This window comes from Bos indicus, chromosome 29 (genome assembly GCF_029378745.1).
Source record: "Bos indicus isolate NIAB-ARS_2022 breed Sahiwal x Tharparkar chromosome 29, NIAB-ARS_B.indTharparkar_mat_pri_1.0, whole genome shotgun sequence".
Classification (NCBI taxonomy): Eukaryota; Metazoa; Chordata; class Mammalia; order Artiodactyla; family Bovidae; genus Bos; species Bos indicus.
This window is the reverse complement of record NC_091788.1, coordinates 37,933,985-38,004,814: the sequence shown is the minus strand read 5'-3', so window position 1 is coordinate 38,004,814 and position 70,830 is coordinate 37,933,985. Positions and strand designations below refer to the sequence as shown.

The window sequence follows — 70,830 nt, the reverse complement described above, 5'->3', positions numbered from 1 at the left end:
ATGTGAGAGTCATGTATGGATGTGAGAGTTTAACCATACAGAAGGCTGAGCACTGAACAATTGATACTCTTGAACTGTGGTGTTGGAGAAGGCTCTTGAGAATCCTCAGACAGCAAGGAGATCAAACCAGTCAATCCTAAAGGAAATCAACCCTGAATATTCATTGGAAGGACTGATGCTGAGGCTAAAGCTCCAATACAATGTCCCCCTGATGCAAAGAGCTGACTCATTGGAAAGACCCTGATTCTGGGAAAGATTGAAGGCAGGAGGAGAAGGGGATAACAGAGGATGAGATGGTTGGGTGGCATCAACTACGCGATAGACATGAGTTTAAGCAAACTCTGGGAGATGGTGAAGGACAGGGAAGCCTGGTGTGCTGCAGTCTATAGGGTCGCCAAGAGTTGGACATGACTGAGTGACTGAACTACAACAAGCAGTAAAAAAGTCTGCCTTCAACATAGAAGATATATGAGATGTGAGTTCGATTCCTGGGCCGGGAAGATTCCCTCAAGGAGAAAATGGCAACCCACTCCCATATTCTTGCCTGAAAAAATCCCATGCACAGAGGAGCCTAGAAGGCTACGATCCAAAGGGTGGCAAAGAGTTGGCCACAGCTGAGCACAAGCACACAGAGGAGAATTCACGCTGCCTTTGGGAAACAGTTATTGGCTTGTTACTGGGCTTTGACTGATACAAAACAATTGACTATAGATCACATTGTAATACTGAGACAGGTGACAATCGTGAGATGCGTACAAAGTTTCCCCCTAAAGCCACAGGACTGGACAAGCCTAGGAGTCCAGCATAATAAAATGGAAATCATATGATATATTCAGGATCTAGCCAAACCTGAGACACATGGGTTTTCTGCCTTACATGAAGAAAACTTGAAATTCCTACAAAAGGCCTTGAGAAAGAGGATAATTGCCCTGAGATAACTGAGTCACCTGTAATTGGGGAAAGCCCTTTGTCTCTTTAACAGCACAAGAAAAACAGCATGCATGGTGATACTGATGGATCACCTAAATATATAGAATTCATTTGCTGTTGAAAAGCAGTGGCATATAATATGGTCACTATTAAATTGATGAAAAATACTGGGGAAGTTTAAAGTAGCCAATTTGCTGAGTTATATGCTGTTTTATCAGGTCATAAAGCAAGAAAATTTAATGAAATGCCATATGCACAGTTGGTGGGTAGCCAATGGATCAGCCACTTGACTTTCCCTATGGGTAAAGAATAACTATGACTTTGTCCCAGTCGTCCTCAGACACGTGGACCAGAAATTCATCCCGCACAAGACACAATGACAGATGGCAGGCAGAGCAGGCCTATGGAAGGGGGAGGTTACACACCAAAAAACGTGTAGAGCTGAGGGCAGTGGAGGCAACATTAGGGCTTTAAAGGGGTAAGGTCATCTCACTTTCACCTGCACTTGCTCCAGTGGCCCCTGCCTGAGACACGTCAGCCTGAAAGGCAGCATGGGCTCTGTGATGCCCCCTCCTCCCTCCCTGGCCTTCCCAGCAGCTGAACCATCTCCTGGGCCCCTGTCCCATCCAGGTCGTCCAGGTAGGAAGCGGCTACCACGGCCCCCTCAGCAGAGAGGCACACACTGACTGCTCGGCTGATGCCACCACACGCACCTGAGGCTGGAGAGAACATGAGGGAAAGGGGAAGGAGGAGTGGGCAGGGGTCAGAAGTCAGCCAGAGCTGAGATGCCAAGATGGGCAGCGATGGTGTGATTACTCACCTAGAGCCAGACATCCTGGAGTATAAAGTCAAATGGGCCTTAGGAAGCATCAAAACAAACAAAGCTAGTGGAGATGATGGAATTCCAGCTGAGCTAGTTCAAATCCTAAAAGATGTTGCTGTGAAAGTGTTGCACTCAATACACCAGCAACTTTGGAAAACTCAGCAGTGGCCACAAGACTGGAAAAGGTCAATTTTCACTCCAATCCCAAAGAAAGGCAATGCCAAAGAATGTTCAGACTACCACACAACCGCACTCATCTCACACGCTAGCAAAGTAATGCTCAAAATTCTCCAAGCTAGGCTTCAATAATACATGAAACAAGAACTTCCAGATGTTCAAGCTGGATTTAGAAAAGGCAGAGGAACCAGAGATCAAACTGCCAACATCCACTAGATCATTGAAAAAGCAACAGAATTCCAGAAAATCTTATTCTTCATTAACTACACTAAAGCCTTTGACTGTGTGAACCACAACAAACTGGGAAATTCTTAAAGAGATAGGAATACCAGACCACCTTACCTGCCTCCTAAAAAACCTGTATGCAGGTCAAGAAGCAAGAGTTAGAACTGAACATGGAATAATGGACTGGTTCAAAATTGAGAAAGGAGTACATCAAGGCTGTATATTGTCACCCTGCTTATTTAACTTATATGCAGAGTACATCATGAGAAACGCTGGGCTGGAAGAAACACAAGCTGAAATCAAGATTACTGGAAGAAATATGAATAACCTCAGATATGCAGATGACACCACCTTATGGCAGAAAGTGAAGAAGAACAAAAGAGCCTCTTAATGAAAATGAAAGAGGAAAGTGAAAAATCTGGCTTAAAACTCAACATTCAGAAAGCAAAGATCATGGCATCTGGTCCCATCACTTCATGGCAAATAGATGGGGAAACAATGGAGGCAGTGACAGATTTTATTTTCCTGGACTCCAAAATCACTGCAGATGGTGACTGCAGCCATGAAATTAAAAGACACTTGCTCTTAGGAAGGATAGCTATGACAAACCTAGACAGTGTATTAAAAAGCAGAGACATCACTTTACTGAGAAAGGTCTGTATAGTCAAAGGTATGGTTTTTCCAGTAGTCATGTATGCATGTGAGAGCTGGCCCATAAAGAAGGCTGAGTGCCTAACAACTGACACTTTTAAACTGTGGTGCTGGAGAAGACTCTTGAGAGTCCCTTGGACTGTAAGGAGTTCCAACCAGTCCATCCTAAGGGAAATCAGTCCTGAATATTCATTGCAAGGACTGATGCTGAAGCTGACCACCTGATGTGCAGAGCTAACTCAATAGAAAAGACCCTGATGCTGGGAAAGACTAAAGGCAGGAGGAGAAAGGGATGACAGAGAATGAGATGGTTGGATGGCATCACTGACTTGATAGACATAAGTTTGAGCAAACTCCAGGAGTGGGTGGTGGACAGGGAAGCCTGGAGTGCTGCAGTTCATAGGATCACACAGAGTGAGACATGACTTCGTGACTGAACAACAGTAGTCACAGATCTTTGGATCTGCTCTGGTTCCTGCATCCTGGATCCCCAGTGTCCTTCCAATAAATCTCCCCTTTCTTGAAATCCAGCTGGAGTCGGGCTCCTCTCACTGGTGGTTCAGACTTGATTTTAGGCCCTGTCTGGGTATGATGCACTGCCACCCCCTGACCCAAAGAGAGGCCCCCATTCATATCAGCACCATTGAGATGAAATCTTTATTCTTTCTTTTTAAAATAATTTTCTTTATTTACTTAGTTTATTTTTGACTGTGCTGGGTGTTTGCTGTCAGGCTTCTGTTTTCTCTAACTGTGGCTAGCAAGAGCTACTCTCTAGCTGCAGTGTGTGGACTTCTTGCTGTGGTGGCTTCTCTTGTTGCAGGGCAGGCATTAGAGCACCTTCGGGCCTCAGTAGCTGTGGCATGTGGGCACAGTGATTGTGGCTCCCAGACTCAGGCTCCCAGAACAGACTCAATGGTTGTGGCGCAGGGGCACAGTTGCTCCACAGCATGTGGGAAATTCTCACATCAGGGACTGAACCCCTGTCTTCTACATTGGCAAGTGGATTCCTTACCACTGAGTCATCAAGGAAATCCCAAAATCCTTCATTCTTTCCGGAGACGAGGGCTTTGCAGAGCACCAAGCACAGTTCACCAGCATCCCTGGGCCAGAGTGCCCTACGTGTGAGTGAGTGTGTGTTTGGTGTGAGCCTGACTGATTCCTGTAGCAGCCTGGATTTACACTGCAGGAACCAGGCCAATCCTGTACTTTTCCCAATCATAAACTGAGAAGTACAGCCTCAGGAAGATGTTACCCAGGACCCAGGTCTCTGCCTCATTCTTTTGCTGTTTGCCATTCTGAAGGTGCTGTAGCAGAGGCCCTGAGAACTCTGGGGTAGAGGGAAATACACACCAGTCAGTCTGAGCCCCTACTTGCCTCCCCCAATCAAGATCAAGAGCTGGAAGCTTCTCGGATTCATATCCCTCCTTTGATAAGAATCAAGTGGGTTTCTTAGCAGCTGCAGGAGTCGGGGTTCACCCGAGAACAAGAAAGGCCAAGACCTATGGGATGAGGGAGGGGAGAATTGGGCGTCTGGGATTATCAAATGCAAACTAATATAGGGAGGGTGGATAATTGGGTCCTGCTGTATAGCACAGGGAACTATATTCAATATCCCATGATAAACTATAGTGGAAAAAATATGAAAAATACATATACGTATATGTGTAACCGACACTTTGCTGTACAGCAGAATTTAACACATTGTAAATGAACAATACTTCAATGAATTTTTTAAAAAGAACAATAATGGCCCAAAGTTCCTTCACATTCTGCTGTTCCTTTCCTTCTGACCTCTGCTCACTCTTTTCTCTGCAGAGAATGCCTTTTATTCTCCCTGATCCTCCCAACCCTTGTCTTTAAGACTTCACTCAGGCCCTCTAAGAAGTCTTCTTGGACACACCCTCACCCTCCCTGGCCACTCCAGGCTGGGTTGGGTGACTTACCATGATGCTCCCCGAGTCTGTAGCCCTCATCACCCCTAATCTGTCCCCGGTGCCCCTTTGCACAGGCCCCAGGGGTGCCATTTGCATGGAATCCGGTATAGATTTGCCTTAACCCAAGCAGGCTTCCTCGTTCCTCCATGAGGCTGAGGGTTTAGAATTACTGAAGCTTTCTTCCTCAAAGCCTTCTTTGAGCCCATCAGCCTGCTCTGAACTCCCACAGGGAGATGACATGAAGCCTCCACTCTGTGCTGGGGCTGAGCAGTCACTATGTAGCCTTTACTCACCTTAATAATCCACCTCCCCACAGAGGGGTCAGTACCCCAACTCACCAAGCGGGTGCTGGGGCTTAGCAAGGGGACCTGAGGACTAGGATTACCATGTAATATATCATTCCAACCTGGACACTTTCAAGATGGGAAGGGAAACTCTTAACCCCTATGGTCTCACAGCACACTGGGACTGTCCCCAGCCATCCTTCTTGTCACTTGGTATATTTCAGGGATTGCTAGAGCTGACTTTCCATGTTCATGCATCTGAGGTCTCTGGTTGAACTGAAACTGAGGACCTTAGTGTTCCCTTCTCCTTGTGACTCCCACCAGGCCAGCACGGAGTGACGTCTCCACATTTATTTCAGGAGGATGGATGTCCCAGACTGCCCTTCACTCTCAAGTGGTTGGTTTCGTGGGAAGCACTGGCCCAGCCACAGGGGCACAGCAGTATCTGCAATGGTTTGACTTGGCCTGCAGAGGGCGCCCTCTTCCCACCAGCAGCCCAAGGGTTCCTGCAAGTCCCAGATTTGAGAACTAGCCTTCAGGATTGGCCCCTCACCTTATGAATGTAGGCTTGAGCAGGCACTGGGTAGTCGATGCCCTTGATGGTGAAGATGAGAGGAGGCAGGGTGCTGGTGATGTTACATGGAACTGTGTACTGTTAGAGAAAGAGGGAGAGAGGTCAGCTCAGCTGATCCTTGTTTGGGGAGCCTGGGAGACACCCTGTAGCATGACCCTTCACCTGCAGACTTCCAAAGGGCCTGATGCGGATAAGCCTCTGGATTTTGGCTATGTGTCTACTTGGGCCAAGCAGGAATGTAGTCCCAGTATCCATAATAGCCTGGCAGCCACGTTTACAAGCAATTAGCTTCCCGTTCATGGAGATGCTGAGAGAAAGTGGGACAAAGCGGACACCACGGTCACTCTGAAGTCTCCCCCACGACTGCCCCTCCCTGACCATCTCCTGAACAGCCCTTCAGCTCTTGCCCTTCACTGTTTTCCTTTGCTCTGGTCATGTCCCCTACTTTGACTTCCTTTCAGTTCTTGAATGCACCAGTCTCTTTCAGGCCTCAGGGCCTTGGCACCTGTTGGTTGCCCTTCCTAGAAGACTCTCAACCCTTTTGTCTAGCGAATTTCTCCGCATCTTCCAGGTTCCTGATTAATTGTCACTTTGTCAGGAAAGTCTTCACCCTAGACTAGATCAGGCTCCTGTCTTGCTCAGTCTCTGTAGACTCTTCCTCATGTCTATCATGTACCAAAGTGGCAATTCAATATGTGTGTGACTCATTTCATGTGCGTCTGCCTCATAGATGTGAGGGCAAGTTGTATCCTCAGTGCCTCCCCCAAGTGCCCAGCACACAAGGGACGCAAGTGTACGTTTGTTGAGTGAATGAATGAAGAACACTCAGAGACTTATATCTGGTGTCTGACCAGTCAACAATGGGTCAAGCCACACGGTGAAGATGGAGGTTCCCTGGGGCCCCAGATTCTTAGAGTGGTGGTGGGGGAGACACAAGCTGCTTTGGGAGAGGTTGTCTCCCAGCACCAGCCCCTCATCTGGCTCAGACACTGAGGGTCCCAGCCAGGGGATGCTCAAGCTAACCCAGAGGGCTCCAAAGGACAGGAAAGCTTTTGTCTGAGGGTATTACACAGAATCCCATCAATTACTGCCCCTTGTTCTCAGGCCACTCCTGGATCCCAGCTCCCTGATTCTCTCTGAAACAAGCCCTGCCCCACTGTGTGCCCCAGAAAGTAGGTAGGTAGCTACAGATAGAGGGAGTGTCTCTTTGTAAGAGATGCTCTTAGGTCTCAAGACTGCAGCCAACCTCTCTCCACTGCTACGTAGCTTCTCTCTATGGAGACAAGTTTTCCTTGTTTGTCCAGGACTTTCCCTATTTTTAAACTAGCAGTTCTGTGCTCTAAGAACCTTCTCAATCCCGGGCAGCCCGGGACAGTTGGTCATCTGAACACAACCCTGTTCAGGCTGGTGAAATTCACCCTGATCCTATTTTCACCACACAGTCAGGTCCTCTAACCATGCTGCCCGCCTCACAGCACGGTGGGTACAGCCTTTCCCAAGCTGCACAGGCCTCTCTGGACCCTTTCAGGACCCTGGCCAGAGGGCCGGTCAGGAGGCCTAGGGTGATTATGGTCCCTTGGGTGGTGTAAGTCTTTTTGTGTATGTGCCTGTGTGTCTCTGTGCTCGTGTCTGGCCACGTGTGTGTATATCTGTGTGCGGGTGCATGTTTATATGTGTGCCTGTGAGGGTGTTTCTATGTGTGTCTTTGTGGCTGGACATGTCTGTGTGTGAAACTGTGTTAAATCTGTGTGTGTGTCTACGCGTGTCAGTGCACATGTGTGGGAGCGCTGCTGGACTGGCCCTCGGAGGGTGAGGCTTACCGGCCTATGGTTATCTGCCAGTAGTGGGTTCGGGATACTGGTACCCAGCTGAGCTTTCCTGTATGGTAGGAGTGGTCCACCCCACCAAACATCAGCACACTGCCATTTTCCCTCCGGCTGCTGAGAGAAGTGAGAGAGGGGCTCTTTGGAGGAGAGTAACGCCAGCACTGTCTGAGGGCTGTGCTTCTCCACCATCAGAGACACTACCGTGGTCCCCATTTTACAGATGTGGAGATTGAGGAACTGAGCGGTTGAGTACCTGACCCAGGTCTGTCACCACCTAATCAGTGCCACAGAAGTTTGAAGCCTGGCCTGGCTCTGACCACCCAACCTTCTGAAGAGGGCCTGGTCCCCTCCCACAACCTGAGTGCTCAGAGACCCCCTCAAAAGACCCCGTGCTAGAGGAGTCTGGCATCCCCCTTGCCTTGCCTTTCATTTTTCAAAACTTCCAGGCCCAAAGGCACTAAGGGCATGGGTTCAGGGTCACCCAGGGTTGGCATCACTGGCCTATGACCTGCACCGACCATGAGGCCCCACACTCAGCAAGCCCCAAGCTCTATTATCCTCTCTTGAAATTCCTAACACTTGTTGAGCAAGGGGTCATGTATTTCCATTTTCAATTGGCTCCAGCAAACTGTGTAGCTGGTCCCGGGCTCCTGGTGCAATGTTAGTGAGAAAGGAAATATTCCCACCATTCCTCTCCTTCTTTCCATATCAAATCCACAGCAAATCCAGATGCCCGTCCTCCAACCTGTACCCTGACACCTTCCATTGCTCTCCCCCTTCCCCCTACCCCCTAAACCAAGCCACTGCCCTCAAGTGGTCTATAATTTTTCATGCAAGTAAAAGCATGTTTCAGCTGATTTGGAGAGGGTGTTTGTCATCTCAGACTTACCTGCTCAAGTAGAAGGCAAAGAGAGGGTAAGGAATAAGTCCAAGTTCTTCAGGTTGTCAAAGTGTGGGGTGGTTCCTTGGATGGCGAGGCTGGGGAAGCCCAGACCCAGGATGCCATCAAAAGGTGCATTTTGAAAAAAAATTTTGGATTGCTTCTGGCTCATGGCAAAGGTCTGGTTGAAGTGGAGAAGGTTCCCAATCTGTGGAAGCAGAGAGTAACTTTGATGCTTAGTCGTGTCTGACTCTTTGTGACCCCAAGGACTATATGGTCCATGGAATTCTCCAGGCCAGAATCCTGGAGTGGGTAGCCTTTCCCTTCTCTAGGGGATCTCCCCAACCCAGGGATGAAACCCAGGTCTCCCACATTGCAGGCAGATTCTTTACCAGCTGAGTCACAAGGGAAGCCTGGGAGAGGAGAGTTCCCACATAAAGGACCTGAGGCCTGGCTGTGCCCTGTGTTGGCCTCAAACAGTTAGACCAAGCTGGGAGAGGGATTCGGGTTTCATTTGTGTGGGCTGTGGATGTTAACAACACCTGCTTCTCCCGCAAACACCATCTGAGTGAATCAGATTGGCCTTATGCCTTCTGTACAGGTGGGGCAACCGAGACTCAGGACAGGACTGAATGGTTCCCCCTTGTGGACAAAATGAGTAGAAAGCAGGGTAGTTTTCTCTTCAATATTACTATGATCTGAGGACAGAAACAGACTGAATTCATTGCAGTGCATTATGGATTCTGCATCTGCCCAGAAGACAGAAGCCCATTATACAATGTCACTGGCAGGGTTCTTCTGAAAATTCTGCCTGGAAAACTAACTTTTGGGGATATACGTGCACACGTGTGTGGCGGGATCGGGGAGTGTGGAATACTCAGACATTTTGGGGAAGGCACACCATAGTTTTTATTAGACTCTCAAAGAGCCTCGAGAGTGAGAACCCATTTATCAGGCCCCTCCCACATCTGTGACCTCCTGCTTTCCCTGTCTGGATACCTGAAGCCCTGGGCTGCCCCCAGGGTCCCAAGCAGTTTTATCCCCTCCCCAAATACCCCACACCTGCCTGAGTCCTGACTAGCCAGCCCAGTTCACCTGCTTAGCACATGTGTGACCTTGACAAGGCCTTTATTCTCTGCACTTGAGTTCCTTCATCTATATCATGAGTTAATCATAGTACCTGCTGTGTAGGGTTGTTTTAGGATTAAACAAGTTTCTTATTGTTCAGTGGCTAAGTCATGTCTGACTCTTTGTGACCCCAGGAACTGCAGCACACAAAGCTTCCATGTCCTTTACTACTGCCCAGAGTTTGCTCAAACTCATGTCCATTGACTCAGAGATGCCATCCAACCTCTTATTCTCTGTCACCTCCTTCTCTTTCCCTCAATCTTTCCCAGCATCAGGGTCTTTTCCAATAAGTTGGCTCTTTGCAGCAGGTGACCAGAGTATGGGACCTTCATTAACACTTTCACTTTAAACAAGATATTACCATGAAAATGCCTAGCACAGTCTGAGAATATAAAAGTGGGTGTTTTTCCCCCATCTCTCTCAGCTCACACCATAATGAACCTTGGGCTCTTCACAGGCAAAGAAGCTGCAAATCCACACCCCAAGCCCCTCTCTGCATTAGCCACGAAGAGTTTGTGTGTCAGCAGGGGCATTGTCTCCCCAAGGACAGAGTCCTTCCAGGCAGATCTACAGCCATTAGGGGCCTTTCGGAAGGATAGACACCTCCAGCTTGTCCTGCATCTGTTTTGTAAGCAGCAGTTGCTCCCAGGGCCAGCAGCTTCTGGTTTCCACATTACCTGAATGATGTCTTGGCAAGGACTCCTTTTATCCTCCCAGAGGCATAGATGAGGTCGATGATGTTGTTCAGGATCTTGAAGGTGGTGGACTTGTGAGGGTTGAAGAGATTGTGTGTCACTGCAGACACAAGAGATGATTGTGCTTCAGGTGCCAAAGACAGAGAGCAGGGTGGGAGGGCAAGCACAGGATGCGGGGGATGGGGAGGCAGTACTCACAGCAGCTCAGACTGGCAGTGGATGGAGGGCACCCACAGGTCAGAGGACCCAGTGTCAAATATGACCCTGAACTCCTGAGGGGGCATTTCAGTGGCGATGGTGCCGATGTAGACTAACTACAGGGGCCGGGAAGGGATGGTTAGTGCAGACCTGGATGCCTGTCCACCCCTTTCCACCCCCAATTCCTCGAGTACTGCCTCCTGCTGGATTTCCCAGGTCTCCTGAAATCACTTTCCAAGCACCCAACCTCACAGCCTCTACTCAGACTGGTGTCTTCATTTGAGAAGCTCTCCAGTCTCCCCTCTATGTCCAGCGTGAGCCCCTCCTTCTCCTAGGTCACCCCAGTCCACTGACTCTAATCTCAGACCATGTCTGATCAACAGCACTCAGGTGGCCCTTTATTTAGACATGTATTTACCCTCTCCCCATCTCTCAGAATGGCCTGTGCATTCTTGAATAAGAGACTAGACCTTTGGCAATAACCACACTATTAGATTTGGGAGGGGGGCGCCTCACATGCCATAGGGACTCAGTAACTTTTTACCAGTATCACTCTTGGATCTGCTGAGACTGAACTTGCTCTGCCTAGGGATTCATACTTGATTTGAAGCTGTCTTTATCTTTTGATTGGCATGGTTCACCCTTCATCTGTAACTGAGTGGCTCACTTAGTTCAGAAAGAACAATCTCCCTCAAACTAATGATACACCTTTGGCACAGAAATGGATGTTTATCTGCCCCCTGGTCATTGCTGGGCCCAGTCACCACAGACCAAGAGTTGAGGATGAGACTGCCTTCTCCTCTGGGAATGGGTCCCCGTCCCCCCGTGTTTCTGCCTCCTGCAGGAGTCCCAACCCCAACAACCCCACTGGCATCTCCACTTGAACCCCAGTGCAAAGCCAGAGCACCAGGGGGCGCTGTGGAGCACCATCCTCCCAACACACTCACATCCTTATAGCTCCTCAAGGGATGATGATAAATTATGTTTTGATCATTAGCAGCTTTCTGGGACAGGTTGTAAGGGTGTTCCTCAGAGAAATTTGTCAGCAAATTTCTTTCCCTTAGGGTTTCTCGCATGGTCTTCATTTGCGTAACAGGGATTCTTTCACCGGCCATGAGGAAAAGAAAACAAAAAAGGGGCAGCAATCAGCTGTCTGTGTTATAAAGACTGTCATACCTGACGTTGGAACGGCACTGTGTATCTTCCAAGCATTTTTATGAGTGTCACCTTATTATCAGGATGCCATGCAATGACCATGGCAAAGACCTAGGTCTGAACATAGGTTCTTTGCGTAATCTTGGGTAAGGCATATGACCACTGAAGTTTCAAATTCCCCGTTGGTAAAAAGGTGGAAGAAAAAAAATCCCCACCAACACCATCCCCTACATAGAATGGCTTGGATATTAAGAGAGATGATGGATATAATGCACCTGAGATACAGGAAGCCTCAGCAATGGCAGCCAGTATCATTGCTGTGGTCATCCCACTGTATCCTTCTCAAGGAAGCTCGGGGAGGGAGGTAGAAGGGCTTCATCATCCTCTTTAAACACGGGAGGAATTTGAAATGCAGGGAGTTGGAGACTTGGCTGAGGTCACACTGCTTGTTAGAGCTAAAAGAGCACAGAAATAGTACTACTGATCTTTCTTCTGGGCTCAAGCAGAAGAGAGGAGGCCAGGAGATGGGGAATACATTAAGGAGGTTAAGAGAAGCCAAGAAGAATGTTTTTAAAAAGGAGAAAATCTAAGAGAGTTCTGCATGCACAGAGACATCCAAAGAGACAGATAAAATAGGGAGATAGAGTTGAAGACAGACACATTCACACAGAAATGAAGAGACCAGAGAGGAGACCTAGAACCACATACAGGAGAAACGTTGTTTCTTCACACCACATCTACAGTTGCACAGGATGTGCACTGAACAACTTCAAGGAATGCAATTTTACATAGGACATGATGTGGCTGGACCCCAGGAGTTGTGCGATCCTACAGGTTTGCCTGGAGAGCCTAGGGCCTCACAGAGTCTGTGGCAAAGTACTTAGCAACAAGTGAGAGTTGACTTTAGACTGTCAGGGAGTGATTACATTCCCTTCTAACCCTGACAGGTGGAAGAATAAGAGGACGAGAATAAAGAAAAATAAAAAAGGGACGATGTCACTTATAGTCCCCTCACTTACATGACCATGCACTCTGAGAAGGCTACCAGCCCTAGGAGTCCAAGCCACTTCATGCTTCTGTCCTCGATTGAAGTGCTCAGGACAGATTGAGTTCTGAGCATGCACTGGCAGTGAAGATTACCTAGCTATATATGCTCTAACCTGCTCCAATGTTCTCCTTTAAGCCACCATGAGTCTGATGAGAAATATGAACCTCTAGATAAAATCTTTGCCTCCATTGGTGACTGTGAGGAGTGGACTTGGAAAACTCTCATAATACAGAAAATTCCACTGTAATCTCTTCCTTCGTTCTTGGGTGAAAAACCAAACTGAACTGCACAATCTAAGAGTGGGGAGACTTGTCCCAACTTGTAGGTAAAACACTGCTAATAAAGTGATAAAGGTAAATGTTAAGGATCACGTTAGACATTTGTGATCTCGTGGGGTCTTCCTAGCCACCTCATGAGATGTGCATTGCTGTCCTCAGTTGGAGAGGAGGCTGCTAGGAGGAAAAGAGGTTAAATGGCAGAGTCGGACAGGACTGAAACGACTTGCACAACACAACACAGTGCACTGACATGACTGGCTTTAGGTAGTGGGACAGATGGCACAGACCAGAGACACCACTGACATCAAACTGCATTGAAGTTCTAGGCAGTTTTAATATTGGAAGAAATGTGACGCTCTTCGTGTCTGACTCTTTGCAATCCCATGGACCATAGCCTGCCAGACTCCTCCGTCCATGGGATTCTCCAGGCAAGAACACTGGAGTGGGTTGCCATTATCTACTCCAGAGGACCTTCCCAACCCAGGAATCAAACCATGGCTCCTGCATTGGCAGGAGTTCTTTACCACTAGCGCCACTTGGGAAGCTGTGATGCTGTTAGGGAAATGAAAATTGAGACAGTCTTCTTCAGGCTTCAGAACTAGGAGAGCAGGCCTCTGATCAAGTCCTGACCTTCCCTGGACTCGGCCTGGACTACATGCCTGCTGCAAGCACACCAACTGTTATCAGTGATGTCAACTAGCACCTTAGATAAGAAGAGGGAGTGAGTCTTGGAATTTCCTGAGCCCCTTGAGGCCTGGCTATCCCCCAGGGTCTGGAAAATCTTGTAATTCACAAGGTGAAAGAAAAAGCATTGTAAAAAATTAAAGCCAAACTAGAGCTGCACTTTTATAGGGAAATTGATGGTGATATCAGTTTGCAGCCTGGGATTATAAGCGGAGGGCCCCAAAACTGCAACCTGTAGTCCCACCCGTGATGTCCAAGGACCACCTAGGACCATTGTCTTCTTCTGGAACTTTCCAGGGCTCTTCAATTCTGGACAGGTTGTCAGCCCAAGTTGGTGACGTACAAGCTGTTACTTCTATTGTTTCTATTTATTTTCTTTAAGGACTGTTTATTGAAATTAAGTCAAATAATTATCTTTAGAAATTGAAATTCTTTGTAAGGAGTTGTTTATTGTGTTATCAGATTCTGTGAACCTAAAATGAAATAAAACTTTCAGCAAAACATCATTTGCCCCTATGAGCCAATCCATGAAAAATGCCACTCTTTAATCAACCTTTTATTTCTGAACAGGAAGATTTGCCTTACTTCTTATTAGCTACTGAATGGGGCATATCCACTGGATTGTGTAAGAATTGGGACTCTAAATTAAAGCTGGCCAAAACTTTAGAAGTTACTGAGCTTTTGTAGGTCATTCCAATTGAGAAAGGGCAAGAATAAGCGGTGCTGATCCCATAAGGTTCATGAAGCCAAATTAAGAGTCACTGAAGAGAAATCAAAACTGGAGAAAGAATTAAGCAATTTGCAAGAACTATTGTCTGTGTTACAATGTCAAAATTATATTTTAGCTGGCCAAGTCTCCACTTTTGAATTTGTAGCTGAAATAGCTACAAATCTGCATCTGTTTTGTAAGCAGCAGTTGCTCCCAGGGCCAGCAGCTTCTGGTTTCCACATTACCTGAATGATGTCTTAGCCAAGGACTCCTTTTATCCTCCTGGAGGCATAGATGAGGTCAACGGGCTTGTCCAGGAGCTTGAAGGTGGTGGACTTGTGAGGGCTGAAGAGATGATTCACTGCAGACACAAGAGATGGTTGTGCTTCAGGTGCCAAAGACAGAGAGCAGGGTGGGAGGGCAAGCACAGGATGCGGGGGATGCAGCAGCTCAGACTGGCAGTGGATGGAGGGCACCCACAGGTCAGAGGACCCGGTGTCAAATATAACCCTGAACTCCTGAAGGGGCGTTCCAATGGCGATGGTGCCGATGTAGACTAACTACAGGGGCCAGGAAGGGATGGTTAGGGCAGACCTGGATGCCTGTCCACCTTCTTCCCTCCCCCAATTCCTTGAGTACTGCCTCCTGCTGGATTTCCCAGGTCTCCTGAAATCATTTTCCAAGCACCCAACCTCACAGCCTCTACTCAGACTGGTGTCTTCATCTGAGAAGCTCTCCAGTCTCCCCTCTATGTCCCGCGTGAGCCCCTCCTTCTCCTAGGTCACCCCAGTCCACTGACTCTAATCTCAGACCATGTCTGATCAACAGCACTCAGGTGGCCCTTTATTTAGACATGTATTTACCCTCTCCTCATCTCTCAGGATGGCCTGTGTATTCTTGAAGAAGAGACTAGACCTTTGGCAATAACCACACTATTAGATTTGGGAGGGGGGCGCCTCACATGCCATAGGGACTCAGTAACTTTTTACCAGTATCACTCTTGGATCTTGAGACTGAACTTGCTCTGCCTGGGGATTCATACTTATCTTTTGATGAGAGATGGCTCACCCTTCACCTGTAACTGAGTGGCTCACTTAGTTCAGAAAGAACAATCTCCCTCAAACTAATGACATCTTTGGCACAGAAAATGATGTTTATCTACCACCAAGTCATTGCTTGGCCCAGTCACCACAGACCAAGAGTTGAGGATGAGAGTCCCTTCTCCTCTGGGAATGGGGTCCCTGTTCCCCAGCCGCAACATCTCTGGCACCTCCAAATGAACCCCAGTGCTAAGGCCAGAGCACCCGGGGGCGCTGTGGAGCACCATCCTCCCAACACACACATCTTTGTAGTTTCTCAGGGGATGAAAAGTTGCACTTGGGTCATGAGCAGAATTCTTGGACAGGCTGTAAGCTTCTTCCTCTGGGAAATTTTTCACCAAAGTTTTTTTTTACCCCCGAGGGTTTCTTGCATGGTCTTCATCTTCATTAGAGGGATTCTTTCCACAAGCATGGGGAAAAGGAAGCAATGACAGGGCATTAATCAGCCATATGTGTTATAGTAGGACTGCCATAGCTGGTGTTGTTATGGCACTGGGCATTTTTTAAGCATTTTAATGAGGGTCATCTTATTATTAGAATGCCGTGCAAAGACCTAGGTCTGAATACTGGTTCTGTTGTGTAATCTTGGATAAGCCATAGGACCATTTGGAGTCTCCATCTTCCTGTCAGTAAAAAGGTGGAATGTAACAATCAGTGTCTCTCATATAGAATGTCTTGGGTATTGAGGGAGATGATGGATATAATGCACTTGGTATATAGGAAGTCTCAGCAATGACAGCCATTACCATTGCTGTGGTCATCCCACTGTATTTTTCTCAATGAAGCTCTGGGAGGGAGGTAGAAGGGGACTATCATCCTCTTTAAACAGGGAAGGAATTTGAAATGCAGGGAGTTGGAGACTTGGCTGAGGGCACACTGCTTGTTAGAGCTAAAAGAGCAGAGAAATAGTACTACTGATCTTTCTTCTGGGCTCAAGCAGAAGAGGGGGTGAGAGAGGATGCCAGGAGACAGGGAATAAACTGGGGAAATTAAGAGGCTAGAGAAGCAAGAGAGAGTCCAAATTGAAAAAGAAAAAAAGAAACTAGGACACTTTTGCATGCACCGAGATAGCCAAAGAGATGGAGAGGTAAAAGAGAGAGATACAGTGATGAAGACACAGACCCATACACACAGAAGCAGAAAGAGAGCTGAGAGAAGATCTAGAAGCAAACGCAGGAGAAATGCAACAGGACCACACCAACAGTTGCACAAGTTGTGCACTGAACAAGTCCAAGGAGTGCCATTTTCACTTAGGTCATGACGTGATTGGCACCCCTAGAGATGTGCAACCCTGCAAGCCTGTTCCAAAACTTTGGGCCCCAAGATGCCCATGGCAAGGTACTTATCAATAAATGAAAGTTGAAGTTTAAGGCTGCCAGGAATGATTACCTTCTCTTCTAACCCTCACAGATGGAAGAAGAGAGGACAACAAGAAAAATCCCAGAAAGACAGATATGCCCTTACAGTCCCTGTACTTACACGACTACGCACTCTGAGAGGGCCACCAGACGGAAGAGCCCAAGCTACGTCATGCTTTTTTCCTGGGTTCAAGTACTCACAGAACAGAGGGTTCTGAGCTTGCTGTGGTGACAAGAACTCCCAGATATATATGCTCTTATCTGCCCCAATTGTCCCCTTGAGGCCACTGATCTGGTAAGATCTGATAAGAAATGCATACCTCTTGATTAAATGTTTACCTCCATCAGTGTCTTTGGGGAGTGGATTTAGAAAATTGTCAGAATACAGAGAATTTTACAGAGATTGTAGTCTCTTCGTTGCTGCTGCTAAGTTGCTCCAGTCGTGTCCGACTCTGTGCGGCACCATAGACAGCAGCCCACCAGGCTCCTCTGTCCCTGGGATTCTTCAGGCAACAACACTGGAGTGGGTTGCCATTTCCTTCTCCAATGCATGAAAGTGAAAAGTGAAAGTGAAGTCGCTCAGTCATATCCGACTCTTCACAACTCCATGGACTGCAGCCTACCAGGCTCCTCCATCCATGGGATTCTCCAGGCAAGAGTACTGGAATGGGTTGCCATTGCCTTCTCCGATCTCTTCCTCGGGGCTTGGCCAAAAAAACAAACTGAAGTGCACAGACTCTCTAAGGGTGGGGAGACTCTTTCCAACTTGGAGAAAAAAACACTGCTATTAACATGATAAAAGTAAATTCTGGGGGCCATGCTAGACATTCATCACCTCATGAGGTCACGAGATGTGCCTGGCCTTCCAAGCAACTTCAGGAGATGTGCATGGCTCTCCTAGTTGGGGAGGAGATTGCTAGAAGAAACAGAGTTCAAATGGCAAAGTGAAGACTTTAGGGGCAGCCCAGTGACATATGTGTGACTTCAGGTATTGGGACAGATGGCATAGATCAGGGGCACCTTTCATGCCAGTCTGTGTCAAAGGTCTAGACAGTTACAGTTTCAGTATTGGAAGAAATGTGATGCAGGCATACACTAGACACTTTCTATCAGCCAGTTCAGTTCAGTTCAGTTCAGTCGCTCAGTCGTGTCCGACTCTTCACGACCCCATGAATCGCAGCACGCCAGGCCTTCCTGTCCATCACCAACTCCCGGAGTTCACTCAGACTCACGTCCATCAAGTCAGTGATGCCATCCAGGCATCTCATCCTCTGTTGTCCCCTTCTCCTCCTGCCGCCAATACCTCCCAGCATCACAGTCTTTTCCAATGAGTCAACTCTTCGCATGAGGTAGCCAAAATATTAGAGTTTCAGCTTTAGCATCATTCCTTCCAAAGAAATCCCAGGGCTGATCTCCTTCAGAATGGACTGATTGGATCTCCTTGCAGTCCAAGGGACTCTCAAGAGTCTTCTCCAACACCACAGTTCAAAAGCATCAATTCTTCGGCGCTGGGCCTTCTTCACAGTCCAACTCTCACATCCATACATGACCACAGGAAAAACCATAGCCTTGACTAGATGAACCTTTGTTGGCAAAGTAATGTCTCTGCTTTTGAACATGCTATCTAGGTTGGTCATAACTTTCCTTCCAAGGAGTAAGTGTCTTTTAATTTCATGTCTGCAGTCACCATATTCTGTGATTTTGGAGCCCAAAAAAATAAAGTCTGACACTGTTTCCACTATTTCCCCATCTATTTCCCATGAAGTGATGGGACCAGATGCCATGATCTTCGTTTTCTGAATGTTGAGCTTTAAGCCAACTTTTTCACTCTCCACTTTCACTTTCATCAAGAGGCTTTTGAGTTCCTCTTCACTTTCTGCCATAAGGGTGGTGTCATCTGCATATCTGAGGTTATTGATATTTCTCCCGACAATCTTGATTCCAGCTTGTGTTTCTTCCAGTCCAGCGTTTCTCATGATGTACTCTGCATATAAGTTAAATAAATGGGGTGACAATATACAGCCTTGACGATCTCCTTTTCCTATTTGGAACCAGTCTGTTGTTCCATGTCCAGTTCTAACTGTTGCTTCCTAACCTGCATATAGGTTTCTCAAGAGGCAGGTCAGGTGGTCTGGTATTCCCATCTCTTTCAGAATTTTCCACCGTTTATTGTGATCCACACAGTCAAAGGCTTTGGCATAGTCAATGAAGCAGAAATAGATGTTTTTCTGGAACTCTCTTGCTTTTTCCATGATCCAGCGAATGTTGGCAATTTGATCGCTGGTTCCTCTGCCTTTTCTAAAACCAGCTTGAACATCAGGAAGTTCACGGTTCACATATTGCTGAAGCCCGGCTTGGAGAATTTTAAGCATTATGTTACTAGCATGTAAGATGAGTGCAATTGTGCGGTAGTTTGAGCATTCTTTGGCATTGTCTTTCTTTGGGATTGGAATGAAAACTGACCTTTTCCAGTCCTGTGGCCACTGCTGAGTTTTCCAGATTTGCTGGCATATTGAGTGCAGCACTTTCACAGCATCATCTTTCAGGATTTGGAATAGCTCAACTGGAATTCCATCACCTCCACTAGCTTTGTTCGTAGTGATGCTTTCTAAGGCCCACTTGACTTCACATTCCAGGATGTCTGGCTCTAGATGAGTGATCATACCATCGTGATTATCTGGGTCGTGAAGATCTTTTTTGTACAGTTCTTCTGTGTATTCTTGCCACCTCTTCTTAATATCTTCTGCTTCTGTTAGGCCCATACCATTTCTGTCCTTTATTGAGCCCATCTTTGCATGAAATGTCCCCTTGGTATCTCTAATTTTCTTGAAGAGATCTCTAGTCTTGCCCATTCTATTGTTTTTCCCCTATTTCTTTGCATTGATCGCTGAGGAAGGTTTTCTTGTCTCTTCTTGCTATTCTTTGGAACTCTGCATTCAAATGGGAATATCTTTCTTTTTTTCCTTTGCTTTTCCCTTCCCTTTTTTTTCACAGCTATTTGTAAGGCCTCCTCAGACAGCCATTTTGCTTTTTTGCATTTCTTTTTCTTGGGGATGGTCTTGATTCTTGTCACCTGTACAATGTTATGAACCTCCATCCATAGTTCATCAGGCACTCTGTCTATCAGATCTAGTCCTTAAATCTATTTCTCACTTCCACTGTATAATCATAAGGGATTTGATTTAGGTCATACCTGAATGGTCCAGTGGTTTTCTCCACTTTCTTCAATATAAGTCTGACTTTGGCAATAAGGAGTTCATGATCTGAGCCACTTGTTTTTGCTGACTGTATAGAGCTTCTCCAACTTTGGCTGCAAAGAATACAATCAATCTGATTTTGGTGTTGACCATCTGGTGATGTCCATGTGTAGAGTCTTCTCTTGTGTTGTTGGAAGAGAGTGTTTGCTATGACCAGTGTGTTCTCTTTGCAGACCTCTATTAGCCTTTGCCCTGCTTCATTCTGTATACCAAAGCCAAATTTGCCTGTTATTCCAGGTGTTTCTTGACTTCCTACTTTTGCATTTCAGTCCCCTAAAAGGACATCTTTTTTGTGTGTTAGTTCTAGAAGGTCTTGTAGGTCTTCATAGAACTGTTCAACTTCAGCTTCTTCAGTGTTACTGGTCAGGGCATAGACTTGGATTATTGTGATATTGAATGGTTTGCCTTGGAACCGAACAGAGATCATTCTGTCATTTTTGAGATTGCATCCAAGTACTGCATTTTGGACTCTTTTGTTGACTATGATGGCTACTCCATTTCTTATAAGGGATTCCTGCTCACAATAGTAGATATAATGGTCATCTGAGTTAAAATTCACCCATTCCAGTCCATCTTAGTTCACTGATTCCTAGAATGTCAACGTTCACTCTTGCCATCTCCTGTTTGACCACTTCCAATTTGCCTTGATTCATGGACCTGACATTCCAGGTTGCTATGCAATATTGCTCTTTACAGCATCGGACCTTGCTTCTATCACCAGTCACATCCACAGCTGGATATTGTTTTTGCTTTGGCTCCATCTCTTCATTCTTTCTGGATCCCTTCATTCTTTTTGGAGTTATTTCTCCACTGATCTCCAGTAGCATATTGGGCACCTACTGACCTGCGGAGTTCCTCTTTCAGTATCCTATTATTTGGCCTTTTCATACTGTTCATGGGGTTCTCAAGGCAAGAATACTTAAGTGGTTTGCCATTCCCTTCTCCAGTGGACCACATTCTGTCAGACCTCTCCAATGACCCATCTGTCTTGAGTGGCCCCACATGGCATGGCTGTTTCATTGAGTTAGACAAGGCTGTGATCCATGTGATCAGATTGGCTAGTTGTCTGTGATTGTAGTTTCAGTCTGTCTGCCCTCTGATCCCCTCTCTCAGTGCCTACCATCTTACTTGGGTTTCACTTACCTTGGACGTGGGGTCTCTCTTCACAACTGCTCCAGCAGAGCACAGCCGCCACCCCTTACCTTGGACGTGGGGTAGCTCCACTCGGCCACCGCCCCTGAAGTCAAGTAAGATACAGGTGGTGCTTATCTTCAGGGAGTTAGCAGTGGAGGGCAGTTCTCACAAACTCCTGGCCCAGGAGGCAAGAGAAATGAATGGAAGGGCTGGGCAGATATCCTGGGCCCTGGGCAGCACATGCCCTACCACCGGGGGCAGCCTCTCAGCTCCAAGCAAAGGCTGCCATGCTGGAAAGTGGGCTGATTGCCCCAGTTTTCAGGAGAAATCAGAATCTCAATGTTTACGTAAAATCTGTGATTTTAAATGTTAGCAGCTAATTTTCTTTTTTCAAAAAACATAGTGAAAGCTAAACCTTCATCAACTGTGTGCTTGATCCAGCCTGCAGAATGTGTGGGTTTTTATGTCTAGCCTAGAGTGGGAGTCATTTCCCTGGTGGTTCAGTGGTGAAGAATCCAGCTGCCAATGCAGGAGATGCAGGAGACATGGGTTCAACCCCTGAGTCAGGAAGATCGCCTGGAGGAAGAAACAGCAACCCACTCCAGTAATCTTGCCTGGGAATTCCCATGGAGAGAGGAGCCTGGCAGCTACAGTCCATGGGGTCTCAAAGAGTCCGTCATGACTTAGAACTAAGCAACAATAACAACAAAGAGGTGGGTGTAGAGACGAGACAGAGAGGGGATTCAATTCATGCTGATTGACTGAATAAGAGGCTCAATGCCTATTAACCATGTTAATTTTTCTTCCATTTGTAAAAAAAAAAAAAGTACAAGGGTCATATAAACTAACAAGTTTATTAATGTCCATTTGCTGAGCAGCTGGTGTAATTCCCCAATAGTGGGTTCATGCCTTGAAACACTTTGTCTGCCAAACCAAATATACAATGAACTAATTTTGAAGCATCTTATCTATCAAAGAAGACAAAAAGACCAATCAGAACTCCAGCTCAGGCTGAGATGAACAGGGCTACCTGTTAAACTGTTATTCCAGCCAAAATAAAGACCTGGAGTTTTATGGCTCCTTCCAGGACTCCCTGGTCCTGGGTGTTCCTGCCCGGTATCTATCACGGCCTGTCCCTTTCATAAAACAACAGGAGGGTGTTAGTCACCAGGTCAGTGATAGTTGGGGTGATTTGTCTTAACCCTCATTTTTTACAAATTGTTAAAATTCAGTTTTCATGATTCAATCACTACGGAAGGAATTTGACAGCATCTAGCAAATGACACACCCAAATACCATTTACCTCAGCAATTCTGCTACTAGGAAATTATCCCAAAGATTCACTGGCAAGAATACAAAACTCCAGATGCACAAGCCACTCACTGCAACATTGTAAAAGCAAAAGATCAGAAACATACCTGAAGTGACCATCCACCAGGGAGTGTGGATTAAGGCACAGGGCATCCCAGCACCTGGTTATAATGTGGATGGAGAGAGGTGTGGAATGGGTGAGATCTTCAGGGTACACTGCTTAGTTTTTAAAACAGAGGGTCCAGAAAAGTACCTATAGTTTGTCGCTTTTACATACACATGCATATCTATTTTCAATAAGAAAGAGTAGAAAACTAAACCAAAACCAATACAAGTCATAATTTATGGAGGCAGGACAGAGACAGAAGTGAGATTTTTTTCTTGTTTTACAGTTTGACTTTACAACCATATAGTATCAAAAATAGATAAATATATCTGTCAAAATTGAGAATAAACTAAGACAAATGAACCTAATTGTATCAAACTGGTGACACAGTTTCACAGAACAAAACATTATTTAAGTGGATTTTAAATGCAGGATTTTGCCGCTGTGTTCAGAGTAGAGTATGTTCTAAGGGCAAAGAGAAAAACAAAGAAAAGCACCCTCCCTCCAAAACAAATCCAAAAATCCAAAGAAATGTGAGACTGTATCCAATACCTTATGGCTGGTGATAGTTCTACTGTTATTTTGAAAGTATCATGTTTAAAGCAAATAAGTAATTTGGTTAATTTACAGGTTAAAGCAAATAAGTAATTAATGTTAATGTTGTTATGAAGCAAGACTTTCAGTGGATAGAGAGAAGATGTTTAAGTATAAAACAAAAAAGTGTTAAGTGAAAAGCCCACAGTCTTTAAACTTGGAAAAATAAGTTTGTACCCATTAATTCTTTTCCTTTTTTTTTTCTTTACAGAATATCTGTACTTCTTCGGGCTGACCACTAAAAAGCCTCGAAGCAATGGCAATGTGCTAACAGTGACTATCCTGAGGCATAGCTTGTGGCCTCTAATTACCGTTTCTCACTAGAACATGCAGAAATTTTTGAAGAAATGGTTGACTTCAGGGCTGGACCAAGAAATGCACAAGATAAGCCTGGGAATCTTGAAGGACCAGAAAGTTGAGGACCTTCAAAGACCAGAAGAGGCCAGACAAAGTTTACGAATCCATATGAAAAGATCAAAGGTGGGACAATTTTAGCATCACATCAAATATATAAAAATCCAGTAGTTCCAAATGGTAATAGACAACATCTAATTTGTCACTGTGACAGATCACAGTGGTACCAACTCATTATTTTGACCATTGAGAAAGGGGAATAATCATCAATATTTATGCTACTTTTGTTGCTGTGAAGCATACTTCATGTAACTACACATAGTCGAAGGAATACCCTTTTTAATTGAAGAATTCTAGGAATTAAATTCAGGAGTGGTAGAAACAGCAAATCATTGTTTTGCAACATCCTCATGAAACAACAGATCTAGGCAAAGGTCATCAATGGACAACAAACCATAGGATGAAAAGTCAAAGGGGAAGTTTATAAATGGATGTATAAGTTTGACAACATCAGGACCCACAGCATCTCGGTTCAGTTCAGTTGCTCAGTCGTGTCCGACTCTCTGCAACCCCATGAATTGCAGCACGCCAGGCCTCCCTGTCCATCACCAGCTCCCAGAGTTCACCCAAACTCATGTCCATCGAGTCCGTGATGCCATCCAGCCATCTCATCCTCTGTCGTCCCCTTCTCCTCCTGCCCACAGTCCCTTCCAGCATCAGAGTCTTTTCCAATGGGTCAACTCTTCGCATGAGGTGGCCAAAGTATTGGAGTTTCAGCTTTAGGATCAGTCCTTCCAAAGAACACCCAGGGTTGATCTCCTTTAGCATGGACTGGTTGGATCTCCTTGCAGTCCAAGGGACTCTCAAGAGTCTTCTCCAACACCACAGTTCAAAAGCATCAACTCTTCGGCGCTCAGCTTTCTTCACAGTCCAACTATCACATCCATACATGACCACTGGAAAAACCATAGCCTTTACTAGACAGACTTTTGTTGGCAAAGTAATGACTCTGCTTTTGAATATGCTATCTAGGTTGGTCATAACTTTCCTTCCAAGGAGTAAGCGTCTTTTAATTTCATGGCTGCAATCACCATCTGCAGTGATTTTGGAGCCCCCAAAAATAAAGTCTGACACTGTTTCCACTATTTCCCCATCTATTTCCCATAAGCATCTATCGAAGTGGATCAACTAGAAATTATGAGCCTCTTGAAGTGGTGCCACAAGAAATATACAGAGCTATGTATGAAATATTCCAATGAAAAATTTTCAACTCATGACTAGATCTAAATACCAGTTTGGGGGGAAATAAACAGATACAGGAACAGAGAGGCAATCCTCTAAACCAGCAGTCCCTAACCTTTTTGGCAACAGGGTCTGGTTTCCTGGAAGACAATTTTTCCAAGGACTGGTTGGGGCTGGGGCAGGGGGACACAGGGTGGCAGCAGGAGGAGGAGGAGATGTGGGGATGGTTTCAGGATGATTCAAGGGCATTACATTTATTGTGCACTTTATTTCTATTATTATTACATTGTGATATATAATGAAATAATTATACAACTCACCATAATGCAAAATCAGTGGGAGCCCTGAGCATGTTTGCCTGGAACAAGACTGTCCTATCTAGGGGTGATGAGAGAGCAATGGGGAGCAGCTGTAAATACAGATGAAGCCTCACTCACTGGCCTGTTGCTCACCTCCTGCTGTGTGGCCTGGTTCCTAACAGACCAAGGGCTGAAGGACTGGTACTGGTCTACAGCCAGGGGGTTGGGGGCCCCTGCTCTAAACCCAATACTTGGGACATTCTATAAGGCAAATAACCTCACCTCCTCAAATATTTTAAACAAATAAATGGCATAAAAGGAGGGGAGACTCTTACTTAAAGTCTTTAAAGACAACAACCAAATGCAATACATGTACATTCTCTAGATTCTGATTTGAATCAACAAACTGTGAAAAGGCATTTTTTTTTTTTTAGAGTATTGGACATGCACAGGATACTAGATGTTACTGTTGTTTGGAACAAAATAGCATTGTGGTTGTTTATACTTTGTGAAATGGTAATCTCTTCCTCAAAATACTTCAGCAAAAATATGTGCATGTGTACTGAGTAGCTCAGGTATGTCTGACTCTTTGCCAACCCATGGACTGTAGCCTGCCAGGCTCCTCTGTCCACGGGATTTTTCAGGCAAGAATACAGAAGTGGGTTGACATTTCCTCCTCCTGGGGATCTTCAGACTCAGGGATCAAACACACATCTCCTGTGTCTCCTGCATTTCAGGCAGATTCTCTATGCACCAAGCCATCAGGAAAAGTTGCTGGAGACCAAGGGAATTTAGTGACAAACTAGGGACTGGAATTCGGGCGGTTGGAGCTATGAGTCAGCCTCTGGAGAGCTGTGTGAGTGCTGTGCAGAGCTGTCCACCTGTGGAATGAATGGGCTACATTGTGGGCCTCCAGGCCTGAGCAAGGCAAGTAGAGGCTGTCTGACCTCCAGCTGCTCTAGGGGCTGCCTTGGGATTGCTGTCTGGAAGAGAGCTGTTTTTTCCTGCTTACATCCATCTGGCCTGAGTGGCTGGGGAATTTTGTTTGTCCTTCTGGAGCCTTATCACAGCCAATGCCAAGGGAAATATGGAAGGCTGCAGTGTGACACCAAAGGGTACCCAAGCTGGACACCGAGCCTCAAATGTCTTGGCTGAGCACTTTATTAATAATTACACCAGTTCATGCATCATGCTGTTAAAAAACGTTTAAGTGTGTGTGTGTGTGTGTGTGTGTGTGCGAGCTTTAGGGGGACTTAAATGCTAGGGTGAAATGCTTTCCACTGGGGTGAAGTGCACCCTCACTCCAGCTGGTAGTTCATCCTGGTTCATCAGGAATGATTTCTTCAAAATAGAAATAGTCTTCAAAAACAAATTTATGGCAACCAAAGAGGAAAGGTGGAAAGGGTGAGGGATAAATTGAGAGTTTGGGACTAATATATATAAAGTAATATATATAATATTTATATGTTTATATAATATATTTTAATATGTTTATATATTATTATATGTATTATATATTTATATATAATATATATGTATAAAGTAATATATATATAAATCACTAATATATATAAAGTATGAAATCTAAAAAGAGCTACTCTATAGCACAGGAAAGTCTAGTCTACTCAGTATTCTGTAGTAATTTATACGGGAAAAGAATCTTAAAAAGAAGGGATATATATAAATAACCGAAATCACTTTGCTGTGTACCTGAAGCTAACATAATATTGTAACTCACATATACCCCAATATAAAATAAAAATTAAATTTAAAAAAGATAAGGTTTCTTCTAAGGACTAGAAGGGGCTCTTTTCCCTCATGGGACTCCTGATGTGATGCTGGAGCCAGCAGAGCAAATGTAGAACAACTCATCATTATCTGAAGTTGCCTTTTCCCTGGCTTTGGTGTTCTTTGGCTTCTAGTGGGCACCTTTGACTTTGGAGAATCTCATACAAGAACCCATAGACACTGGGTGGTCATTAGTTGAAGGCTGAAAGATAGGAGCTGGTGGGAGTGTGAAAGCCCAGTTCCCAAGCCTTGGATTAGGTATGTTAGAGACACAACTTATGTTCCAGAGCTGCCTGTGACAGCAGGCTACAGCTCCCCTCTCCAAGGCTTCCATGATATCACACAAGACTCGGTTTCATCCATTTGCCTGTCCTGCTTCCCCTGTGCCCTTACTGGTTTCTCAGGAAGAATTCTGAAATAAATCACTTGTACAGGAAACCTGGAATCATGGGCTACTCTGGGGCAAATGACCTAAGATGATCCCCTTCTTTAGGCAACCCCCCTGAAAGCCCAAGTGATATAGGTTCCCCTTCCAAGTCTTCCTACAGCATCTTGAAGCTGTCTGGGCTATGTAGCTTTGTCCTTGCTTGAGTTTCTGAAGCCCATGCTAGATCACAGATTCCAGAATGCAGGGACCTTACCTTACTCACTTGGAAGTCCATGTGAGAAGATCTTGTCTCTATCCATCAGACTCTAATTGTCAAAGCAAAGTTAACACAGAGATTTGTTAACAGATTATGAGTGTTAGGTTACAGGCTCAACTGCTGTAATCAAAGCCTAAATAACATTGCCTTCAATAGAATACACTTTCATTTCTCTTCCATGCAATAATAGTCCAGTTCACTCCACAGTGATGGGGACCCAATTTTTTCTTACTGCTTTGTCATCTTCCACATGTGATACTCACCTCTGATCTAACATGGCTTCTCCAGCTCCTGTTATTACATCTGCATTCCAGCTCAAGCTGGAATCAAGATTGCCGGGAGAAATATCAATAACCTCAGATATGCAGATGACACCACCTTTATGGCAGAAAGTGAAGAGGAACTAAAAAGCCTCTTGAGGAGAGTGAAAAAGTTGGCTTAAAGCTCAACATTCAGAAAACAAAGATCATGGCATCTGGTCCCATCACTTCATGGCAAATAGATGGGGAAACAGTGGAAACAGTGTCAGACTTTATTTTGGGGGGCTCCAAAATCATTGCAGATGGTGACTGCAGCCATGAAATTAAAAGACGCTTACTCCTTGGAAGGAAAGTTATGACCAACCTAGATAGCATATTCAAAAGCAGAGATATTACTTTGCCAACAAAGGTCCACCTAGTCAAGGCTATGGTTTTTCCAGTAGTCATGTATGGATATGAGAGTTGGACTGTGAAGAAAGCTGAGCACCAAAGAATTGATGCTTTTGAACTGTGGTGTTGGAGAAGACTCTTGAGGGTCCCTTGGGCTGCAAGGAGATCCAACCAGTCCATCATTCCTTCCAAGGATCCTGGGAAGTTCCTGGGTGTTCCTTGGAAGGAATGATGCTAAAGCTGAAACTCCAGTACTTTGGCCACCTCATCCGAAGAGTTGACTCACTGGAAAAGACTCTGATGCTGGGAGGGATTGGGGGCAGGAGGAGAAGGGGACGACAGAGGATGAGATGGCTGGATGGCATCACCGACTCGATGGACATGAGTTTGAGTGAACTCCAGGAGATGGTGATGGACAAGGAGGCCTGGCGTGCTGTGATTCATGGGGTCACAAGGAGTCAGACACGACTGAGTGACTGAATTGAACTGAACTGATTCCAGCTAGGACAGAAGGGGAAGCAGGATATCCCCCTTTCATTAAAGGCCACAACCAAAAGTTATAAACTCACTTTCACTCATTTGTCATTGGCTATGATGAAGTCACAGAGGCTAGGAAATGAACTTTTTAGCTGCGTGGCCCTAGACTAGGGGTTTAGTTACCAAATGAAGGAGACAATTAGGAGTTCCTGTTATACCCTCTTGTTTAAGTGAAGAGAAACTGAGTTACACTATGAAGACATAAAACCCCCAAACCTCAAAGTCTCGATATAACTAAGGTTTATTCCTCACTCACATCTGACTTTGTGAACAAGGAGCCTTGCTCATCACACTCTCTCAGGGAGGAAAGTGGGTGGAGGCTCCCTCTGGACGCAGGGGAAGGGAGTGTGTGGCAAATTGGGCTCTGTTTCTTAAAGGGCTCCACTTGGAAGTGACTTATCACTTCTATTCAAACTCCACTGGCTGAAGTAACTTCCATGGTCATGGCAAACCTGGGGGTGGTGAGCACACAGAAGGGCAGGGGAATGTGATCCTACTGCAGAACATTCATGATGAACAACAAGGGCCACCACCCTTCATTCACGGCCCTGTGCTTTGTTTTTCTTTGGTTCTCCCCACCCTGCTCTCAGCCTGTTTTGACCTGTAGATTAGGATTTAGATGAGAGGGATTTATATGGGAGGGCATATACTAGGTTGTTAATAAATGGGGAAACCAAGCCAAAAAAAGAAAGAAAGAAGTCCAAAATCTATTAGAAAGCATACTTGTAATTGCAACTCTGCATTTATATCAGATTAGGTATATATACAGTTTATAAATAAATTTAACAAAAAGCATAAAGGAAAAAAAATTAAATATAAATTCATTGACCAAATTAGGAAAGGAATACATCAAGGTTGTACATTGTCAGCCTGCTTATTTAACTTACATGCAGAGTACATCATGAGAAATGCCAGACTGGATGAAGCACAAACTGGAATCAAGATTGTCAGGAGTTATATCAATAAGCTCAGATACACAGATGACACTACCCTTATGGCAGAAAGAGAAGAAGAACTAAAGAGCCTCTTGATAAAAGTGCAAGAAGGAAGTGAAAAAGTTGGCTTAAAATTCAACATTCAAAAAACTAAGATCATGGCATCCAGTCCCATCTCTTCATGGCAAAAATGGGGATACAATGGAAACAGTGAGGGACTTCGTTTCTTTGGGCTCCAAAATCACCGCAGATGGTGACTGCAGTCATGAAATTAAAAGATGCTTGCTTCTTAGAAAAGCTATGACAAACATACACAGCATATTAAAAAGCAGAGACATAACTTTGCCGACAAAGGTCTAGTCAAAGCTATGGTTTTTCTAGTAGTCATGTATGGATGTGAGAGTTTGACTATAAAGAAAGCTGAGTACCAAAGAGTTGATGCTTTTGAACTGTGGTGTTGGAGAAGACTCTTGAGAGTCCCTTGGACTGCAAGGAGATCAAATTAGTCAATCCTAAAGGATCCAGTCCTGAATAGTCATTGGAAGGGCTGATGCTGAAGCTGAAGCTCCCATACTTTGGCCACCTGATGAGAAGAACTGATTCATTGGAAAAGCCCCTGATGCTGGGAAAGATTGAAGGCAGGAGGATAAGGGTACGACAGAGAATGAGATGGTTGGATGGCCTCACCAACTCGATGGACATGAGTTTGAGCAAGCTCCAGGAGTTGGTGATGGACAGGGAAGCCTGGTGTGCTGCAGTCCATGGGGTTGCAAAGAGTCAGACAAGACTGAGCAACTGAACTGAACTTACTGATCAAATCCAACTAATAAATAATAATAAAGCCTTACAACATTAAGCACATAGTAGTGTCAGGTTTAAGTTTGGATGCACATTACAAAAAACCTAAAACATCAATATCTTTAAGAAGATAAAATTTGATTTTTTTTCTCCCATAAAAAGAAATCTGGATGTGGGACATCCAGAGCTTGCTAGTTTACATCTCCAAGGTCACATGATGGGTCAGTACAACTGCAGGAGTTCCAGCCATCATATCTGAAGTCCAGACAATGGTTAAGAAGAAGGTGGGGAAGGAAAGAGACTCATCTCCCAGCTGAATCAGCTCTTTGAAGGCAGTCTTCCAAGAAATCCTTCTTACAGGTCTGCTTATATCACAAAGTCACCAGTCATGACTAAGAGCAAAGGAAGGTGGGAAATGCAATCTTGTAGCTACTGCACATATGGCTATATAACAGAAGGCATTCTGTTTTTAAAGATAACCTGAGAATGGCAACTGCATAGGTAGCTACCACCCCCTGCCTCAAGAGACACAAAAGATCCACCCAAAAAGATGGATCAGGCCGAAATGCAAGGCACAGAGTGGGAGTCACTAGGGTGGAGCAAGAATGAGGAAGAGCTACATGGATCTGACCTGAGATCTCATGGGACAAAAAGAAAAGACAAAGTCTTCACTGGAGATCTCCTTAGCACTGAATTGGGGATTAAACCTACCACACGGTCAAACTTCTTTTGGAAAAGTGCTTTTCCAACTCAGGTTCCAAGTCTTTCTCAATATCTCAGTTTAAGTATCTTGTCTTTGTTACCTCACATTCTGACCTGCCTGTCTCACCTCCCTTACTTCTGTTCACATCATATCTTCATCCAGTCCACCAGCATTTGTTGTTGTTCAGTCACTCAGTCATGCCCAGCTCTTTGCAACCCCATGGACTGCAGCACGCCAGGCTTCCCTGTCCTTCACCGTCTCCTGGAGCGGCTCAAACTCATGTCCATCGAGACGCCATCCAACCATCTTGTCCTCTATCATCCCCTTCTCCTCCTGCCCTCAGTCTTTCCCAGTATCAGGGTCCACCAGCATAACAAGATTCAGTATTAAGGAGATTCAGTATTGAGAAGCAGATAGAAACAGGATGACTACTTTAATATGTATTCTGTTCCTGATCAAGGTCATCTGAAGGACTGAGATGGCTAGAATAGGGATATCTCTTGTTTCCTGTAAAATCTCAACCCAAGAAGGTGACTTCCTTGAAACTGGGGATAGTGTGTTCACTTTGCATCCACTGGTCTAACAGTACAGGTATTCAGTGTATGTATGTGGAGTGAATGAACAAGAGAAGATAGTAAAAAACTGTCTTTGCTTTCTCTTTCTCACTTTTTTGCCTGTGTCAGGGTTGGTCTGAATAGGAAATTAGAAATATTCAAGGACTGGTGTATGGGGACATGGGTGCAAGTGATAGAGGACCAGGGTCATAGAGGGTAGGGAGGTTAAAAAGAGCCAGAAATGGGAAATAAGAGGAAACAAGCTAGGAAGAGCAGGCTTTTCTAATGCCATCTGCTTCAGATGACCTGAATTTTGTGCCAAGTTTGCCCCCTCCTTCTTTTGCCCTAATTCTCTATCTTTACTTATTCAGCACAGCCAGCATTACTCTCCCCACCCCATCCTAAGATGACTTGGCAGTGACCCAGTTGATTCAGAGAGCAGCCCTTGTCATTTCCTCTCAACACCCTCAGTGGAATCTCTGTGTCTGTCACATTCACAGGATAGTGCTGTCAGTCTTTCAGGAGTTTCTAGGATCCGTGTGAAAAGATATATAGAATAGTGTCTTCCTACCTTAGAGAAGTTTCCATCTAGAGAGAGTGAATGTTCAATTACAGAAAAATGCAGCAAATACTAAAAAAAAAAATGGGGGGGGGGCGGAAATGTGAAATTGAAGAACATACAAGGGGGGCACTTACCGAGTCTTGGGGATACCAAAGGGGCTTTCCAAAAGTGGAGTATATGAATGACATTCTAAAGAATGTCAGTGATAGGAAAACCCAAAACAACAGTGGCTTACAAAGGTGGTTTACTTCCTTTTGTATAAAAATCCAGATGTGGGCATCCAGCAGTGTCATAGGGCATGGAGCTCCATGGTGTCAGGGCTCAGGCTCCCTCTCTTTTGTTGTGTGGTCAGGCATGACCTCTAGTCTCACGGTTACCTCATGGTTCAAGATGACTACCCTAGCCCAGGCTACTGTGTCCATATTCATGTTCTACCATTGTACCAGTAAGTTAAAGGATTGTAGAATATACACTCAAGCCATCAGTAGTATTTTCTAAAACAAATACCAAATGAAAAATTATACCACAAAAAATGTTTATAACAAAAGGTTAAGATTCACTGTCTTGACCCTCCCTGCCCCCAGAAACAGTTTCAACTCAGCTTTCTGACAGCTGCTGTCAATGGGAGCCATGCCGACATTATGTTCAAAGTTAAACGTTTTCAAAACCAGCCACAGCATCCCTCAAAAGTGCTACCTGTGTCCCAGAAGGGGCAGTAGCTTAGATGGCCTTCCTCACTGATTCCATCCCTGGCAGCCTATGAGGGACTCTTCATGAAAGTGAAAGTGTAGTCGCTCAGTCATGTCCGACTCTTTGTGATCCTATCAATTGTATGTAGCTGCCAGGCTCCTCTGTCCATGGGATTTCCCAGGCAAGCATACTGGAGTAGGTTACCATTTCCTTCTCCAGGGGATCTTCTGGACCCAGAGATGGAACTCACACCTCCCACACTGCAGGCAGGCTCTTTACCATCTGAGCCACGAGGGAATCTATGAGGGACTCTTCAAAGAAAGAGTAAACTCAGCTCAATAGTCAACAGTGATTATCTTAGCCAATCAGATCCACTCTCTCAAGAATTTGAAAAAGAAATCTGAGAGTATCCATTGAAAGGAAAGGTGTAACAAGAAAAAAGAATCAAATGAGGATAATGAGGCCAAAAGCATTGCTGCTCCTGGCACTGTAGTGCCAGGTCTTAATTCAACATCGAATAAAATTTTCAATTTGGTCAGAAGATTTCCTTGGTCTAAGAAGCTCTCATCCTAGGGCACCACTTTTACAAAGCTGCAATTTTGGACGCTGCTAAGAAGCAGACAGGGAACCGCTTCACCTCCAGGTCAGCTTGTCTGAGTACAAGCTGCCTAGACAAGACAGCACTAGTAGCAGGGCCTTGCTTCATGGGGCACCAGCCCAGTGATTCTGGGTGAGTTAGGCTGCCTGTTATTTTTTAAGCACTATCCACACAGAATGGACTATACGTAACCTAGGACCTTGGCAGAGGAACCAGAGAGCAAATTGCCAACTTCTGTTGGATCATCGAAAAAGCAAGAGACTTCCAGAAAAACAACTACTTCTGCCTCATTGACTACGCTAAAGCCTTTGATAGTGTAGATCACAGCAAACTGTGGATAATTCTTAAAGAGATGGGAATACCAGACCACCTTACCTGCCTCCTGAGAAATCTGTACACGTCAAGAAGCAACACTTAGAACTAGACTAGGAATAAGACTTGTTCCAAATTGAGAAAGGAGTACGTCAAGGCTGTATATTGTCACCCTGCTTATTTAACTTATATGCAGAGCACATCATGCAAAATGCTGGACTGAATGAAGCACAAGCTGGAATCAAGACTGCCAGGAGAAGCATCAATAACCTCAGATATGCAGATGACACCACCCTTATGGCAGAAAGTGAAGAGGAACTAAAGAGCCTCTTGATGAAAGCGAAAGAGGAGAGTGAAAAAGCTGGCTCAAAACTCAACATTCAAAAAACCAAGATCATGGCATCCGGTCCATTTTCCATCACTTCATGGCAAATAGACAGGGGAACAATGAAAACAGTTAAAGACTTAATTTTCTTGGGCTCCAGAATCACTGCATATGGTGACTGCAGCTATGAAATTAAAAGATGCTTTCTCCTTAGAAGAAAAGCTTTGACAAACCTACACAGCATATTAAAAAGAAGAGACGTTACTTTGCTGACAAAGGTCCGTCTAGTCAAAGCTATGATTTTTTTCCAGGAGTCATGTAAGGATGTGAGAATTGGACTATAAAGAAAGCTGAGCACCAAAGAATTGATGCTTTTGGACTGTGGTGTTGGAGAAGCCTCTTGAGATCAAATCAGTCAATCCCAAAGGAAATCAACCCTGACTATTCATTGGAAGGACTGATGCTGAAGCTGAAGCTCCAATACTTTGGCCACCTGATGAAAAGAACTGACTCCTTAGAAAAGCCCTTAGATGCTGGGCAAGACTGAACGCAGGACGAGAAGGGGACGACAGAAGATGAGATAGTTGAATGGCATCACCGACTCGATCGACATGAGTCTGAGTGAGCTCCGGGATTTGATGATGGACAGGGAGGCCTGGCGTGCTTCAGTCCATGGGGTCGCAAAGAGTGGGACACGACCGAGAGACTGAAATAAACAAATGAGGGCCTTGGGAAACAGATTACTTTTCAGAAGCTACTCAGTTGTTTTGAGGAGCCAGCCAGTCAGTTCCAGTTTGACAGCCACTGCTGTTTGGGGACACTTAGGACACTGATCACTTCAGTCCTGGCGTGGGGATTCCTAAGTCTGAGCTCAGACCGTCGAGGGAGTCCCCTTGGTGCTGGAATTCCATTCGTTTCCCTTCGGGTCTCCTTTGGGCCACTTTAAGTCTCACCCTGAAGGTCAGGTACTGTTTGAAAGAAAAAAAAAAATGAGACCATCTCTCTCCTGTCACAGAATCCGCGGAAACCTGCGCATGCGCACTCGCCCAGGGCCTTCCAATGGGCGGTGTCCCTCCTGGGGGCGGGGCAATGGCCTGTGGGGGCGGGGCCAGCCTCCCCTCTCACGGGAGGGATCTCGTGGGCCCTCCCGTGGGTGTGGTCCCCCGGGTGGCGGCGAGTGTTCCCGGGGGTTGTGGGGGGGGCGGGGGGTACGCTATCGTGGTGACTCAGAGGCCTGCGGCGCGCCCAACGTGCTGCGGGAAGAGTGACGTAGGACTCGGCTCCCAGCGCCCGGACGTTGAAGGGGTCACTTCCGGCGGGAGGGGGCGGGCCTCGTCGGTTCCGGAAATGTGGGCTTAGGCTGCGATTTAACCCCCCGACGGCTGTGGCAGCTGCGGAGGCGGCTTGGGGTACGTGAGTCGGACCTGGGGAGGGGCGAGGATGGGAATGGGGGCGGCGCTGGCCGTCGCTCCCGGCGCGTCCCCGGGCGTGCCCACTTCACCTGGCAAAGGCTGGTGATTGGGCGCGAGGGACGCGTGACTCCCGCTGGGACCGGCGTTCCTGCCCGGTGCAGTGGAACAGCGGGAGGGAGGCAGTACTCGAGCTCCCCGCCCAGGTCCGGTGTCCAGCCTCGCTTCACCCATCACTGTCCGCTTTTTTCCCTCCACCCCGTACTTGAGCGTCTTGCCGGTCACACTTATAGTGACATTAGAATCAGGTTGCCCATCGTACAGGTGGGGAAAGAGGTATGAGTGCGGTGACTTGCCAGCGGCAGTCTGGCTGCAGAGTGGAGTCCAAATGACGCTCTGGTCTGTAACCCTTTGGGTTGTGCCCTTTCTGCAGGGCAGTGAGGATCGATCTTTGCAGCTTGGATCTGTTCTTATCCTGTATTCTTGTCCCAGCATCACTGACCAATCCCTAGTTCTGGGCCGGCAGGGTACAAAGGTCATTGGTGCTTGTGTATCTCCAAGGTGTGCCTGGTTCCTCCTGGGTTCCAAGAGGGTGGGTGAGTGGGTGTGTGTTTGACTCTGCACCTCAGGGTTTCAGCAAGTCAGTGCTTTCTCAGCTGTCCAGTATCTGGGTCACTCACCCTGAGAATGCCCCACCTTAACTCTGGAAACTTTACAGACTTCGGCAGTGTCCTAGTGATACTACTGTTTGTGACTGAGGCCTTTCCCACCCTCTTCATTGGCTGCCTGCCTCTTACTCAGGAGTCCCATCTCCTACTGGTGCAACCAAGATGCTTCCACTTGACTGTCAGGTCTCTGACTGTTGTTGGTCCTAGAGCTGCAGGTGGTGGTGACAGAGGGACTTGGGAAGGAAAGACTTTCTATGGTTGTTGTCCAAAGCTGTGACCCTGCGCAGGCCTGAACTCTGGTTCTGGATGGGAGAGAGGACTTGCAGTGAAGTTCTGGACCCTGGAGTGAGAAAGTTAGCATTCTTGGCAGTCATAGTGCCTAGAAAAGCTTTTCCCCCTTGATCATGCCAGAAATCTGGCTTGATGCCTTTGTAGTTTCCATTAGATTGGAATTTTTCTTAGTAGATTTCATTTGGACAGCTTCTATGGCTTTTTTGTTTTATTTCAAGGTAGCAATAGCTCTGATTTTTTACCTTGCTGCCCTGTGCTTTTGGCAGTGTTCTAGGGGCTTTGTGAACATATAAGGATTCTGGAGAAGGCAATGGCACCCCATTCCAGTACTCTTGCCTGGAAAATCCCATGGACGGAGGAGCCTGGTAGGCTGCAGTCCATGGGGTCGCTAAGAGTTGGACACGACTGAGTGACTTCACTTTCACTTTTCACTTTCATGCATTGGAGAAGGAAATGGCAACCCACTCCAGTGTTCTTGCCTTGAGAATCCCAGGGATGGGGGAGCCTGGTGGGCTGCCGTCTATGGGTCACACAGGGTCGGACACGACTGAAGTAACTTAGCAGTAGCAGTTAGCAAGAATTCTGGAAACAGTTCAAGGTAGGTGGTGAGCCCATTTTGCGGATGAAGTGAGGAAGACCTAGAGATGTTAGATGGAGTGCTGCAGCCAGTAAGTGGCCACATTGGGAGTTTTAACCCGTGAGCCTTATTTCCAAGCTAATGTATTTGCTGGCTGTTAAGCATCTGTAATGCTTGTCAAAGATATGGAGCCCCACCTCCAGATATTCTTGCTTAGGTTCTCTAGGGCATGTTCTGTTCTGTGCTTAGTCGCTCAGTCATGTCCATCTTTTTGCAATCCCATGGACTGTAGCCCACTAGGCTCCTCTGTCTATGGAGATTCTCCAGGCAACAATAATGGAGTGGATTGCCATGCCCTCTTCCAGGGGATTTTTCCGACCCAGGGATCAAACCCAGGTCTCCCCTATTGAAGGTGGATTCTTTACCGATTGAGCCACCAGGGAAGCCCAGAAGGACATAGGAATTTGTATTTTTAACGCTTAAATTCGGTGATTCTTACTGTAAGGCAAGTTTGGAAGCACTGCTTTACAAAAAAGGAGTTTGTAGATTTGTTGAGCTTGGAAGTGAAATTTTTCCTAAGGGGTCTTACTGTCTTTTTGCTTATTGCTATGTAATTTGCTAATCTGCTGTGAAAAGGGCATCAGAGTAACCAGCTGTATGAATCATCTCTTGGACACTGTTGTCCAGTCCTGGTAGGGTTTTTCCAGACTGACCTAATCAGGTCAGCAAAGACCTTGTTTTAATCTGATTGGATTTCTGTCCGGAAATTGTTTAGTTTCTCCTTAGAGTTTGGGGTTTTCAGAAGGCTCGAGTTTATTTCTGCATAGTTGTCCCATGACAGAGAGATCTCTGTAAAGGCAATAGACATTTGAATAGACATTTAATAGACTTGAATAGACATTTCTCTCTCAGGTTTGGGGACTATAAAGGAGGTTTATTAAGTAGGTGTTTGCTCCATTACATTTCTCTTCCTTTTCATTGGTTTATGTGAAAGGCTTGAGCAAACACCAAACAGCTTGATTGTTGTAATTTAGCTGTGGCTTACAAGTGCAGTCCTTGGAGTTTAGGGTGGGGAGAAGAGGGAAGACTGAACCAAGAAAATGAAACAAATGACCCAGGTCAGGTATGCCTAGCATTGAAGACATGTAAGTCTTGCTAATTTATCTGCTCCTTCCTGGGTGGAATTACAAGTAGTAAAAGAGGAAAGTCAGCATTATGCTATTATTTTGTTCTTCTTCCGCCTAGTGAACATTGATTTCTAAGTTAATTTTGTTGTAAATGGAGGATGTAGTTTGTATGATTTGAATTGTTATAATTCACTTAAAACATTTAGGAGTGTTAGGTTCTTTTGATGAATTGACCTCCTTTATCATGAAATGACCCTTTTAATCCCTGGTAATATTCTTTGTTCTGAAATCTACTTTGTGTTGTATTAATATAGCCAATCCAAATTAAAAACAATTAGTGCTAATGGATTGATATCAGAATATTTGAAGAACTTCTACAGCTCAACAATGAAAAAACAAGGTTAAATTTGACAAAGGTCTTGAATAGACATTTCTCCAAGGATGATATACCGATGGCCAATAAGCACATGAAGATACTCAGTATCACTAGTCATTAGGGAAATGTGAATCAAATGACAAGGAGCTACCACTTCTCACTCATTAGAATAACAATTGTTAAAGAAAAAAGAAAACCATTTGAAGTATTGGCAAGTGTTAGTGGCTCAGTCGTGTCTGACTCTGCGACTCCATGGACTGTAGCCTGCCAGGCTCCTCCATCCATGTAATTTTCCAGGCAAGAATATTGGAGTGGGTTGCCATTTCCTTCTCCGGGGGATCTTCTGACCCAGGGATTGAACCTGGGTCTCCTGCATTGCAGGCAGACTCTTTACCATCTGAGCCACCAAGGAAGCCCAGTGGCTCAGATGGATCCCTTTCTTGTATTGCTGGTGGAAATGTGTAAAGTGTACAGCTGCTGTGGAAAACAGTATGGCAGTTCCTCAAAAAATTAAAGATAGAATTACCATGTGATCTAGCAATTCCAATTCTGAGTATATACCCTGAAGAAATGTAAACAGACTCAGGTATCTGTACACCAGTGTTTCTGGCAGCATCATTCACGATAACCAAAAGGTAGAAGCAACCCAAGGGTCCACTGACAGATGAATTGGTAAACTGAATGTGATACCTGCACACAACAGAACATCATTCAGCTTTAAGAATGAAGGAAAGTTTTGACAACATGGATGAAAGTTGAAGCAATAATGCTAAGTGAAATAAGTCAGTCACTAAAGGGTAAATGATCCTCCTAACAATGCAGAAGATTCCAGTTCAGCCTGGGTCAGGAAGATCCCCTGGAAAAGGAAATGTCAACCCACTCCAGTATTCTTGCCTGGAAGATCCCATAGACAAGAGTCTGGTGGACTACAGTCTATGGGGTTGCAAAGAGATGGTAGTGACTGAACAACAACCTCATATATAAGGTACCTGGAGTAGTAAATTCATAGAATCAGAAAGAAGAATGATGGTTGTCAAGGGCACAGGAAAGGGAGGAATGGGAGTTAATGTTTAAGAAGTACAAGTTTCAGTCTGAGATAATAGAAAAGTTCTGGAGGTAGATGGTGGTGAAATACAACAGTGTGATGTATTTAATGTTACAAAACTGTACACATTAAATGTTTTAAATGGAAAATGTTATGTATATTTTACCACAATTAAATAAATGGATAGGTATTTTAAAAATTAGTGTTTGTGTGGTGTATCTCTTTACATCCTTTTGCTTTTGAATTGTTTGTGTCTTTACATTTAAAGTGAATTTCTTGTAGGCAGCATATAGATGAGCTTTGCATTTTGTAAATTTAGCCTTTAATTTCTGCCTTTTAATTGGGATATTTAGGCCATTTACTTTTAATGTGATTATTACTGTAGTTAAGTTTAACTCTGAAAGTCTTTGTACTGTACCATCTTGCTTCAGATCATGCGTTTTAATTTAACCTGAGCATGTCAACTGGGATGTTTTCCATACAATTCCCTCTGACAGGTGTGCTCTGAGTCCAGGATGAAGTGTGAGTCTACCCATCTGGAGAACATTGTGTCAGAGTCTCCTTAGTGGGGTGCAGTCAGTCACCTGAGGGACAGGCCTTAAGTGTGAGGCACATGGGATGCTGGGTGCTGGGGCCTGGCGGATTCTCTTTTCACTGTGTAGTGCTGTGCATGGGGATCTGCTGGCATCTGGGGCCCAGGGTACAACTCTCTGCCAGGTTTACCTCTGATGGGTTAACTCTGGTTGTATCATCTTGCTGTTTGTTTTCAATCTGTCCTGTTTTTTCTTCTTATATCCTCCCTTTTTTTTTCTGAGTAATTTGGGATCAAGTAGTTTTTTTTTAATTCCATTTTATTGCCTTTGTCAGTTTATTAGGTTTTTTGGTTTTTTTTTTTTTTTACGTAGTTGCTTTAAGATTCATGATATGTGTCATAACTTGTCATAGTCTACAAGCAAGTGATCTTGTATTATTTTACATGTAGTATAAAAACCTTACATAGTATATTCTCATTTCCTCCCTCGTGGCCTTTATACTCTTGTTGTCATACATGTCACTAAGTCAATTATATTTTTCTCAGCATTTTAAGATGTGGTTCTGGTGTCTTTTGGCTTGCATTGTTTCATATGAGTAATCTGCTGTCATTTTTATTTTATGAAGTTCACCTGTTCATTCTTTTTTACTTCTGGCTACTTTCCTGACTAATTTTAAATGATTGAATTATTATGTGCCTTGGTTAGTTTTGGGCATTCCTTGTGGCTCAGCTGGTAAAGAATCCACCTGCAATGTGGGAGACCTGGGTTTGAACCCTGGGTTCAGAAGATTCCCTGGAGAAGGGAAAGGCTACCCACTCCAGTATTCCGGCCTGGAGAATTTCATGGACTGTTTAGTCCATGAGGTCACAAAGAATCGGACATGACTGAGTGACTTTCACTTTCACTTTTTGGGCAGTTTTCATATTTCTTGTGCTTGAGTTAATTGAGTTTTTGTATCTGTGAATTTAAAGCTTTCATCACATTTGGAAATTTTTCAACTAGTCATTCTTTAGGGATTTTCTCTATTCTCTCTCCCCTTTTTGGAAAATGCCGTCACATGTATTTTAGTATTCTTAAAGTTGTTCCACAGCTGTCTGATGCTGAATTTACCTTTTCCCCAGTTTGTGTGTGTATGTGTGTGGTTGCTTTTGCATAGTTTCTGTTTCTTCAAGTTCATCGATCTTTCCTTCTGTAGTGTCTAATCTGCTCTTATTTCCATATGGCATGGTTTATATCAGACATTTGTAGTTTCCATTTCTAGAAGTTTGATTTGAGTCTTTTATTTTTTTGTCACTGCTTAACATGCTTAATCTTCTTTTGCATTTTGAGTATATGGAAGATAATTATAGGAACCATTTTAATGTCCTTGTGTGCTAGTTATATTATCTATATTTTTGAATCTGTTTCTACTGATTGGTTTTCCCCTCATTATAGATTATATTTTCTTCTTGGTATATTTGAAAATTTTTGTTTAGATGTTGAATGTTGGGAATTTTGCCCTGTTGGGTTCTGGTTACTTTTGTATTTTTATAAATAGTCTTGGAATTGTTTGAGGACAGTTAAGTTACTTGAAAATGGTGTGATCTTTTGAAGGCTTACTGTTCAGCAGTGATAGCTGAGACCAGCCTTTATACCACCATTAATTTTCACACTACCAAGCAACGCCATGTTTAGTGCCCTACTGATGTTCTATGAGTTACGAGGTAATTCCACTCTGGTGGGTTGGGGCACAAATTAGTCTTGGCTCAATGTGAGGCTCAAGGATTGTTCGCTCTAATCCTGACCAGTACTGTCAACACTCAGCAGAAACCTGGAGGGGGATCTCCTGCAGATTTCCACAGATCTCTCTGTGTGTATCTGTCTCCTGTGAACTCTGGCTACCTAGAGTCCCAGCTCTCTCTTCCCAACTTGGGGAGACTGTTGGACTTTTCCTGGATACCCCCTGCCTGTGCCATGGCCTGGAAACTGTCTAGAGTTGGGACAAGAAGAACTAACCTCGTTTGCTCTGACCCTCTGAGGAATCCATCCTCTGTTGCCTCACATCCAGTGTCTGGAAACTGTTGTTACATTTATTTTGTCTGGTTTGGAGTTGTTTGAAGCAGCAGAGTAAGTCTGGACCCTGGTCCTCTAAGTCTGCCAAAAACAAAAGGTCCCCCTGCTGTCAGCACTCACTGGAGACCTCGTGCATGCATAGGCCTTGACCTTGATGCAGGCAGGCAGGCGTGAATGAGACATATGCTGGGCCCTTGGGAATCTCCCAGTCTTGCTGGAGAATCATGCTGATTCCTACATAGACATTGCTGCATGGTGTGTTGGGCTTCTCTGGTAGCTCAGTAAAAAATCCACCTGCAGTGTGGGAGATCTGGGTTCAATCCCTGGGTTGAGAAGATCCCCTGGCAAAGGGAATGGCTATCCAGTCCAGTATTCTTGCCTGGAGAATTCCATGGATAGAGGAACCTGGAAGATCCATGGGCTTGCAAAGAGTTGGACACCTGAGTGACTAATACTTTCACTTCACTTCATGTAAAGAGCACCATGGGAGGGCAGGATGATGTCTTTGGGAAAAGAGCAAGGAATACTTCCGAGATAGCTGACAATAAGGGATCACCAGGCATTTTCAAGCTGGAGAAGGCATAGGGAAGAAATTCCAGGCTAGGTGGACAGAATAGTAAGAGCAAAGACAGAGCGGCAAACCTTGGGGTTCCTAGAGGACAGGGTCCCCATCTTATTGATCTTTTTAGATGCGGAATATTTGCCAGGTGATCGGAAGCTTTTAGTTTGTTCTGGGAATAGGTAGAACAGAGAGTCAAGTGGAGTCCACAGCCCATGGAGGCGTGGAGGGAGATATAGCTGGAAGAGGAGGCTCAGGCTCTGCTGGTGCAGGGCCTTGAATGCCAAGCTGAAGAGCACAAGGTTTTGAGTGTGATACCAAACACTGGGTGTTTTAAAAACCAGTCTTCAGCAGCCCTGATTGACTGTGTTCTCTGGATTTTCCTGGGGGATGTGGAAGAGTGCTGGAGAAGGCTGAGTCTGCTAAAACCAGGCAGGAAGCTGCCAGAGACCCTGGCTCCTATGGCTCCTGTGCACCAGGAGAGAGAGGAGTCTAGAGCTCACCGTGGTGCTGATACAGCTCAGCCCTGTCTCACCTGTGTGGTGATGGCCTCTGTAGATTGCTGCCTGAGTCATGAGTAGAGTTGAGGAGGCTCAGGCCTGGTTTCTCTTTTTCCGTGACTACACTATTGCCACACCCCCCCCACCCCGACAACGCACCTACCTGCCTCTGCTGGACCCAGAAATTTGTAGGGTCAGACATGGCTGGCAGAGGTAGTGTCTGGAGCTGGCCTCACTCTATACCAGCCTAGGATGGCCCCAGGTCAGCTTGGAGAACGAGGCCCCTCATCTTGGAGGTAAAACAGACCCAGTAGCATGACCCTGTACAGATTCCTATTATTTGCCCTGAGTGTGTCTTTGGCTTAACCTTCATCTTGATCCTTGGGATGGTTGAACCTGTTTGCTCAGCCTGGTCTGCAGATGAGAAAGTGTGGGGTGGGGTGGAAGACTGCCAGCTGCAGAGCGAGATCCTTTCTGAGTCATCTCAGCAGTTGGGATGGAATAAAAAGAAATGAAAGTTCGATGTGAAATAGCTTAGCATGTTTTTATTTTCACATCAGAGCCGCAGGGCAGACAAGCAGGAGGCTTCTCTTAAGTGGTTGGGCTGTGTTTTACTGTCGGGAAGTTTCCAGAATGGACTACTTGTTAGATGGCCTATTTTTTTGGCCATCGTATTGACTGAAGCTGAATGCTATTGATCTGAGTTCCATCCAGCCATCTGAGTTCTGTCATCCTATTGACTGATGTGATCTCTGGAGAAATCTGAGGTTTTCTCTCCTTAGTGTCCATGTAAGAAGGGCTTGAGTTAAAACATCAGAATGGGCTGAATGTGGGAACTCAGCCATGGTAATAAGAATCACGACCCTTTATTGAACCTGGCCTGAGAACAGGGTGTTAGTTTTCCCTGGGACCAACTCATTTGTCCTTGTAAAACTCCTGTGTTACAGGTGAGACCGAGGTCTAGGGGGATGAAGTAAGCCACCTCTGCCCCTCCTTACTGCTTCTCCCAAAGACCACTCCAGCTTTCCCATGTGCTCTGTGAGAACCAAGTACTGTTTACTGTGCAGAGCCTGCCCTCGCTCACTCCCTCTGTGCCCTGCTGGAGGATGGGGGATAAGGCAGGTGGTGGAGGGGATGATGGGGATCAACAGGAGTGAGGGGTCAGGGCTGGGGTTTTCCAACTGCCTTCCTGGAAGGTGCCTTGGGGACCCCCATAATGTCAATGGGAAGACTGAGCTGGGAGAGTGCGGCTCTTCCCTTACCCCTTCGCCCAGAGCATGGTCTCTGTGATGTGTCCTGAGCGCTGGGGGGTTGATAAAGTTTTGGAAAACATCAGGAATGGGCTCAGGAGGCACATGGGGAAAGAGGATGGAGGTGCAGGTCCTGACAGCATGTCAGGCTATGCTTAGACTCTTCCCAGCCAAGGTGGTGGAGAGAGAAACAGAAGAGGGAAGGGGAAAGCAAATAGATGGTGAGCTTCAGGGAAGGTTGGATGGAGTTAGAAGCAGTGTTTAAAAAAACATTAATCCCTAGGTGCCTGGCAATTTGGAGGTAGGAAGTCCCATTTTGGAGTCTGTGAAAGGATAGCGATGGATGCACCTAAAAGACATTTGAACAATGACTAGATCAAACCTGGTGGTGGACCTCACAGGTGAAGGAACGAGCCTGGAGGGGAGAAGTGAGGATGGAAGGCTGCTGGAAGTGGAGGTCGGGAGGGAATCTAGTTTGGGGAGAAAAAAGGTGATATGGGTGCCTTCCTGCCCTTGGCACAGTAAATGGCTCCTCACCCCTGGGTCTTCTCACTTGGAACCTGTCTCTGGGGAAAGAGGCATCAGATGGAGTTATTCAGGGGCCTGAGGAGCATCCAGTCATGTAAATATTAATGTCCTGATGATAATGCGCTCCAAAAGCCTTGTCCTGAGAGACCATACATCCCCCATAGATGTATGGGTCCCCTAATATGTGTGGACCTTTGTTCAGATTGGTCTGGAGTCTGTTTCAGAAAGCCATATTCTTTGCTGCCTTCTGGAACCTGCTCTTTCAGAGTTCTCCCACATGGGCCTAGCTGGGAGCCTTGAAGGGTTGTCGGGCAGCACTTTACAACAATTCAGTTCAGTCGTTGAGTCATGTCCAACTCTGCGACCCCATGAATTGCAGCATGCCAGGCCTCCCTGTCCATCACCAACTCCCGGAGTTCACTCAAACTCAAATCCATCGAGTCGGTGATGCCATCCAGCCATCTCATCCTCTGTCGTCCCCTTCTCCTCCTGCCCCCAATCCCTCCCAGCATCAGAGTCTTTTCCAATGAGTCAACTCTTCGCATGAGGTGGCCAAAGTACTGGAGTTTCAGCTTTAGCATCATTCCTTCCAAAGAACACCCAGGACTGATCTCCTTTGGAATGGACTGGTTGGATCTCCTTGCAGTCCAAGGGACTCTCAAGAGTCTTCTCCAACACCACAGTTCAAAAGCATCAATTCTTCGGCACTCAGCTTTCTTCACAGCCCAACTCTCACATCCATACATGACCACAGGAAAAACCATAGCCTTGACTAGACGGACCTTTGTTGGCAAAGTCGTGTCTCTGCTTTTGAATATGCTATCTAGGTTGGTCATAACCTTCCTTCCAAGGAGTAAGTGTCTTTTAATTTCATGGCTGCAATCACCATCTGCAGTGATTTTGGAGCCCCCAAAAATAAAATCTGACACTGTTTCCCCATCTTTTGAAAAAGTGTGAGAGTGCATGAGTTAATGCTACCTAGCGCTGGCTTGGTGGTTTTCCTAGCACCTCCAGAAGTTTTCGTGTTTATTTCTTGCTAAACTCTTATAACCATCCCATGAAGTTGGTAGAGTTACTCCCATGTTACCAGTAAGAAACAGAATTAGGAGGCTGAATAATTTGCCCAAGGTCACATAACTAGTAAAAGGTCAAGTTGTTGAGTTAGTTGCTCAGTTATGTCTGAGTCTTTGCAACTCCATGCACTGTGTCCTGCCAGGCTCCTCTACCAGTCCATGGAATTCTCCAGACAAGAATACTGGAGTAGGTAGCCACTCCAGTCTTCTCCAGAGTATCTTCCCAACCCAGGGATCAAACCTGGGTCTCCTGCATTGCAGGCAGATTCTTTACTGTCTAAAGCCCAGTAAAAGGTCAACCTGGGATTTAAATCCAGAATATTGGACTCTCAAGCCTTGAACTCTTTCTACTGCCTTTCACACTGTTTTAACTATTTAGCACTGGGAAGTATGGAGGGATCTCCGACCCCAATCCCAACTCCAGAAATTGCTTAGAAATAAAGGAAACAAAAGAAGTCTTCCTTCTGGAAGATTTCTGGTACATACCACCTTTTCAGATTGTCAAGGCAGGTCAGTTCGACGGTGTTTGGGGGCAAGTGAGAAGTGCATGATGGGTGATTTGCTTTTGTCAAGTCCTGTGGGAAGTTAGGTGACCGAATGTCTGCTTTCTTGATTTAACAGTCGAAATCATCCTGGGAAAAGAAAACTTAATCAGGTCAGAACATATTTCCTCATTAAGCAGTAGGCTTAGAAAGGTTTCTAAGGCAGCCACAGGTGTTTTTGTCACAAGGGGAGAAATGGGGCCATTTCCAAATAACACGCGGAGATTGAACTATGCAGGTTGCCTTGGTAACAGCTTATTGTGCTGCCCTAGGGAGATGTGAAAAAGGGACAAGAAAAGCCAAGGCTTTTACAACTCTCCTTGCAGTGTGATTTCAGGCTTGAAATAGTTGGCAAGGAAAGGTTGGCTGGTAAGGGTGAGGAGGGGAGTAATCAGAGCCAGTGCTTTAGCTCCTGGTGGAGCCAGGAAAACAGAAGCACTGGCTCAGTCAGAGTTATGGGTTATGGTTCAGAAATAGCAGTTATTTCCTTAACTCAGTATTGAACCCTGGAGACTCAGGAGTCACCTCAAATCATCGGATTGTCCCCCAGGAGGCAGAATGATTAATATTTATTCTGGACTCAGGAGATGACAAAGCCCTCCCAGGGCTGCTTGCTCATGCCAGGCACACATGCAGCCCCCAAGGTGGGATTATCATCATGCTGCCCATTTTACAGATGAGGAAACTGAGGTTAAGGGACGTGTTTGAGGTCACACAGCTAAGGAGCTGAGGAGCCAAAGCACAAACCTAGGACCTCAGTCCTCAGATTCTGTTTCTGTTCTGCACCCAGCAGGCGTATGCAGAAGCAAGGGGTGAGGGGCACCACCAGCCATCTCTAGGACTGCACACCTTACTCTGATCTGAGCGCCCTCCTGTTTAGAAAATGCTGAGTTATGCTTTCAGATTTAACTCCCCATCCCCCGCCCTCTCCTCCGCCCGGCGAGTTTATCCTTGCACAGGATCTAATATCAGTTGAGAGTATTTGTTGTTGAGCTGAACAGTCCCAGGATAGGTCCTCACTGAACGGGAGCCATCAATACCTTGCTGTTTTCCCGCTTGAGGTCAGATCTGGAGGGCTGCCGAGCTGAGGCCTGGCAGGAGTCCCATCAGGACATTCTGCAGCCACCGTCTCAGGAAGTAGTGACCAAGGGCAGCGCTTTGGCCTCCATCCACCGGGGGTTGTGTAGTCACTTCGGGGCCTCATTATCTTCCACTCAATCGTGTTTCCCGTGTTCAAGGTACATGAGCTCGATTTCATTAAGATAGAGAGTAGTGGAAAGAAGATGAGGGCAAGACGGCAAGCAGCAGAACCAATGGCCGGAGAGTTCATGACCCCTCCCCATGCTGTGAGGTTTGGCAAGGCCAGGGTCACACCTGGAGACTGCCGCCTTGTCTCTGGCTGGCGCTGCTCCAGCTTGGTCAGCCCCTACACCAAGGCAGAAGCTGGGCTCCAGGACACCTGAGAAATGTCTGTCTTCTCACCCCTCTCACACGTGCCTTCCTTCTGCGGAGTCTGTCCTCCCCGCGTGTCTCTCATGGAGGATGTGATGTTGATGTCAGGTGGCAAACCACAGCGCACCCCGCGGTTGTTACAACTTTGAACTGGTTACTGAAATTTAAAAATGGGGAGACGTCACAGCTTGTGGGTTTCTAGCCTCCCTTGGAGACCAGGCAGGTCTGGTCACGCTGGGCCTGCCCTCCAGGAGGTGCCCGAGCTGGGATGGAGCTTTCAGGGGAGACAGTCTCTGACACACCTACTTGTGTAGGCATCTGGGTTTGTGAGCTATGTTGGGGGTGAAAGCTCAGAGGAGAAAAAAGAAAGACAGGAAGGAAGGAAAGGAAAAGAAAAGAGGAAGTTTCTCTCTCAGTGAGCAATCGGTAATACATTGTCTCTTCTCAGTGAAGGGAACACAGATCAGCTCCTGTTCCTTTCCGGGCTAGGTCCCAGTCTGATCTCTGCCTCAGTCCCAGTCTGATCTCCTTAGGGTGGGAGGTAGCACCCCCCACAGAGCTGTTGTCTCTGTGCCTGTGGACGCTCTGTGAGTGGCTCCCGTGGCGGCCTTGCTGTCACCTGCCCCTGACCCTCTGACTCCTGTTCTAACACCAGTCTCCTCTACAGGGAGGCCTCCTGGGCTCCCAGCACCCCAGTCCCTCAGAGCTGACCCCCTACCAACTCCTCACTCCACTCTCACCTGTGTTCACTATGCTTCCTGTTGAGATGTTTCTTTTTAAAAAACAGAACTGAGTTCCTAGAGAGCATCAGTTTTAACATAAGTCTGTGTCTGGTTCGTAATCAGAAGTCAATAAACATTTATTCCCCTCCCTCTGCTCCCACTTACCCTTCCTGCTTTCATCTGGAGCCATGCTCTGTCCTTGCCTTATATTAACTATTCCTTAAATGTTCATTCAGTGAAGCAGGAATAAATGAATGAAGGCTGAAGATAGAAGAAGCCCCGCCCTCATCACCCCGTGTCCCGTGTGACTTGCCCACCAGCCAACTCCCTGCCGCCGGCTGTTTTTCTTAGCATTCCCTGCGCTGTGTGTCAGCCTCTGCCGGGCCCTGGGGATACAGCGGCCGACAAGAACTCTCCTTGCCATCAAGGGGCTTGCCTCTCCTCGCCTCGCCTCTTCTCTCTTGGCCCCTCCCATGGGCAGTCTGCAGGCACTGCCCAAGAAGTGCCCAGGCTCCTTCTGGGCACTGTGGTAAGTGGGAGGGGGTCCAGTCCAGGGCCACAGTGCCGAGGGCTGAGGTCACTGGAGTTGTTAGGCCTCCAGAGGCAAAAGCATATGGCCTATGTATCCCCAAGAGCTTCTCCATAACCCTTCCCCGACCCCGTCCTCCACTTGATGGCTTCCCTGGGTTGTGGCCAGTTTGAGAACCAGTAGTCTGGATTCCTCTGCCACTTTGGATGATCTGGAGGCAGAACACTGATGGCAGCAGATGGGTAACCCCAGACTTTGGGGGTACCTGCTTTGTGGGCCTGGGCAGAATACTGTCTGTTCTCCACCCCATCCCCAACCCCTTCTACAAATTATGAGAAACGCTTGCTGCTCTCAGCCTCCATGGGTGTCTTGGGATCAGGCAGTGTCTGTGGACTTCTGAAGCAAAGGCATCAGAAATTAACTTGCAGGGGTGGGCGATGCCTCAGTAAATCTTGTAAGGTGGAACTTGCCCACTCCTCAGGTCAGCGGGCATCTTTGTGAGCCACCTCTACCCGGGAGGCAGGGACTGGGGAGGGCCAAGGTGTTCAGCGGCTTGCCTGGGCTTGTAATCTCTGCAGCTCAGATAACGTTATAACTAAACACTACCCTCATCTCTCCTCTGTGTCACTTGTGAAGTCAGAATACCAGGATAGGATGGGACTCTGGCCTGTGGTAACAATTTGTAGGAACTTGGGCAATACAGCCGTTTACGGGACCTTGCGCAGTACCCTGTTTGTCTCTGGCTTTCATCTCTGAAATAGGGGTAATCATGCCCTGAGTTCACTTTACTTACTAGACAGTTTATATAAATTAATGGGAGAGTTTGCAAAGGGCTTTGATTTCAGAAGAAGGGAGCCATGGAACCATTAGCGTCCCTTTGACAAGGGAGGAAAATTGAGTGGGACACATTTGATCGTGGGATCCTGAGCAGACCTCATCCAGAGGAGATGGGGACCTGGGGCTCTTACACGGGCCAGCAGCGCCTTGTGGGGCAGTATGAGCAGAGGCAACTGGGTGAGCAGAGCCTGGTGCAAGGAGCAGCCAGCCAGGTCAGGGCTTCTACGTCTGGCGTCCCCTCTCTTGTCTCTAAAGGGCTTCCCTGGTGGCTCAAACTGTAAAGAATCCACCTGCAATACAGGAGACCCAGGTTCGATCCCTGGATCGGGAAGATCCCCTGGAGGAGGAAATGGTTACCCACTCCAGTATTCTTGCTTGGAGAATTCCATGGACAGAGAAGCCTGATGGGCTACAGTGCATCAGGTCGAAAGGTTACATGCCATTCTACCTCAGTTTCACCATCTGTGAAATGGGCATGATAGAATTGAGAGGGACGTTGAGGGATTCCCTGGTGGCTCAGGCCCTGGTGGCTCAGAGGTTAAAGCTTCTGCCTGCAATGCGGCAGACTTGGGTTTGATCCCTGGGTCGGGAAGATCCCCTGGAGAAGGAAATGGCAACCCACTCCAGTATTCTTGCCTGGAGAATCCCATGGACAGAGGAGCTTGGTGGGCTACAGTCCAACGGGGTCACAAAGAGTCGGACACGACTGAGTGACTTCACTTTCACTTTCACTTTGAGTTAGAAACCAGAGAAGGTGGATTAAGAAGAAAAGCACTGTAGCCCACATCCCACTGTGGCCAAGTACATTTCACCTGAAAACTTGCTACATGAAAGAGATCTACTTCTGGTAGTGTGGAGAACATCAGAATTGCAGGCTGACCTCGAGGGTTTATTCTCATGACCTGCATGAAATGGAGCTGTTTCATACCTGAAGTTCTTGAGGCATTTCAAAAATGCATGCTTTGAAGTCTACAATGAAAGAGAATTGACACAAGAGAGGCTTTGTATGACCGTGGGACTGAGATGGTCTTTCTCTTGTCTTTGAGAGTAGCCATTTCCTTATCCTGAATATTCTTTGGAAGGACTGTTACTGAAACTCCACCTGATGTGAAGAACTGACTCATAGGAAAAGACCCTGATATGCTGGGAAGGATTGAAAGCAAAAGGAGAAGGGGATGGCAGAGGCTGAGATGGTTGAATAGCATCACCGACTCAGTGGACTTGAATTTGAGCAAACTCCGGGAGGTAGTGGAAGACAGAGGAGCCTGGCATGCTTCGGTCCATGGGGTCGAAAAGAGTCGGACACGACTTAGCAACTGAACAGTAGCAACAACAACAAATCTTTCCCAATCAGGGAATGGCAGAGAGTCATCACAAGAGGGTGGATGAATGCCAGGTTGAGCACATACCAGCATGTTCCCCACACAGAATGGAATCCTTTTCCCCAGCCAGGGGGCCTGATCCAGGGAGAGACGGTTTAATTAGGAGAGCTGTATGTTTCAATTCCTTGCCCACTTTGGGGGTGAGTTCTCACTGCCTAAAAGACATGTGATTGTCCAGGTCACCAGGTAGATAGATGTGTCGGGTTTTTGCCACAGGAGTTTAAAGCCATTAAACAGAGCCAGGTGTGGGACTTCAGATGGCAGAGGAAGGTCCTCGTTTGGACGGCGGTTGGAGGGGGAGGCAGTTCTGGGGGGCCGTGTGTAGTGGCAAAGACGGACACACCCTGGAATCCCCTGGGGTACTCATTTGCTTTTTTTTCTAAATCAGCCACCATTCTTTTTTTTTTTTTTTTTAGTTTTTATGCTTTTTATTTTTTTAAAAAAAAATTTAATTGGAGGATAATTGCTTTACAATATTGTGTTGGTTTCTGCCATATATCAACATGAATCAGCCATAGATACTCATACATCAAGATGAATAACCCCTCCCTCTTGAACCGCCCTCCCATTTCCCACCTGACCCCATCCCATCCCTCTAGGTCATCACCGGCCACCTGATTTGAGCTCCCTGTATCATCCAGCAAATTTCCCCTGGCTATGTGTTTTACATACAGTAATTTATACGTTTTCATGCTACTCTCTGAGTTCATCCCACCCTCTCCTTCCCTCCACTGTATCCACAAATCTGTTCTCTATGTCTGCATCTCCATTGCTACCCTGCTAGTAGGTTCCATCTTTCTAGATTCCATATATTTCCATTAATATATGATACTGGTTTTTCTGACTTACTTCACTCCATGTAACATGCTCTAGGTTCATCCACCTCATTAGGACTGACTCAAATGTGTTCTTTTATATGACTGAGTAATATTCAGTAATATATATGTACCATAATGTCTTTATCCATCCGTCAGTGGATATCTAGGTTGCTTGCATGTCCTAGCTATTGTAAATAGTGCTGCGACAAAACGTTGGGGTACATACGGCTCTTTCAGTTATGGTTTTCTCAGGGTATATGCCCAGTAGAGGAGTTGTTGGGTCATATGGGCTTCCAGGTGGCGCTAGTGGTAAAGAACCTGCCTGCCAGTGCAGGAGACAGAAGAGACGTGAGTTTGATTCCTGGGTTGGGAAGATCCCCTGGAGGAGGAAATGGCAACCCACCGCCGTATTCTTGCCTAGAGAATCCCATGGACAGAGGAGCCTGGCAGACTACAGTCCATAGGGTCACAAAGAGTCCAGTATCACTGAAGTGACTTAGCACAGCACATCATGGTAATTCTATTCCTAGGATTTTTTTTTTCTTTATTTAACACAAGAAAGTCTCCTTTCTTGCTCAATATCTGCAGTGACTTTTTACCAAACTTTGATGACAAGTTACATCCTTGCTGCTGTCCCTCTTCCTAGTGGAAGCAGCAGTCTCATACAGGTTTTAGCAACATCAGGCCCCCTTTGTGTGACCTTGAACTTTCAAGCGCTGGGGGAAGACTTGGCCGCTTTGCTGTCACAGACTCACCCGCGATCACCCGCGATCACCCGCATACACTACAAATTCACAAAGGATGGACGTGCACACCTGATGCACAGAGGCGGCTGCACTACCCTTTGGGCAGCCCCAATAGAAAAAGAGATGAGAATGTTGTAAAATAACTTGAAAGTTTTAGAAAGATTTTGTTTTAGTGACTTTCTTCTAATCAAAACATTTCCATTTTGGGGAGAAGGGTAGCGGAGGGAAAGTGGCTGGTGAAACCCATTAAGGAAGCCAGGCCTCTCGGGGGGCTACAGGGGGTCTAGCGTCAGCGCCTCTTGCTCGTGATGAGCCCCCAGGACCCCCTCAGCCCCCCACCCCCCAACACCCAGCCTGCATGCAGGGTGAGTCTCCTGGCTTGCTTGAAGCCTGGCGGTGTGGCGGGTGTGCCCGTCTTATGGATCGGCCTGCGGAGGCCACGGCACTGGGGCTGTCCTCTCCAGACCGCACACCCACGTTCTGCTGGTTGGTCTGGACGCTGCAGTGGCCTCACTCGGTGATGCTCAGTGTCACGGGGCTGCACACCCAGAGTTAAATCCCGGAGGGAAAGAACCCTGTTCTCACATGCCAGCCCCCCTTCCATGCCTGCATGAGCCAGGCCGTCAGCACCCGGAGAGCAGTGCATGTGGAGGCTTGGTAGACACTCGGCAGAAACAGCACAGGAAGATTGAGCCCCCTGAAAACGTCATTAAATTAGTCGTTTATGCTAAGTGAGGGAAGTCAAGGCAGGGGAAAGCCAGATGCTCTATGATTTCACTAAATAACAAATGAACAAGCATAGCCTAACAAAAACAGAGTCATAGATACAGAGAACAAACAGGCAGGGGTGCGGTGGGGTGAGGGAGAACCAAGAGGTACACACTTGCAGCTGCAAAATAAAGGAGTCACGCGGGTCAGGTGTACAGTGTGGAGAGTACAGTCAATAACTGCTATCTTTGTAGGGTGACTGAGCGTAACCAAACTTGTCCTGGTGGTCATTTTGAAATGTATGGAAGCAAATCACTGTGTTATATACCAGGAGTTAACAAGGTTGTAGGTCAATCACACTTCAAAAGAACAAATATACAAATAAACTTAGAAAAAGAGATCAGGTTACTGGTTACTAGAGACGGGGGTGGGGAGTGGGGGAGAGGAATTGGAGGAGGACCATCAAAAGGTACAAACTTCCATTATAGGGTAGATAATCGATAGGGATGATAAAGATATCATGATAAATATAATTGATAACAGTTTATAAGTTTTACTTATAAAAATGCAATTTATAGAGACAAGTGTAATTAACACCATATGTTACATTTGAAAGTCGTTAAGAAGGAAAGTCCCGAGAGTTCTCATCACACACACACACACACGTTTTTTCCTTTCTTTAATTTTGTTACCTGTAGTTAATGATGGATGTTCCCTAAAATTATGGTCATTGTCTCATGATGTGAGTCAAATCATTATATTCTACACCTTTAACTTACACAGTGCTATATGTGACTTATATCTCAGTAAAACTGGGAAGAAGGGAAGGAAGGGAGAGAAAGGAAGGAAGGGGGGAAGAAAGAAAGAATGAATAAATCGTGGAGATGCTGAAGCTCTGGGTCTAGGGAACTTGGGACTCTGGCTTTCAGCAGGGACCCCCGGCGATGCTGCTGCAGATGGTGAGAAGAGTCTTGGACTGATTCAGGTACTGCCCCCTCCAGGCCTGGTGACCCTGGACACCTCTCTGAGCCTCATCTCTGAGGTTGGATAATAGCGAGACTCACTGTGTAATGAGGTTATGGGCATCCTGGTGACAACAAAGACTTATGTAGTGCTACAGTGTGCCAGGCACTGCTGTTTTACAGCTGGAGAAACGGGCACAGTGAGATTAAATAACACACCTAGTAAGTGGCAGAAATGAGCTTCAAACCTAGGCAGTCTGGCTTCTGAGTCTATGCACCTAACATCTAAGGCCAGTGGTTCTCAAAGTGTGTTCCAGGGGATCTCTGAGAACCCTGTCAGGCTGTCCATGAGGTCAGAGTGGTTTTTGTAACCTAGGGCATTATTTTCCTTTTTCCTTTCTTTCTTGAATGAATACACAGGGAAGTTTTCAGAGGGTTCACGACACAACATCCTTCTGACGGCAAGTGTGTGTATGCTTTCGTGTTCTTGTGTTTTAAGAATCCCTTACTTTTAATTTTGATATTTATCAATAGCTAAGATCCATATAAACGAGAACTCTTTGAGGTCTCCATAGTGTTATGAGTGACAGGTGTCCTGAGACCGAAAAGTGTGCCATCAGCTCTTGAAGCTGTGCCGCCTTGAATGTGGTCTCACTGTGCGTGACTGGGGCACCTCCCATGGTAAGTGGTCGGGGGAGAGTGGGGGCCCATCCCGGGGAGCGGGTGCGTGGTGAGCGAGTCTGGACCTGCTGGGGCCCTCTCAGGTGGCACAGCAGAAACTGCACTGTTTGTCTGCAGCCAGCCAGCTGCCCACACTGGAGCGTCCATCCTCAGTCTGGGGGTGTCTCTGTGCCCAGCTCTAACTTTGGAAAGGAGCAGACATCCTCATGTGGCAGGTCCCTCCCCTCGTGGTGGAGCCAGGCCAGCTGCCACTGAGGCCTGCAAGTCTGGGCTGTGTTGGAGGCTTTAGTAACCGATAAGTAACTTCCGCAGCACTGGAGCCTTCTGTCAGCATTTGTTTTAGGCCAGGTCTCACACCGAGCCAGCGCTTTTCCTGTGTTGACCATTGCACTGACCCATTTTACAGAGGAAGAACCTGAGGCCAAGGGTGAGTTCACTGAGCCATTTCCCACAGTGGCAAGTGGCAGAGCCTGGGACTCAGACGAGATCAGTCTGACGGAGCCCAGGCCCCTGACATTCCAGGTCTGCAGAATGTTGCTCCGTTCCCCTTGCTCGTCTCGCTCGTGGCATACTCACTAGGTTTGTAGAATAATAAATGCAGGGGGGAAGCCTCCCCAGTGGTCTTCCCTGGTGGCTCAGTGGTAAGGAATCCGCCTGCCAATGCAGGAGACATGGGAGATGTGGGTTCAATCCCTGGGTCAGGAAGATCCCCTAGAGAAAGAAACGGCAACCCACTCCAGTATTCTTCCCTGGGAAATCCCATGGACAGAAGAACCTGGCAGACTGCAGCGCGTGGGGTCACGAAAGAATCGGACTTAGTGACTAAACAGCCACAACGGGGGGCCTCCCCAGTTCTGCTCCTTCCCCAGACCCTCACTGTCAACCTTTAGACCAAGCTTGTCGGGAGTCTCAGAGTGAGGTGTAGACAGAGTGCAGATTTCTGACCCTGCCCCTGGTAACCTTTCTGATCCCCACCCACCAGTGGGACAGTTGCCCCCACCTCGCAGGAGCAGGAGAGGCGGTGCGTTGTGAAACTCGCACCACGGCGTGCAGTCCCTAGTGGCCTCTGTTGCACATGACCAGCAGCGAGCCGTCGTCTTTCTCAGAATCTGGCCTTGGACCAGCTGCGTCCACATCTCCAGGAGATTTCCGGGCCCCACTCTGGCCTACGACGCAGGGCTCTGAGGGTGCAGCTGTGGCTCCTGCGTTCTCAGCGAGCATCCCCCAACCCCGGGGGGTTCAGGTGCTCAGCAAAGCTTGGCATCCTTGTCGTGGAGGTTGGGGGCAACATTCAGCCCTCAGTAGGTAACAGAAAGTGGGGGTGGCCCTACAGAGGTCTGTCGGTCAGGTGACCATTGAATCGGTTATCTAAACCAGGACACTTCGGAGCATGAAAAGGGGCACCTTTAATAGCCACACTGGCGCATGAAGGCTGAACCTGGGCCTTCCTGGCAGAGGTGTCACGTGGTCTCCGTTGATGGGTTTCTCCTTCGTCTTTCTGCTGCCCTGGAGATGCCTTCCCCTCCTAGTCCAGATGAGGAAGCAAGACTGGAGGTCACCTCTGGCCACACAGCTGTAACCCTGGGCCTGGACTCTGCGGCGCCCCCTCAGCCCAGTCATCATTCCTGCCGAGCCATAGCACAGAGGGGCGATGGGGACTCCGGGTTTCTGTAGCATCGGGATCCTAGGAAAACTGGCAGAGCCTTTGTAGTGAAAAATCTGGGCTATAAAACACGTTCTGAAAATGATGAGAACAGATGAGAACAGAGGATGCTGTCAGCAGAAGGGAAGTGAGCCCTGAGTGTGTTAGTGCTTCCTCTTCTCCCTGGAGCTCTGTCCTCTTGGGGCCTGGCTGTGACCTCGTGTCACACAGTCATCGATCCACACCCTCCTGGGCAGAGTGATGGGGAGAGGGCCGCGGAAACCAGCTCTTCCATCGAAGCAGGCATCCTGTTCGGGTCAGTCGATTTCCTTTCCTTCTGGTACCTGCAGGGGCCAGTTTGGTGGCAATTTCTGGTTCTTCTCTGATGAGGACATGCATGTGACAGTTCGTTTTTGTGGCACATGAGGGTTCGTTTTGTGGCACGTGGAGCTGCAGAGAATGCTTGTGGCAAACCCAAGGTGGTTCTTGTGCTAAACATGACAGGCAGGGAGGCGCCCGAAGCTGGCAAGACACTTCTATTCAGACAGAAATAGACACCTCCTAGAGCGTGTGCTGGCATCAGGGCTCGCAGGCGGCCTTGGGCCAAGTTTAGTCTCTGTCCCTGCCTGTCCGCCTCCCGCCTTTCCTGTCTGCTTCTTGGAGAGCTTCATCTAGCACCTCCAGGAATCGTGGTTTTGCCTCTGGCCACCCAGTTCCTCTGCATATCCTGCGGTTCATGGTTTGGGTGAAGGAGCAGCTTCTTGGTTTCCCTGGGAACAGGGGATGAGCAGGGTAGCTGGACTGTGCCCTCCCTGGGCCTCCCTGTGGACTGGCAGCATCGCTGGGAAACTCCAGTTAGTCTTTAACAGATGATGAACATGGGCTCGGGGGTCCCTTCCACCCGAGCTGCCCCTCTCTCACTTCAGTGTCCTTCTGTGATCCCAGGAAAGATGGAAACGCTGAAAGACAAGACCCTGGAGGAGCTGGAGGAGATGCAGAACGACCCGGAGGCCATCGACCGACTGGCCCAGGACTCCCCGGAGGTAGGGGAGGCTGTCATGGGGCCAGAGATGGCGGATGGGACTGGGTCCCTCCTCAGGGATGCTGGCTTGTTGGGAGTTTGGGCCAGGTCTCTTTCCCTTTTCTGTGGCCTTCTCCCTGATTTGGGCCCATCCAGAGGAGCCCCTGGGGTCTCAGTCCGGTTCCTGGGCCCTCTGGGAGTTCTGGGGAAGGGGGAAGGGCAGTGCCAGGGAGCCCAGGGCCCCAGCCAACTCTGGCTCCCAGTGTCTTCAGGGACCCGCGTGCCCACTGAGCCCCTACCCTGTTGCTCCATCCTGGCTTTGGAGGCATTTCTAAAAACACTGGGTCTGTCGTGTAGCCACCTTTTGCCTACAACCTTGTTTGGCCCTGCATCTCTAGGAGAGCCGTTCTGGGACTGGGATTAGTTCATCTCCTGTTTAATCCGTTTCAGTCATAACACACACCTAATCACCTACAGCTCCTAGTCACCACCCTCACGGGAATAAGCCACCTTCTGAAAGTACAGAGCTTTACATTTTATAAAGGGCGCCTTCCCTTCGCCTTGACCCTGTGACTCCCCTGCAAGGTCAAAGAGGTCAGTTGACCAGATGTGGCTGCAGAGCGGGCCGTGCCCGTGGCCATGCCTTGAGTGGCCGCAGTCCGCACGCCGTCGCCTCCTGCCCCTGATGGTTGGGAGACACGGACATTTCGGCGAGATCATTGATCGACCTTTGGCATGTGCTTCTGTCTTTGCTGATGAACCATGCCGTTTGTCTCTTCTGTATATTCACAGTGTCTGACCCCAGAAAAGGGAAGCCTAGCCATCCAACTTCTCCTGCCTCTGCCTCTGCAGACCTCTTCCCTCTGTGAGGGGCTGTGCAGCCAGACCTGCTCCTGGCTCCTTCCTTGCCGGTGCTCCGGCTGCCCCACCACCCCTCTGCCTGCAAGAGCAGCCTTCGCCAAGGCTCTAGGGCACGGGGTGCAGGGCAGGGTGTGAGGAGAGGCCCGGGGCCCAGATGTGGTACGTCCAGCCACCCAGAGCGAGGCTGGTCTTGGTTAAACTCCAAGGCTGCCTCCTAGAGAGAGAGAGTCTGTGGGCTCAGCCAGGGCCCAGCTCTAAGCTAACTCGATGCCGGCCTTCATCCCCTGTCTTCACGTGTTAAACACCAAGTGCTTTTCCAGTCTGCCACGAGCACAGTGTGACAGGAACGCCAAGGCCTGTTTTCAAGGGCACAGAACTTCGTAGAAACAGGCCAAATTACATAATGGGAGGTGTGACGAAGCACAGAATCACAGAAAATGTCAGCAGAAACAGCCTCGTGGGCAAAAGGCAAGTTGAGTTTGTGACATGCAGCTGTGCCTGACTAATTGATTTGAATTCTCGGAAGGGAAGAACACTCACGGGATCGCGGGGAAGTGAAGAATGAGATCTGTAGACTCATGAGACCCTGTGGACAGGGTTCCTCCCATGGGCTGTGAGACATGAACATCGCTGTGGGATTCGAGGAGGGATAGGAGCTCACTGAGTTTGGGCTGTGGACGTTGCTTGGAGAAAAGAGCAGGGGACCGCCGTCCCTGTGGAACTGTGTGTGTTCTGGGGTCTTCTGGGTGGGGTGCTTGAACTGTCTTATTGACCTCTTATAATGGGGGTCAAGGGCTTCATTGTGAACTCCTGATGGAAAAAGATTTGGGGGAGGCTCTGGGGAGAGGGGCCAGAAACAGGTAGGACCAGGTTTAGGGGAAAGTGTCCAGCATAGATTTACTGGCTAAAACCCAGGGAAAAGGCAGTGGTGATATAAAGAGGACACATCTGGGGAGATCTGGGGCCCCTTAAGGGGCAGCTGAGCCGGGCACTTCAGGCACCCCTCTGGGTCTGCCACATAAGAGAAGGAAAGCTTTCACGGCTGATGAAAATGAGATTGGAACCCCACAGTGCGGGCGTCCTGAGTCAGAGCCCTTGCTGAGCCACTCCAGAGGGTATTTGTGACAGCCAGGTGAGGGGGCAGACCCGGGAGGCCATGGCCAGGCCCCACAATTTCTGGTAGCCATGGCAGTCCTCTTTCCAGTCTGGAGCTCAAAGGGCAAGCTCCCAGCCCACCCCAGAGCACAGGGCTCCAGGCCCCCCGAAACCCCCTCCTCTAGGACGGCCACGGCTTCCTGCGTCTGCTCGGGGTCGAGCCAGTCAGGCGGGGCTCGCCATGTGCACACCATGGTGGAGAAGCTGCTCAGTGGTTCCTGAGGGAAGCCAGTCTTGCCGAGCTGCGCCCTGAACCCAGCTGGGGCTCAGAGTGGCGTGTAGTCACCCTGGTGACATGCTGGTGTGTAGTCCCTGCTCCTGCAGGGCTGTGGGTCTGTTTCTCCACCCTCCTCTCCCTGATAAATGGATGGGGCTTCAGGTCAGAGCGGGTCTGGGAAGGGTTTCTGAGGCTGCCACCTCACGGGCTGGTGACCACAAGGGACCTCGCTGAGGGGAAGAGCGCCACTCAGCCTGGGGACGTGGTTTCAGCCAGGCTTGTGCAGGGGCTCACCTGAGGACTCCCCTCCAGTTCTCCAGGGGGCCCCCTGTTAGCTCATCTGCGTAGCTTCTCTGCAGGACACACACGTGGAGGAGTCAGGGCAGGTCTGTCTGGAATCGGCGTCTCAGGCTGGCCCTGGCTTTCCCACTCCTCAGACTAACTTTATTTGGGGGCCTCCTTGTGTGTCCAGCCTGTGTTCTGGCCTTTCGTTAGTGCGTCTCAGAGGAGGTCTCTTGCCTCTGAATCCTGGGTGTGAGTCGTTGGTTCTTTTAGTCCCTTCCTTCCTAGGAAGCCTCTGACTCTCCCTGCCCCCTCCCTGGAGCTCCACACAGCCCACAGCAGGCTCCTCAGCTCGTCACATGTCCCTCAGTGCCAGCTCCCCACGTGCCTCTGCCACAGAGGCTGTTGGGTTAAGGTTTTGTGGGGCATCTGGGTCAGAGTGCTTTGCTCAGAGTTTGAACCCAGGTCCATCTGACTCTGGGCTTCCCAGGGGGCACTAGTGGTAAAGAATCGGCCTGCCAATACAGGAGACTTAAGAGACATAGGTTTGATCCTTGGGTTGGGAAGATCCCCTAGAGAAGGGCATGGCAACCCACTCCCTTGGAGTGGCCTGGAGAATCCCATGAACAGAGGAGCCTGGCCAGCTACAGTCCACAGTGTCACACAGAGTGGGACGCGACTGAAGCGACTTAGTATGCACTTAACATGCCATCTGACTCTAACTAGGGGCTGAGTGTTGCCTGGCTTCCCCTCTGTAAGCAACAGGTCCCAGGAGCCCCTGGCCCAGCCCACCGGGAGCTGAGTGGCAGGTCTCATGGTGAGGTGTCTTGTCCTGTAGGTCCAGGATCTGCAGCTGGAGCGGGAGATGGCGCTGGCCACCAACCGCAGCCTGGCCGAACGGAACCTGGAGTTCCAGGGTCCACTGGAGATCAGCCGCTCAAACCTCTCAGACAAGTACCAGGAGCTCCGGAAGCTGGTGGAGCGGTACCAGGAGCAGAAGGCGAAGCTGGGTAGGCGGCCAGCCCCGGGAATGTGCACCAGGGGTGCCTCTCTTCACTCAGGGTCCATCTCTTCACTCAGGGTCCCTGTTCCCCATGGAGCTAGGGGAGCTGCTGGAATCTCCTAGAAAAACAGATTCCCTCTCCCTCCCCAGGACAGGAAGGGGCCAGCAGTTACTGCAGGTTACCACATCCCCAGCCTGGCTAAGTGCTTTAGCAGCCATCTAAGGGTAGGTCCTGTCATTGTTCTCGTGCCGTAGATGAGAGGAGTGAGACTCAGAGAGATGCCGGAGCTTGGCCAGGGCTCCATGGCTACATAGAGGTGGAGCTGGGATTTGAATCTGGAGAGCCTGGTCTGGGCTTTCTGTGTCCCAGCCTGCTGTCTGAGGAGGTGAGGGGCATCTGGTCCTCAAGGTGGAGGACTTGATGCTCAAAGTAACCCCCTGGGCAGATTAGGCTGGGTGGGCAGAGCCTGAGGCCTCTTGCTTTTCCAGCCAGCATGGGGAGCTGGGGATCCAGGGAGCCAGGGTCTGTTCACTGAGCTCCTGTCAGCTCAGGAAGCTGACCAGAGGGAACCGACAGAAGGGAGTTCTGCTGAGACCCCAGGGCAGAGGCAGGGTCCCTGGCACATCAGACTCTCCAGGACCCTTGCCGAAACCTCGGCCTCTCTCACAGCATCAAGAGGCACTTTTGAAATGTTAACCTTTCTGCCCTCCCTTCCAGAGAAGTTCTCCTCAGCACTGCAGCTAGGGACCTTGTTGGACCTTCTGCAGATTGAAAGCATGAAGATTGAAGAAGAGTCCGAGGTGAGGCAGCTGTTGACACCCGGTCTTCCTTGCAGAGTCGGCCCCTGCAGCAGATGAACGCTGACTGGGTGGACACCGGCTCCATGGCCACTAGCGCAGCCTAGCCAGGGGCTGTGGGGCCTGGCAGCGCCTTCCACCCAGAGCCGGTCTGCACACAGAGAGTGAAGAGAGGCCAGAGGGCAGCAGAAGAGAGCAGGCAGCCCCAGGAGAGGGGAGAAGCCGGGGGTCCCGCTCCTCACGAACAGGAGCTCTTGTCCTGAGTACCCGCGTCTGCAGGGCGCAGGACCGGGCTCTAGTAGATGGCAGAGGTGAAAGGTCCCTCCACCTGTAGTCCCCGTGGAGGCCCTTTTGGATGCGGGGAACGGGAACCCAGTCTCACTAGTTGAAGCGGAAACGGATGGATGGCACAGCCGTGGGGCAGCTGCAGGCCTGGAGGGGGAAGGCAGTGAGCAGGTACCCTCGAGGGCTGAAGCCAGGCCGCCAACCCCTCCCCTCTCCTGGCAGCTCTCTCTTGCTTCCTTCTGGGCCCATCTTCACTTTCTATGGGCAGACTGGCTCTCTCCACATCTCTTTGCCCTCTGCCAAGCCCCTCAGCCCTGCCTGGGCTGGGTTGTGCTAGTGACCAGGGAGCCAGTGTTCACCTGGTCATTCAACACCCAATTTAGCATCTGGCATGAGCCTGGCATGATGGTGGGGTGGGGAACAGCAGTGGCTGTGACAGGTGGTCCCCACCCTCCGGGAGCTGACATCTTGGTGGGGGAGACAGGATAAATTAAACACATGCTTGTGTAATAATATATCACCAGTGAGAAGAGCCGTAGAGAGAAATTCCCAAAGCAAGGGACAAAGAAGGCCTGGCTGGGGTGGGGATGGGGGCTGCAGCTGACCTCTGACCCAGCGGTATTCAGGTGGCCTCCATCCCGGCAGACCTGATGCCACTGGAGCTTGTGTCTTCCAGGCCATGGCTGAGAAGTTCCTGGAGGGCGAGGTGCCCCTGGACACGTTCCTGGAGAATTTCTCCTCCATGAGAACACTGTCCCATCTGCGCCGGGTTCGCGTGGAGAAGCTCCAGGATGTGATGAAAAAGCCCAGGGCCTCCCTGGAGCCGGCCAGGGACACCCCTCCTCCGCGCCCTCCCCCGCCACTGCACCCTGGCCCCCAGACGACGCCCCCGCCAGCTGAAGACGCTCAGCCACAGCCTCCACAGCCCTCAGTGGTCCCTCCCTACCCTTTGCCCTACAGCCCCTCTCCAGGCATGCCCGTGGGCCCCACCGCCCATGGAGCGCTCCCGCCAGCTCCGTTCCCCGTGGTGTCCCAGCCTTCGTTTTCCTACAGTGGGCCTTTGGGGCCCCCGTACGCCGCAGCCCAGCCGGGAACCAGGACCCCTTCAGGCTACTCCTGGTCCCCGCAGAGGAGCGTGCCGCCCCGGCCGGGCTATCCTGTGGCCCCCACTGGTGCCTCTGGGCCCGGGTACCCTGTGGTGGGGGGCCGGGCCCCCAGTCCTGGTTATCCTCAGCAGCCCCCCTACCTCTCAACAGGAGGAAAACCTCCATACCCCACACAGCCCCAGCCCTCAGGCCCCCTCCAGCCCCCCTACCCCCCTGGGCCCGCTCCTCCCTATGGGTTCCCCCCGCCTCAGGGTCCCACCTGGCCTGGCTATTAGGCACAGTCCTGGCCCTCAGCCCTTCCCTACTCCCACCTGTACCACAGCCTTCAGCCCACCCCTTGCTGAGATTCGAGGCTAAATTGGAAGTGGAGTTGGCTCCACGTGGACTCATGTTGCGCCCGGGAGCCTGAGGGGACCCAACTGGGAGCGCACCGGCTGACCAGGCACTGTGACTGGCTTGGCCACACCAGGCGGTCCCAGGGCCTGCGGGCCTCCCAGGGGAAAGGAGGACCTGGCTTCCATGGCTGGCTGTAGCTCTCCTGGTGCTCGCCAGGCAGGAAGTTCAGTCCTCCCCGTGTGCCCGCACCTGTGGACATCTCCTGGTGACTGCACAGACTCACGGATGCCTGAACCCAGTGCGGAGTTATCTCAGCGAGGGGCTGGCTGGCCCCTGCTCACCCCCTCCCTCTTCTCTGGGATTTAGCAAGTGCAACCACGGTGCCCACTCTAAAAGAGGCAGTTCTCTGTGTCTCTTGGTGCATTCAAGGATGGCCCACCGCACGTTCCATGTCAGAGTTGGATCAGGGGGAGAGAACAGAGTTAGGCAAAACAATGAGTGATTTTCACATCACATAAAGCCATAACAGGACTCTGACAGACTGATGTCAGGTCAGCTTGTACTTTGTGCTGCCGTTTGAACAGCAGCAGCAGTGCCCATGCAGGGAGCAGGCCGAGGATTGTGGAGGCGGATCCCAGACCTTGCTGGCCCTGGTTGGAGAATCCAGGGGCTGCCTTGGACCCTATGGCTGCAGGAGAGGGGGCAGTTCTGGTCCAGGAGACTGTGATCACATCAGGGGCTCATTTAGGAGCAGAAGGCCAGGTTGCCTCCCTGGCCACCTCTCTTGTCTGGGATCTCCCTGCTTCTGGTTGACTTCTGTGGCTCAGCCCCCTCCTGTCCACTCCTTTAGTGCCTTGAATCTCATCCATGGCAGCCCCCTCCCTTCCTTTGACTCTCTCCTGTAACTCTTCACGACCCCCTAAAGCCCTCCTAAGACGGACATCAAAAGATGCCCTAACAGTTACTTCCCCTGTGGTGCTTTGTAAAACACCATCACTATGTCGGAGTCATTTCTTTGCATCTCTCTTATCTTCAGAATGTAAAGGGCAGGGACTATGACTCTGAGCCACACACAGGCCCCACCACACTGGGGCTTTCAGCACCCAGTTCGGTAATAAAAAATGACAATAGACCAAAGGGGGTTGTGATGAATGAAGCATTACCTTGGTCGTTACCAGATGTGAACCAGGTCTCAAGGGCAGACTCTGGAGCTGCTATCTGTTAGGAAGTCATGTGTGCCTTGAATTGTCCATTACCCGAGTACCCAGCACCTGGTGGGCCTGGGGTGCTGGGGGCCAAAGAGGAAACTCGACCTTCTGGTGCCTGCCCCTCCCGCCCCACCCCGCCCCGCCCCGCCCGGCCTGCGTGCCATCATAGGGTGCGTGCGATGAGATGCTCAGTCAGCCCTGTCAGTCCCTGACCAGTTGTGCTTGCTTCTCATAAGTTATTTATACAGAGAAATCACTAATGGACTCTACTGGTTCGAGTACTTCTGTACTGGATGAGCGATCGCTGGTATGTTTGTATAATTAATTGCCATAATAAACTTTGATGAGTTACGAGTAGTGCTGTGTTAGTGTTAGTCGCTCAGTCGTGTCTGACTGTTTGCAACCCTATGGACTGTAGCCCGCCAGACTCTTCTCTCCATGAAGCTGCAGTGAATTTGAGAAGTGGCTGCCTGTGGGGGACATCGATTTTGTCAACTGAAAGGAAAATGTAAGACTTGTGGATTTCAGTTTTGCTTGGAGATCTTACGGCAGATTATAGCCTGAGAAACAAACCCCTAGTACCTCTGAAAATCTGCTCCAAAGAGGTAGGGGGAGAAGCCAGTATATATATTTTGACTAGGGAATAGGTGCTAGCAAGCACCTCTAGGTGTCACCCTACAGTTGTTCTAGCTCTTCTGCATGTCTCCGTTTCTGCCTTTAGCAGTCTAAAACCACTGTGGGCATGCAGACCCCTGGATGGCCAGTCTTCATGTGAAGGTCCCTGGACTAGCTAGTTTTTAAAAGTAACAAGTGGATTTCCCTGTGGGGCTGCTGGATATCATGAGGATTCGCCTTCACCAGTTCTTTTCATTTCTCAGTTGCCTGAGAAGGTCATGAATAGCTGGTGAGAGCTCTGTCCCTTATCTTTGGAGCTTAAAGGCCTTGTATGGTATCTTCACTTTTTTCCGGACAAACCCCATTAAACTGCCAATTTGGTGAAAGATGTCAGGCCAACTGCCTACCTAATCACCCCGTCCAAACCTCAGTGTCTCTCAACTGGACGATTTCCTCAGTGTCTTTCAGCTGAGCCCTTTCTTTGTATCTTTCAAGTGAGAAATCAGGTACCTTTTTATCTTCTACCAAATTGAACTCAGGATTGTCAGCCAAGATGAGAGCTCTGAGGCTCAGGAGAGAGTCACCCAGTATTCTGGACTAGTGGGAAGGCAGCAGGTTCAAGGGGCCCTTGTTGGTACCAGGGCTCTAGATCCTTGGAGAATATCAGGTGAAGGAGACAAGTCTGCTGTGGGTCCCTTTGTGGTCATCCAAACTGTCAACTGACAGAAAAATGCACAGTGTAAGAGCTGTGGGTTTGTTTTATTGAGGCTCCTTACTATAGAGTGACTATTACTCAGGAAACAGCCTCTCAGTAGCTCAGAGAAGCCAGTATAGATATGGTTTTGGCTTGGGAATGTATGCAGTCAGGCACATATCTTGGTTAAAAAGAAAAAATGTGACTGTTAGTTGTGATGATCAGATAGCTCAGTTAATGATTTTAGTGTTTTTCTATGCACAAAAAGTGAAAGTGAAAGTCGCTCAGTCATGTCCAACTCTTTGCAACCTCATGGACTGTACCATCCATGGAATTCTCCAGGCCAGAATAATGGGGTGGGTGTAGCCTTTCCCTTCTCCAAGGGATCTTGCCAACTCAGGGATCAAACCCAGGTCTCCTGCATTGCAGGGGGATTCTTTTTTTGTTTGTTTTTAATTTATTTATTTTAATTGGAGGCTAGTTACTTTACAATATTGTAGTGGTTTTGTCATACATTGACATGAATCAGCCATGGGTGTACATGTTCCCCATCCTGAACCCCCCTCCCACCTCCCTCCCCATCCCATCCCTCTGGGTCATCCCAGCACACCAGCCCTGAGCACCCTGTCTCATGCATCGAACCTGGACTGGCGATCTGTTTCACATATGATAATGTACATGTTTCAGTGCTATTCTCTCAAATCATCCCACCCTCACCTTCTCCCACAGAGTCCAAAAGATTTGTATACATCTGTGTCTCTTTTGCTGTCTCGCATATAGGGTTATCGTTACCATCTTTCTAAATTCCATATATATGCATTAGTATACTGTATTGGTGTTTTTCTTTCTGGCTTCACTCTGTATAATAGGCTCCAGTTTCATCCACCTCATTAGAACTGATTCAAATGTATTCTTTTTCATGGCTGAGTAATATTTCATTGTGTGTATGTACCACAGCTTTCTTATCCATTCGTCTGCTGATGGACATCTTGCGGGGGGATTCTTTACCAGCTGAGCCACCAGGGAAGCCCAAGAATACTGGAGTGGGTAGCCTTTCCCTTCTCCAGCAGATCTTCCTGACCCAGGAATCAAACTGGGGTCTCCTGTGTTGCAGGCAGATTCTTTACCAACTGAGCTAAGGTGCAAGAATCTGGGTCCATTAAAATTTTTTTCTGGGATTTCCCTGGTGGTCCAGTGGTTAACAGTCTGCTTGCCAATGCTGGGGACACAGGTTAGATCCCGGGTCCAGGAATTAAGATCCCACATGCCTCAGGGCGACTAAGCCCGCTTACCACAATTACCAAGCCCTCACACCCTAGAGTCCAAGCTGCACAAGAGAGGCCACTGCATTGAGAAGCAACTAAAGAAGAGCCCCCACTCGCCAAAACTAGAGACAGCCCTCACCAGCAATGAAGAGCCCTTGTGCCACAACGAAGACCCAGTACGGCCAAAAATGAACGGACAAACAAAGCTATGATTTGAAAAGAAAAGAACCGTAGCCTGTTTTCCAAAGTATGGAGTACCTTATCCTGTATGCCTTTCAGGGCGCACTGGCTAATGACTTAATCCGTGTAGAACTGGGCAGTGTTCTTTGTTTTGCGATTTCTTCCACAGCCTTCAGGGTCATGCTCTGCTGAAAGGCCTGTTGATTCACGTTCACAGAGCCCCATCTTTCTGCATATCGTCGCCTCTATTCCTTCACCCCCGGGGGGCTTGGCTCTTAGAGTATTTCCCTCTCTGGCTTTTGCTCTCTGGCTTTCTTTCCATCTGAGGCATTTTCAGATGGAGCCTGCACGCTTGCGGTGTCCTGGGTGCAGAGCTTGGGCAGTGCAAGGCCACAGATGCCCACTAGGTGGTGAGTGAGCCTCATCGGTGCACAGGAGGGGCCCGTTACTGCCACCTGCTGAGCTGACCAGGACAGTCAGCCTGTCCGCCTGTCCAGGATCTCCAGCCGGGGTCCGAGTCTTCGCATCCCATTTCTAAACGGGGATGGAGCGGCAGCAGGCTGCTAAACTGGTTGTGGAGCCAAGATGTCTTCTGCCACCACCCAGCCTGCCTCCCTCTCCAGCTCCACCTGAGCTCAGCTTGATCATCGTGAGCCCTGGAAACACATCTTCTGCCTTTCAGCTGGAAGAGCAGCTTTGGTAGAGTCAGGAGACCAGGCTTCTGATGGACCCTTGAATCATCCCTTCTGCTTTTCCTTCCTTGCAAGGCGTCCTCATTAGGACAGGCTGCCTGTGGGTGATGCCCAGAGATGCTGAGAATCACCAGTCTTGAGTACTCAGTAGGGCCTCACCTTGTATTAACCTTGGCTGTGCATTATCTCATGGGCACCTCTCAGCAGCCCTTTGGCTCCCAAGTTTAAACAAAGGGAGGAGACTGCAGGGTGGGTGGTTCAGTGACCAAGTCACTCACCTGGGGGCATCAGGATGAGACATGCACCCAGCTCTGATCTGGCTGCTGAGATACCTTTGTGATTCCAGAAGTCATCAGGCCTCCTCGAGACACCACAGTCCTGAGAAAAGCCTGGGGAACCTAAGCTGCAAATCCACATACACTCTGGTCAGAGGGTTACGGTCCCTTCGCCCCTCCCAAACTCTGACCTTGCCTTGCAAGTGTGTTGGGGGCTGGGGATGTCAGAGCACCAGGGAGAGCTAGGAGACCCCTGAGCTGTGTAGGAAGCTGAGAATCTCACAGGGTGGTGGGAGGCACAATCAAGTCAGAGCTTTGGGTTGCTCCCAAAGTGGCGGCCAGGGGCACCCAGGGACTGGAGAGAGGAAGCACCACTTTCTAAGTGGCTTGATGGAGAGTGAGGCTGGTCACTTGGGGCGGGCTGCCCCTGCTGCTCTTCACTCTGGCTCTCAGGCCCTCCCCCCGCGCCCACCCCCGCCCTGCATCCGCCACATGAAATCACTGGGCGTCCTCTGCCAGACCGCAGTGGGCCTCTCACTGTGTGTGGTCTGCTCGGGGCCAGAACCTAAGTGTCAAGTTCAGAGCCTCACAGAGATTCCTTGCTCGGTGAAAAGGATGCTTAGCTCTGTAAGCTGCCATGAGGCCATCTGAAATGTCCTTTTAGGGTAGTCCCATTCAGCACTCCCAGACCCTAGATGCATGACAGGTTTGGAGCTAGACCCGGTTCTTGGTTGTCAGAGTGAGCTTTTTTTTAGGGTCCCCAGTGTCCTAGACATAACATGAGGAGAATGTGCTAGGAGAATGAGGAGAATCTGGTTGCCCATGAGAGTCAGGTGGATGACATGCTTCAGGGGAGTGGGCTGGGGTAGGGGGGTTACATAGGTGGATGCCACCCTCTCTGGCTGACGTAGAGGGGTGAAGGATAGGGGGTGGGGCTGCAGTGTGGACCCAGGGTGGGCCCAGGTCACAGCGGGGCATCCTCCAAGTCTGAGGGAGACCCCGTGAGCTTCTCATCACAGGAGCAGCACTGACCAGCAGCCTGTGGGCTGTGTCTGCCCACCACGGCTGGAAGCGGACAGAGGCACCTCCGAGGCTTGGATAGCTCCCTCTCAGTTGCTTAACCAAATGTTCCTTCTGGACATGTATCACCCAACCCCCTTTCTGCTCAAAGGCAGTTTTTGGGGGGGAAAGTGTGCTTTTAAAGTAGGCCGAGATAGCTATGAGGCCACCAAATGGTGGCCAAGCTAGAGATGCAAGAGCTTTTGCCCAGAAAAGGGGCTGGTAAGAGACATGTGGTGCCCCGGGGCCCTTTGCACCCCAGTTCCCTTTGGAGGATCCTCCCTTCTGAGGAGGGTCTCCAGGACAGGAGTCTCTGCCAGGTGACTCCTAGCCCCCAGGTGACTGGGTGTCCCTGTTTCTGGATTCCCGGCATGGTCAGGGGTAGGGCCATTCCCTGGGCTCTCCCATGATGGAGTCCTCAGTAGGGGTCGGGTGGGAGGTCTGGTTGGAGGGTATTGGTGGGGACAAGGGGCTGGCTTGGCTCTCTGGCATGCTTGTGCCCCTCCAGCTCCCTCTCTGCGAGCACACCCCTCACCCCCGCCATGTCCTTCTAGAAACTTCCTTTTGCTCTTCCAGAGTTGGCTTTTGTGAATTGGGCCGTTGATATCTGTTGCTCCCAGTGGACACGGGGCCAAATCATGTGGAGAAATGCCCAGCCCCGAAATGTCTTCTCAGGTCACTGTCTGATTACCAGGGGGCAACGAGACCTGAGCCAGCCT

At 48.2% G+C, this 70,830-nt stretch overlaps 1 protein-coding gene, 1 long non-coding RNA gene and 1 pseudogene across 3 annotated transcripts; 1 reads left to right on the top strand and 2 right to left on the bottom strand.

The window, feature by feature from the left end:
• Window positions 1-5,610: 5,610 nt before the first annotated feature.
• Window positions 5,611-12,552, bottom strand: LOC109554089 (pregnancy-associated glycoprotein 2-like; annotated as a pseudogene).
• An 11,324-nt stretch (window positions 12,553-23,876) lies between these two features.
• Window positions 23,877-49,006, bottom strand: LOC109554548 (uncharacterized). The gene is made up of 5 exons (XR_011564961.1): window positions 48,920-49,006; window positions 47,621-48,189; window positions 46,525-46,670; window positions 27,384-27,435; window positions 23,877-24,369 (listed from the first exon to the last, which is right to left on the bottom strand). It is a non-coding gene; the product is annotated as an uncharacterized lncRNA (long non-coding RNA).
• VPS37C (VPS37C subunit of ESCRT-I) lies at window positions 35,325-65,688 on the top strand. 2 transcript variants are annotated; one of them, XM_019955130.2, is made up of 5 exons: window positions 35,325-35,459; window positions 58,005-58,102; window positions 61,434-61,605; window positions 62,317-62,399; window positions 63,358-65,688. In XM_019955130.2, the coding sequence occupies exons 2-5, from the start codon at window positions 58,010-58,012 to the stop codon at window positions 64,060-64,062; spliced, it is 1,053 nt and encodes a 350-aa protein (XP_019810689.2). In that variant the 5' UTR covers window positions 35,325-35,459; window positions 58,005-58,009; the 3' UTR covers window positions 64,063-65,688. The 2 variants fall into 2 exon arrangements, with proteins under 2 accessions (XP_019810689.2, XP_019810690.2); XM_019955131.2 differs by lacking the exon at window positions 35,325-35,459 and adding an exon at window positions 48,082-49,283.
• The last annotated feature ends 5,142 nt before the right edge of the window (window positions 65,689-70,830 follow it).

Bases quoted from the DNA above. Each gene is read 5' to 3' on its own strand.
- VPS37C (XM_019955130.2), top strand. From the start codon at position 58,010: ATGGAAACGCTGAAAGACAAGACCCTGGAGGAGCTGGAGGAGATGCAG. The intron at 58,103-61,433 runs GTAGGGGAGGCT...CTTGTCCTGTAG, and splicing joins TGGCCCAGGACTCCCCGGAG to GTCCAGGATCTGCAGCTGGA. The intron at 61,606-62,316 runs GTAGGCGGCCAG...CCTCCCTTCCAG, and splicing joins GGAGCAGAAGGCGAAGCTGG to AGAAGTTCTCCTCAGCACTG.